This window comes from Oncorhynchus kisutch, linkage group LG1 (assembly GCF_002021735.2).
Source record: "Oncorhynchus kisutch isolate 150728-3 linkage group LG1, Okis_V2, whole genome shotgun sequence".
Classification (NCBI taxonomy): domain Eukaryota; kingdom Metazoa; phylum Chordata; class Actinopteri; order Salmoniformes; family Salmonidae; genus Oncorhynchus; species Oncorhynchus kisutch.
In genome coordinates, this window is record NC_034174.2 from 31,535,080 (window position 1) to 31,607,168 (window position 72,089).

Here is a 72,089-nt window from a genome sequence, read left to right on the forward strand (position 1 = left end):
GCTCCCGATAGTGGCTAATATTTAACATGATACAAATTGTAAAATAAAATGGAGAAAAGGGCATATAATTAAAACATTTTAAAGCGCTTATATCAACTGGGCAGGTTTAGCCCTACAGAAGCCTAAAGCTTGGGTCTCCAAATTTCATCTACGCAAATTATGAGGGCACTGTCACGACTTCCGCCGAAGTCGGTCCCTCTCCTTATTCAGGCGGCGTTAAGCGGTTGACGTCACCGGCCTTCTAGCCATCGCCGATCCACTTTTCATTTTCCATTTGTTTTGTCTTTGTTTTACACACCTGGTTTCAATTCCCAATTCCATGTTCATTATTTAACCCTCTGTTTTCCCCATGTTTTTTGTGCGTGATTGTTTTATGTATGTTCAGTACGCTATTGTGGGCTCGTTATTACGAATATTTGAGTAAAGTTACTTGTGTTACTCATCTCTGCTGTCCTGTGCCTGACTCCTCTGTACCAGCTACACCCAGACCATTACAGGCACACAATACAACTGTGGAATAACAGCACATCTATTTATAGCCTACTTCACAGTGGAAAAGGGGCCACAATACATGTCATGTTGATATGATTTTCAGTTTGGTTTCATATTCGTCTCCACAGATCATAAGGAAAAATCATCTAAAACAATTGCTGTGTGTATTTACAATCCCCTTCTCCAAATGGATTACTCATTTATCTAGCTCTTATCAACCACTCTTATCAATTTACAATGTATAGTTATTGGAAAAAGCTGTTATTTCTATTGGAAAAAAGAAAGTAGACGCTTTTCCCACTTGGAACCGGCAGGTTCGCTCAATCTTACTCCTGGTTTCCTCGCGCGTAAAGGTGGTGGAATTAAGTCAAGGTCAGAATACAGTGTAGACACACCTCCACCACACCTTCATTTCTTAGATCTCCACCCTGAATGAATAGCGGGTGAATATCATGCTATTCTCATGCTTAAATTCAAGGTCAGAATACGCGTACAGAGAAAAGTGCATCAAAAGGGAATTCACTTCCATTTACAGGCGGATCGGCATCGGCCCCTTATCTCATCATTAATTCATCTCTTTATATATATATATATATATATATATATATATAGCACTTGGTGATAAAGCATTCTAGGCTTGTGTGAGTTTTTTTGCTGTCTGTCTTCCCAAGTCTTTAAAATATATCTCATCTTTACAAATGTGGCCAACGTGACTGGCCCAAGGGAGAATGTCCCCATTGAAAATAATGAGGATTAATCTGCCCAAAGATAAAACAGATATAGATTCATATCAAATTCACTATTACCAATAATAATCATAATCATTGTAGTAATAATAATAAAAAACAATAGTAGTAGAACTCTCTTATTTAGTCAAATAAAGAAAGAGTTGAGTAGTCTGAGACCCAGTGAGGGGAGGGGGGAGGAGGTTGGGGTCAAAGGGTCAGGGGTTAGGTCTGGGTCTGAAAGTCATTCAGCTGTTCTGTGGTTCAGATGTCTAAAGGGAGATACTGTACAGTTCCGTTGTTCAGGTTGTTTCCGGTGTTGTGGCGTTGATGCCGTGTATGTATGCTGTCCAGGTGTGTGTGTTCAGTCTCCCACATCGGTGTCTCTGTCTCCAATGAGCCAGAGGACATGGAAGCAGAGGGCCAGGAAGCCGGTCCCCAACAGATCTCCCAGTGCCGTCAGGTAAGGAATAGAGAAGTTATCAGGGTTCATCCCCCTACTCCACATCCAGTGGACCATCCAGTCAGCCAGGTACAACAGGATCAACACCTAGAGACAGAGAGGGAGAGTTGTGAGGAGGAGGGGGGGAGGGGGGGGTGCGTGTGAGTGAGTGGTGCGTGTGTGTGCGTGTACCTGCAGTAGAGCAGCTGCCATATAAAAGGCAATGAATGTGGACGTTAGAGTGGTGTGTCCTCCCTGCATGGAGTTGATAGTGTAGAGGAAGACCAGGTGACCTGGAGCGACCAGGAGGAAGAGCACCCGCGCCGAACGAGAGTTCACATCTGAGAGAGAGGGGCAAGAAAGACGTGTTTACATAATAACACTCAACAAACCAACATTTTGATTGCAATCTTGCATCAGTAAACATTTACCCTTAATATAAAACCAATCAATACTCACGTGAGCCAAAGAAGGAGGTGCAGGGAGTGGGGCATTTTCTGGGGTTGGGGTCAGGCTCTCCCATTGGGATACCGTTCATGTGCAGATAGGTGGAGATTCTACTGGCCTGCACTGCAACCAGGTTACCTCCCACACCTGGCAGAGCACATCACAGTACACGTATGAGACAGACAGGCATAGTCTATGAGGGGTCTCGTATCAGTGGTTGTGTATGAGTGGTTATGTGCTGGGTATTTCAATGCCAGGAGTCTCACCGTTGATAACAGGAGTGAAGACTGCCATACCAGCAAAGTTGGGGTTGGACACAGTCTTATCTAGGATCAGACCCCCAACACTAAGGAGAGCACAGAGGAGGGGAGGTGAGACACAGGACATACACGGGTGAGACAGAAGAGATGAGAGGTAGGAGAGACAGGTTAGAGAACAGTGACATAGATAAGAGGTGGGTGAGACAGGTTAGAGAACAGAGACACAGATGAGAGGTGAGACAGGTTAGAGAACAGAGACACAGATGAGAGGTAGGTGAGACAAGTTGGAGAACAGATACAGATGAGGTAGGTGAGACAGGTTAGAGAACAGAGAAACAGATGAGAGGTAGGTGAGACAAGTTTGAGAACAGACACAGATGAGAGGTAGGTGAGACAGGTTAGAGAACAGTGGCATAGATGAGACAGGTTAGAGAACAGAGACACAGATGAGAGGTAGGTGAGACAGGTTAGAGAACAGAGACACAGATGAGAGGTAGGTGAGACAGGTTAGAGAACAGATACAGAGATGAGAGGTAGGTGAGACAAGTTAGAGAACAGAGACACAGATGAGAGGTAGGTGAGACAGGTTAGAGAACAGAGACACAGATGAGAGGTAGGTGAGACAAGTTAGAGAACAGAGACACAGATGTGAGGTGGGTGAGACAGGTTAGAGAACAGATACACAGATGAGAGGTGGATGAGACAGGTTAGAGAACAGTGGCATAGATGAGACAGGTTAGAGAACAGAGACACAGATGTGAGGTGGGTGAGACAGGTTAGAGAACAGATACACAGATGAGAGGTGGGTGAGACAGGTTAGAGAACAGAGACACAGATGTGAGGTGGGTGAGACAGGTTAGAGAACAGAGACACAGATGTGAGGTGGGTGAGACAGGTTAGTGAACAGATACCCAGATGAGAGGTGGGTGAGACCGGTTAGAGAACAGTGACACAGATAAGAGGAAAATTAGGCACAGAGAGAGGAGAGAAGGGGCGAGACACAAGAGACACAGGTGAGAGAGTGGCTCAACATAGGTCTTGTACCTGCTGATTGCCATGGCGATGATGACAGGTTCCCAGCCTGAGTAGAGCACCTCTCTGGTGGACGGGATCCTCCGAGCGATCAGCACCCACAGAGGGGTCATTGCCACAAACACAGCACACACCAACGGGTTGGCATAGTCATTAAACTCTATAAGAGAACACGCACACACACACAGGGGTTAACATCATCGCTATGCTATATAACACACACTTCTTCAGCTCAATATAGAAACTCAGACGGGGTGTGAATGGGAAATCGTGAGTGTTTCCATGTATTTATGTGTGGTCGAGGGGGCAATAAAAAACACCTTATTCTGAATCACATGCCGCAGAGTGTGGTGATGAGCAAACACTAGACGGCATACAGTGAGGGAAAAAAGTATTTGATCCCCTGCTGATTTTGTACGTTTGCCCACTGACAAAGAAATGACCCGTCTATAATTTTAATGGTAGGTTTATTTGAACAGTGAGAGACAGAATAACAACAACAAAAAATCCAGAAAAACACATGTCAAAAATGTTATAAATAGATTTGCATTTTAATGAGGGAAATAAGTATTTGACCCCTCTGCAAAACATGACTTGGTGGCAAAACCCTTGTTGGCAATCACAGAGGTCAGACGTTTATTGTAGTTGGCCACCAGGTTTGCACACATCTCAGGAGGGATTTTGTCCCACTCCTCTTTGCAGATCTTTTCCAAGTCATTAAGGTTTCGAGGCTGACGTTTGGCTCGAACCTTCAACTCCCTCCACAGATTTTCTATGGGATTAAGATCTGGAGACTGGCTAGGCCACTCCAGGACCTTAATGTGCTTCTTCTTGAGCCACTCCTTTGTTGCCTTGGCCGTGTGTTGTGGGTCATTGTCTTGCTGGAATATCCATCCACGACCCATTTCCAATGCCCTGGCTGAAGGAAGGAGGTTCTCACCCAAGATTTGACGGTACATGGCCCCGTCCATCGTCCCTTTGATGCGATGAAGTTGTCCTGTCCACTTAGCAGAAAAACACCCCCAAAGCATAATGTTTCCACCTCCATGTTTGATGGTGGGGGTGGTGTTCTTGGGGTCATAGGCAGCATTCCTCCTCCTCCAAACACGGCGAGTTGAGTGGATGCCAAAGAGCTCAATTTGTGTCATCTGACTACAACACCTTCACCCAGTTGTCCTCTGAATCATTTAGATGTTCATTGACAAACTTCAGACTGGCATGTATATGTGCTTTCTTGAGCAGAGGGACCTTGCGGGCGCTGCAGGATTTCAGTCCTTCACGGCGTAGTGTGTTACCAATTGTTTGTTGGTGACTATGGTCCCAGCTGCCTTGAGATCATTGACAAGATCCTCCCGTGTAGCTCTGGGCTGATTCCTCACTGTTCTCATGATCATTGCAACTCCACGAGGTGAGATCTTGCATGGAGCCCCAGGCCGAGGGAGATTGACAGTTCTTTTGTGTTTCTTCCATTTGCGAATAATCACACCAACTGTTGTCACCTTCTCACCAAGCTGCTTGGCGTTGGTCTTGTAGCCCATTCCAGCCTTGTGTAGGTCTACAATCTTGTCCCTGACATCCTTGGAGAGCTCTTTGGTCTTGGCCATGGTGGAGAGTTTGGAATCTGATTGATTGATTGCTTCTGTGGACAGGTGTCTTTTATACAGGTAACAAACTGAGATTAGGAGCACTCCCTTTAAGTGTGTGCTCCTAATCTCAGCTCGTTACCTGTATAAAAGACACCTGGGAGCCAGAAATCTTTCTGATTGAGAGGGGGTCAAATACTTATTTCCCTCATTAAAATGCAAATCCATTTATAACATTTTTTGACATGTGTTTTTCTGGATTATTTTGTTGTTATTCTGTCTCACTGTTCAAATAAACCTACCATAAAAATTATAGACTGATCATTTCTTTGTCAGTGGGCAAACGTACAAAATCAGCAGATCAAAAGATCAAATACTTTTTTCCCTCACTGTAGCTATGGGATCACACAGTCAGACATACATACATCCCCTACCACTGTGAGGTTAGTGGTGGAGCCAAACCTCAAGTAGGCCTATGTTAAAATAAGATCCTTACTTTAGTCTAGCAGTTATTAAGGGGCGAGTTAAAGTGTTTCTAATGGGACTTTTACTGCCACACTCACACCCTGGGGTGAGACAGATAGGTGTAAAGCCGGGGTGGGGAACTCCAGTCCTTGAGGGCCTGATTGGTGTCACACTTTTTCTCCATCCCTAGCAAACACAGCTGATTAATCAAACTGCATTCTAAACGGAATATCATGATTAGGTGATTATTGGAGTCAGGTGTGTTAGCTGGGGCAAAACTGTTACACCAATCAGGCCCTCGACGACTGGAGTTGCCCACCCCTGGTGTAACGTAAAGTGGGTGTTTGTGATGAGTGTGTTTGAGTGTGTGTGTATCTGTATCTCAAGCATAGCGATACTATGCACTATATATACATGTTCTATTTAATTCTGAGATCACAAGTGTGTGTTTGTGTGTCTGTGTTTGTATCTGTATCACAAGTGTGTGTGTGTGTTTCTGTATCTTTCGTGTGTGTATGTGTGTGTGTGTGTGTCGTACCTAGCTCCTTGTACAATCCTGTGCTGATGCCAGCCAGCAGAGAGAGGGTGATCAGGTCTCCCAGACTGGCAGCGATGGGCGTGGCCACGTTGTCAGGGTTGATGCCCACCTTCCTGGCTGCAATGATCACACCGATCATAATGATCCCTGCAGACAGAAAGAGGGTTCGTAATGTTAAACCCACCAATCATAATGATCCCTGCAGACAGAAAGAGGGGCTTAATGTTAAACCCACCAATCATAATGATCTCTGCAGACAGAAAGAGCGGCGTTATGTTAAACCCACCAATCATAATCAGTTTTATGGAATTTTTAACATAAACACAGCAAAAAGAGAAATGTCTCTTTTTCAGGACCCTGTCTTTCAAAGATAATTCGTAAAAATCCAAATAACTTCACAGATCTTCTTTGTAAAGGGTTTAAACTCTGTTTCCCATGCTTGTTCAATGAACCATAAATAATGAATGAACATGCACCTGTGGAATGGTAGTTAAGACACTAACAGCTTACAGACGGTAGGCAATTAAGGTCACAGTTATGAAAACTTAAGACACTAAAGAAGCCTTTCTACTGACTCTGAAAAACACCAAAATAAAGATGCCCAGGATCCCTGCTCATCTGCGTGAACGTGCCTTAGGCATGCTGCAAGGAGGCATGAGGACTGCAGATGTGGCAGTCAGGGACACAGATGTGGACTGCCAGGGCAATAAATTGCAATGTCCGTACTGTGAGACGCCTAAGACAGCGCTACAGGGAGACAGGACGGACAGCTGATCGTCCTCGCAGTGGCAGACCATGTGTAACAACACCTGCACAGGATCGGTACATCTGAACATCACATCTGCGGGACAGGTACAGGATGGCAATAACAACTGCCCGAGTTACACCAGGAACGCACAAACACATGCTGAGAGAGGCTGGACTGAAGGCTTGTAGGCCTGTTGTAAAGGCAGGTCCTCACCAGACATTACCGGCAACAACGTCGCCTATTGGCACAAACCCACCGTCGCTGGACCAGACAGGACTGGCAAAAAAGTGCTCTTCACTGACGAGTTGCAGTTTTGTCTCACCAGGGGTGATTCATTCATGATTATCGTGGAAGGAATGAGCGTTATACCGAGGCCTGTACTCTGGAGCGGGATCGATTTGGAGGTGGAGGGTCCGTCATGGTCTGGGTCACAGCATCATCGGACTGAGCTTGTTGTCATTGCAGGCAATCTCAACCCTGTGCATTACAGGGAAGACATTCTCCTCCCTCATGTGGTACACTTCCTGCAGGCTCATCCTGACATGACACTCCAGCATGACAATGACACCAGCCGTACTGCTCGTTCTGTGCCTAATTTCCTGCAAGATAGGAATGTCAGTGTTCTGCCATGGCCAGCGAAGAGCCTAGATCTCAATCCCATTGAGCACAACTGAGACCTGTTGGATCGGAGGGTGAGGGCTAGGGCTATTCCCCCCAGAAATGTCCGGGAACTTGTGGGTGCCTTGGTGGAAGAGTGGGGTAACATCTCACAGCAAGAACTGGCAAATCTGGTGCAGTTCATGAGGAGGAGATGCACTGCAGTACTTAATGCAGCTGGTGGCCACACCAGATACTGACTGTTACTTTTGATTTTGACCCCCCCTTTGTTCAGTGACTCATTATAAAAAAAAATGTTCGTCACATGTCTGTGGAACTGGTTTAGTTTGTCTCAGTTGTTGAATCTTGTTATGTTCATACAAATATTTACACATGTTAAGTTTGCTGAAATTAAATGCAGTTGACAGTGAGAGGACGTTTCATTTTTTGCTGAGCTTATATTATCCATTTTCCGCTGTGAAATCGTATCTAGGTTTACCATGTGCCTATGAATAATTACAGTCTGAAAAACGTGAATCAGTGTTAAAGATTATTGTCTCCTATCCTCCTAGTGGTACCTAGTATCAGAGAGGCGATGAATGCGGTAGCCACACTGGAGGCACACAGCAAGATAGCATGTCCCAGTCTAAAGTTCCCCTCTGGGATCCAGCCAAAGATCACTGCTGCGATGGATGCCAGGAACCCTACTACTGTGGCCTGGACCTAGGAGGCAGAGAAAGGGAGGGAAGGGTTACTGTGTGTGTGTGTGTGTGTGTGTGTGTGTGTGTGTGTGTGTGTGTGTGTGTGTGTGTGTGTGTGTGTGTGTGTGTCAGTTTCCTGTAACCCCCTGGTGAGCTGACCCAGCATGCAGGGATCCATCTAGCAGGTTACGTGACTGTTGGGGATCCAAAGTCTGGGGTTGAGGGGTTCCATGAACCACAGATTCAGCACTTTTACATCTGACACTGTTCATGTATGGTAACACAATGATTTGGCATATTTTGTTTTATATCTGTGACCTGTTTTGTTTGGGAATATGTTGAATGTTGTTCTGTGTTCCCCAGTGTTCCATCCAGGTATTATGGGATGTTCCATAGTGTTTCGTACCTGGATGAGGGCGAGGTTTCCAACGATCATCTTCCACATGTCCTTTGCTGAGTCCATCTGACCAACATTAGCCTGCACAGAGAGACACACACAGAAGACCATAAGAGACCCCGACCAGAGCACAACTATAACACAACCACAACACAACTATAACACAACTATAATACAACCATAACACAACCATAACACAACCATAACACAACTATAACACAGGAGACCATAAGAGACCCCGACCACAACACAACCATAACACAACTATAACACAGGAGACCATGAGACCATGAGTCCACGACCACAACACAACTAGAAAACAGGAGACCATGAGTCCACAACCACAACCATAACACAACCACAACACAACCATAACACAACTATAACACGGGAGACCATAAGAGACCACAACACAACCATAACACAACTATAACACAGGAGACCATGAGACCATGAGTCCACGACCACAACACAACCATAACACAACTAGAAAACAGGAGACCATGAGTCCACAACCACAACCATAACACAACCACAACACAACCATAACACAACTATAACACAGGAGACCATAAGAGACCCCGACCACAACACAACCATAACACAACCACAACACAACCATAACACAACTATAACACAGGAGACCATGACCACAACACAACCTTAACACAACTATAGCACAGGAGATCATGAGACCATGAGTCCATGACCACGACCACAACACAACCATAACACAACCACAACACAACCATAAAACAACTATAACACAGGAGACCATGAGACCCCGACCACAACACAACCATAACACAACTATAACACAGGAGACCATAAGAGACCCCGACCACAACACAACCATAACACAACCACAACACAACCATAAAACAACTATAACACAGGAGACCATGAGACCATGACCGCAACACAACCATAACACAACCACAACACAACCATAAAACAACTATAACACAGGAGACCATGAGACCATGGGTCCACGACCACGACCACAACACAACTATAACACAGGAGACCATGAGACCATGACCACAACACAACCATAACACAACTATAACACAGGAGACCATGAGACCATGACCACAACACAACCATAACACAACTATAACACAGGAGACCATGAGACCATGACCACAACACAACCATAACACAACTATAACACAGGAGACCATGAGACCATGAGTCCACGACCACAACACAACCATAACACAACTAGAAAACAGGAAACCATGAGTCCACAACACAACCATAACACAACTATAACACAGGAGACCATGAGACCATGACCACAACACAACCATAACACAACTATAACACAGGAGACCATGAGACCATGAGTCCACGACCACAACACAACCATAACACAACTAGAAAACAGGAAACCATGAGTCCACAACACAACCATAACACAACTATAACACAGGAGACCATGAGTCCACGACCACAACACACTACCATCTGACTGGCCACGGTTTGAATCCAGAAAAGGTAACCAGAATCATGATGTTTCAAAAACATAGAATGTGTTCGCCTGAGTGTGAAAGTGTACATGAACACGTGTCGTTTGAGTATGTGTGTGTGTCAATGTGTGTGTGTGTGTGTGTGCGCGCTGTGCCATTGGCCCTGGCTTCTGTCAGAACAATCAGGGGTCAGTTCTCTGGACAAAGGAGCTCTGGAGTTCTGACCCCTTCACCCTGTGGCCGACTCCAATTATCTCATCTCTCTCCACACACACACACACACACACACACACACACACACACACACACACACACACACACACACACACACACACACACACACACACACACACACACACACACACACACACACACACGTACAGCTAACCTTGTGGGGACACACAATTCAGTCCCATTCAAAATCCTATTTTCCCTAACCCTAAACCTAACCCATACTCTTACCCTAACCTTAACCCTAACCTTAACCCAAAAACCTAACCTTAACCCTAGCTCCTAAGATTGGACTAAGAAGCATTATCAATGGAGGATCTCAAATGAAAATACTTCCCCGTCCAAGACTAGGCTTAATGTGTCGGGGAAAAGGCCCTTAGAGCTGTAGCAGGACAGGTGTGTATGTGTGTGTGTAGCAGAGAGCTGATAGAGGAAGACTGAGTCAGTGGCTGTGTTTGAAACCCATCTCTCTTTACTTCCTCTCATTCACGGATCCTTCCATTGATTACCCAGTTATGTAGGAAACAAGATGACATGATGTAAAAGTGATCGTTACTGTAGATGCTCTTTACAGACGTGTTACACAACTATACATACAACTGGATGAGCTATGCAAATGAATTAATATCATATTAGATCTGTGATTAGGCTACTTCTCTGAAAGGCAGAAGGAAGGATGCTTTTTCTAAGTATTCAAACAGGGTGAAATGCTGAGTATCTTCTCCCCCCCACCCCCAACACTACATCAAGCTCTAGTGACTAGCCACATGACTGCCAAAAAACAGAGAGAATGCTTTGGAAGGAGAGAAAAGAACATGTTTGAAGGAGAGAGCAGAGAGCAAGAGTGAGAGTGAGTATATATATATAGAGAGAGAGAGAGAGGGAGAGAGAGAGAGAGAGAGGGAGAGAGAGAGAGAGAGGGAGAGGGAGAGAGAGAGAGAGAGAGAGAGGGAGAGGGAGAGGGAGAGGGAGAGGGAGAGGGAGAGGGAGAGGGAGAGGGAGAGGGAGAGGGAGAGGGAGAGGGAGAGGGAGAGGAGAGTTTGAATGGAGAAGTTGGCTCAGAGCCAGACCACATTGGCATCTAGGTCTCAGCTTGAGCTTCTGTTCCCAATGTGAACACACATATGGGGCTAGTACTAAACACTACTGCCACTCATGTGATCCTGATTCAGTTACAGCAACTCTGCCTCAGTATCAGCAGTATTTTGATTTGTGTGTGCCTGTGAGTATCCGAGTATGTGTGTGGCAGAGAGTTAACAAGAGGAAGACTGAGTCAGCAGCTGTTTTTGAAACCCATCTCTCCTTCCTTCCTCTCTTCCACTAATCCTTGCATTGATTACCCAGCTATGTAAAAAAAGACAAACAGATGACATAATGCAGTAAGCTGGCTCTCAACACTATGTGGAAGCTAATGCGATTATGCCTGCCTGCAGTCATTCACTAAATATGATTATTCCAATACTTATAGTCAATTAGGGTCACAAACAAGGATCATAGAGAGTTACAAAAACCAATGTTTGTAAGAAGGAAAAAGAGGGAGGGAGAGAGATAGAGGGGCAGAAAGAGAGCCAGAAAGAAAGAGAGAGAGAGAGAGAGAGAGAGAGAGAGAGAGAGAGAGAGAGGAGAGAGAGAGAGAGAGAGAGAGAGAGAGAGAGAGAGAGAGAGAGAGAGAGAGAGAGAGAGAGAGAGAGAGACAGAGAGAGAGAGAGAGAGAGAGAGAGAGAGAGAGAGAGAGAGAGAGAGAGAGAGAGAGAGAGAGAGAGAGAGAGAGGGAGAGATAGAGAGAAATAAAGAATGAAAGAAAGAAAGAGAGAATTATACTAGCCTCATTTCCTCTCCTATTCTTTAAACAAAGATGACAAGTTACAGCAGACCAAAATAACAAGCAATTCAAGGAGAAGCGTGGTCATCATGTGTATGGCATTCTGCCTTAGCATTCTGCCTTAGCATTCTGCCTTAGCATTCTGCCTTGGCATTCTGCCTTGGCATTCTGCCTTAGCATTCTGCCTTAGCATTCTGCCTTAGCATTCTGCCTTAGCATTCTGCCTTAGCATTCTGCCTTAGCATTCTGCCTTGGCATTCTGCCTTAGCATTCTGCCTTAGCATTCTGCCTTAGCATTCTGCCTTGGCATTCTGCCTTGGCATTCTGCCTTGGCATTCTGCCTTAGCATTCTGCCTTAGCATTCTGCCTTAGCATTCTGCCTTAGCATTCTGCCTTGGCATTCTGCCTTAGCATTCTGCCTTAGCATTCTGCCTTAGCATTCTGCCTTGGCATTCTGCCTTGGCATTCTGCCTTGGCATTCTGCCTTAGCATTCTGCCTTGGCATTCTGCCTTGGCATTCTGCCTTGGCATTCTGCCTTGCATTCTGCCTTAGCATTCTGCCTTAGCATTCTGCCTTAGCATTCTGCCTTAGCATTCTGCCTTAGCATTGCATTCTGCCTTAGCATTCTGCCTTAGCATTCTGCCTTGGCATTCTGCCTTGGCATTCTGCCTTGGCATTCTGCCTTAGCATTCTGCCTTAGCATTCTGCCTTAGCATTCTGCCTTAGCATTCTGCCTTGGCATTCTGCCTTAGCATTCTGCCTTAGCATTCTGCCTTAGCATTCTGCCTTAGCATTCTGCCTTGGCATTCTGCCTTGGCATTCTGCCTTGGCATTCTGCCTTGGCATTCTGCCTTGGCATTCTGCCTTAGCATTCTGCCTTGGCATTCTGCCTTGGCATTCTGCCTTGGCATTCTGCCTTGGCATTCTGCCTTGGCATTCTGCCTTGGCATTCTGCCTTAGCCCCTGGCGGTTCTTTTTTATTTGATAAGTGCATTAGGAAACTTACAGTGGGCTTAATCTGCTGATAATTAGTAATGCCATGGAAAGAAACAGCCAAGATCCTCAAAGAAAAATAATAACTCGGGGATATACGGGGAGTCTATCATACCATACACATTACATACTCAGGTCACCTGCCACACAATACACACTAAGCTCCCTTGTCATCAAGCCTCAGCAAAGAAACAGCCTCGACAAGGAAACAGCCAGGAAACGCAATGGAGAAGCTTCCCATCCTGGAACGGGGTACGTATACCCACCACAGTAATATCAATAAACAGATGCGGGGGCCATGATTTCTTAAGAAACCCTATAATGAATTGCGTACTACGTCATACTGTATATGTGCAGATATGTGCACCACATCATTGCTCTCTCTCTCTCACTCAACTGTTTGTGCATCTTGCTAGCTGTCACTCAAATGCAGAAGGGCTGAACCTCATTCACTGGAACTTCAATTGCTAAGGGCCCATGTGGTGTAAAATGGCACTGTACAGCTTCCAGTAAACAGTTGCTTTCAAACTAGGGATTGTGTTGCTAATTGACATAAAACAGTAATTCTGCTCATAGACACATCCTGTCCAAAGCGGGAGGTTTAAAAATGACTCACTAGTCGCCAAAGTTCCAGTGCATGTCTTTAATAATCAGGACAGGAAAGAACTGGAAAAGCTTATCACATTCTGCTGTGTTTGTCAGCCTGTTTTCCCACAAGCCAATGGAAGGAATGTGTGGATTGGTGTACTTAAGAGCAGCAGTGGACTAATTCGCATTTAGCACCACATAGCTCCAGGGATAGGAGGCGAGGCTAGCTAGCGCCTCCTGTTAACAACACCAGTGTGCCAATGACCCCTCTGCCTGCTGCCTACAATGGACAATAGTGTTGTGTTGTTCTAATGGTGTGGTTAGCTGAGTGTTAGCTCATGATCTAAGAGCCTAATAGAGATTTAAACACTTGCCTGGTGGCAGGTACAACAGTCCCATGGCGTTAAACTTTGAGCAAAATCAGAGAAATCAGTTTAAACCAGAGAAATAACAGGAAAGCTGGGATCTGTTACGGTTAGTTAGCCTGTCAAATGTCTTACGAAACCAGAAACATACAGTACAAAACTCAACTGACTAAAGTCTAGCGAGAAAATGCAAACAACACTTGGTTGTCAGGTTGGTAAGTGTTGTTGTTGATAAAGTGTATGTGTGAGATATTCAGCCTTTCTGAAAATATTTTCCCATTGACACAATCCTTCAGACATTGTTACGTCTGGAGAGGAGACCGGTCAACAAGTGTCCAAACTGATTACACACTCCCATACACCTAGGGCAGGTTGACGCTGGATCAGATAGCTGTGTTGGATCAGTAGAGCAGGGGAGTGGAATGTTGGTTTGAGGTCAGGTCACAACCCAAGATAAATAACATTTAGCAATCATGACCTCTGACTTTTGACTGTTGACCAATCACTTGAGAGGTTCCAAGTGAGTGATTAAAATAACAAACTTTTCCCTGAATGAGTAATAACCCTTTTGGAATCTAGTCACCACTGAGCATTATTTTGTTTTCCATGGGGTTCTAGATACATCAAACAGAATGGAACAATTCATTACATTTCCATGACAACACCGACAAAGCTCTTTCAGACACTGAGGTGAGCGTGAACCCCTGTCTCGTTAAGACACGTGATTAGTGCTTGTTCACCTGTAGCCCACCTGCAGGCCCCTGTTAGTCAAACACTCTACAGTCGTGGCCAAAAGTTTTGAGAATGACACTAATATTCATTTTCACAAAGTCTGCTGCCTCAGTTTGTATCATTTACTCCAGAATGTTATGAAGAGTGATCAGATGAATTGAAATTAATTGCAAAGTCCCTCTTTGCCATGCAAATGAACTGATTCCCCCCCCAAAAAATTCCACTGCATTTCAGCCCTGCCACAAAAGGACCAGCTGACATCATGTCAGTGATTCTCTCGTTAACACAGGTGTGAGTGTTGATGAGGACAAGGCTGGAGATCACTCTGTCATGCAGATTGAGTTTGAATAACAGACTGGAACCTTCAAAAGGAGGGTGGTGCTTGGAATCATTGTTCTTCCTCTGTAAACCATGTTTACCTGCAAGGAAACACGTGCCGTCATCATTGTTTTGTACAAAAAGGGCTTCACAGGCAAGGATATTGCTGCCAGTAAGATTGCACCTAAATCAACCATTTATCGGATTATGAAGAACTTCAAGGAGAGCGGTTCAATTGTTATGGAGAAGGCTTCAGGGAGCCCAAGAAAGTCCAGCAAGCGCCAGGACTGTCTCCAGAAGTTGATTCAGCTGCGGGATCGGGGCACCACCAGTACAGAGCTTGCTCAGGAATGGCACCAGGCAGGTGTGAGTGCATCTGCACGCACAGTGAGGCGAAGACTTTTGGAGGATGGCCTGGTGTCAAGAAGGGCAGCAAAGAAGCCACTTCTCTCCAGGAAAAACATCAGGGACAGACTGATATTCTGCAAAAGGTACAGGGATTAGACTGCTGAGGACTGGGGTAAAGTCAGTTTCTCTGATGAATCCCCTTTCCGATTGTTTGGGGCATACGGAAAAAAGCTTGTCCGGAGAAGACAAGGTGAGCACTACCATCAGTCCTGTGTCATGCCAACAGTAAAGCATCCTGAGACCATTCATGTGTGGGGTTGCTTCTCAGCCAAGGGAGTGGGCTCACTCACAATTTTGCCTAAGAACACAGCCATGAATACAGAATGGTACCAACACATCCTCCGAGAGCAACTTCTCCCAACCATCCAGGAACAGTTTGGTGACGAATAATGCCTTTTCCAGCATGATGGAGCACCTTGCCATAAGGCAAAAGTGATAACTAAGTGGCTCAGGGAACAAAACATCGATATTTTGGGTCCATGGCCAGGAAACTCCCCAGACCTTAATCTCATTGAGAATTTGTGGTCAATCCTCAAGAGGCAGGTTGACAAACAAAAACCCACAAATTTTGACAAACTCCAAGCATTGGTTATGCAAGAATGGTCTGCCATCAGTCAGGATGTGGCCCAGACGTTAATTGACAGTATGCCAAGGCGGATTGCAGTGGTCTTGAAAAAGAAGGGTCAACACTGCAGATATTGGCTCTTTGCATCAACTTCATGTAATTGTCAATAAAAGCCTTAGACACTTATGAAATGCTTGTAATTATACTTCAGTATTCCATAGTAACATCTGACAAAAATATCTAAAGACACTGAAAACTTTGTGGAAATGAATACTTGTGTCATTCTCAAAACTTTTTGCCACAACTGTATTGTTAAAACCAGTGGGTCTGATTAATCTGACAAGAACATTATGATAATGTTATGGTTTCTAGTGTTACACTCTGCTGCGCTTGACTAATCTGACAAGAACATTATGATAATGTTATGGTTTCTAGTGTTACACTCTGCTGCGCTTGACTAATCTGACAAGAACATTATGATAATGTTATGGTTTCTAGTGTTACACTCTGCTGCGCTTGACTAATCTGACAAGAACATTATGATAATGTTATGGTTTCTAGTGTTACACTCTGCTGCGCCTGATTAATCTGACAAGAACATTATGATAATGTTATGGTTTCTAGTGTTACACTCTGCTGCGCCTGATTAATCTGACAAGAACATTATGATAATGTTATGGTTTCTAGTGTTACACTGTGCTGCGCCTGATTAATCTGACAAGAACATTATGATAATGTTATGGTTTCTAGTGTTACACTGTGCTGCGCCTGATTAATCTGACAAGAACATTATGATAATGTTATGGTTTCTAGTGTTACACTCTGCTGCGCCTGATTAATCCAAACAGTATACAACACAATGGTTGCCAAATGTAGAGACCACAACAAAACACACTCACTGCTGTTGATAGTCGGGAGGCCAATGTCATCTCCAGGTTGCCCTTTAACCCCAGCAGCGCCGGGACCAGGATAAAGACCTCTGTCACCTCCGTAAACACCGTCCAGTGCTGCAACACAACAACACACAATTACACAACTACACACAACACAATACCAGGTGTGTATTCATGGATGCCAAGGGAAGCCAGGCTTCCTCAAAAATGTGATCATTAAAACCATTTTTATTATATAACAACTTCTTTTTCGTCTCTCTGTCTTCTCATAATTGTCCTTCAATTCTCACCGGAGAAATCATCCGAGCGAGGGAAACAGCGCCCCGCTATCTCAGTATGTGTAGCCCAAGTATATGATGCTGTCTCAACAAAAATAGTATGACATGTTGCCACCGTAGCATTTCATTAATTGATTCCAGCATTTGAACTTCATTCATAAAAAAATATATAAAATAATTATCCAATCAGTGTTGAGCTGAGCTCAACTGTGGGTGGTCCTGGCACAGCTAACTTAACTGGTTCATGCTAAATCAAGGAAGTTAGGGGCCTGGCAAGTGTTTTAGCCAGCTAGCCTAGTCTAGCTGGCTACAACTAAAAGTGTGTACTATTGTTTGACAGTCATAGACCATTTTGGCAACATAAAAGAGAGGACAATTGCTTTGGAGTTCATCCAGTCTAGTTGATAGGACTAAATTGTCTTTGGTGTGTTTAAGTTTGTTTTCACTGTATTAGGATAAGTATATATAGCCTAGTTGATTTGATTACGTTTAAGTTGAAACCCACTGGGCACAAATGTAATTGGATTTAAAAGTTGGGTGATAAAAATAAGCAATTCCATGACGTTGATGACTTTTTGCAAATCCAATCAGTTTTCCACATGGATTCAACGTCATCACATAGATGTTTTCTTATTTAAATGAATTGGAAACAATGTTCATTCAAACAGTTTTTGCCCAGTGGGAATGGTTCTGGAATGGCAGAGGAAGTGCACCAGTTGTCTTTGTGCTGACTTGCTGTAACTCCCCGTGGTTCTAAATCAGTAATTGTTTAGTAAACTGTCGGAAATATTAACTTGCTTGACCACTCTTTGTTAGATGGAATACTTGCTATTGTGAACTTCAGCAGACGGATGTTGCTCTCCGGTTGTTGTCACTTGGTGTCTCCGGTTGTTGTCTCTTGTTGTCTCTGCCTTATTGTACTGTATATGACAGTGGCGTATGAACAAATGGGTTAACTTCTTTGGGATAGGAGGCAGCATTTTCACTTTTGAATGAACTGCCTCCTACTCAGTCCCAGATGCTAATATATGCATTTTATTAGTATTGGATAGAAAACAATCTGAAGTTTCTAAAACTGTTTGAATGATGTCTGTGAGTATATCAGAACTCATATGGCAGGCAAAAACCTGAAAAAATCCAAACAGGAAGTTGGAAATCTGAGGTTTGTAGTTTTTGAACTCAGCCCCTATCGAATTCACAGTGGGATATGGGTTATTTTGCACTTCCTAATGCTTCCACTAGATGTCGACCATCTTTAGAACGTTGTTTCAGGCTTCTACTGTGAAGTGGGAGCGAATGAGAGCTGTTTGACTAAGGGGTCTGGCAGCAGCCTCGTTCTCAGTCACGCGTGTTCACATGAGAGGTATCTCTCATTCCCATTGCTTTTCTACAGACAATGGAATTCTCCAGTTGGAACATTATTGAACATTTAAAAACATCCTAAAGATTGATTCTATACTTAGTTTGACAAGTTTCTTCGACCTGTAATATAACTTTTTGAACGTTTCGTCCGACTGGACCTGAACACGCGTTTGGATTTGCCCTAACAAAAGAAGCTATTTGGACATAAATGATGGACATTATCGAACAAATCAAACATTTATTGTTGAACTGGGATTCCTGGGAGTGCATTCTGATGAAGATCATCAAAGGTAAGTGAATATTTATAATGCTATTTATGACTAATGGTGACTGCGCAACATGGCGGATATTTTGGCTGTTTTGGGCTCTGAGCACCGTACTCAGATTATGCTTTTTCCGTAAAGTTTTTTTGAAATCTGACACAGCGGTTGCATTAAGGAGAAGTTTATGTATATTTCCATGTATAACACATGTATTTTCATCAACATTTATAATGAGTATTTCTGTAAATTAATGTGGCTCTCTGCAAAATCACTGCATGTTTTGGAACTACTGAACATAACATGCCAATGTAAAATTAGATTTTTGGATATAAATATGAACTTTACCGAACAAATTGACGAACAAACAAATTCTCATACTCTCAGCCCCTTCAACCTCTTTGCTTTCTGGTCTGTGTATTGTGTAACATGAAGTCCTATGAGTGTCATCTGATGAAGATCATCAAAGGTTAGTGATAAATTTTATCTCTATTTGTGCTTTTTGTGACTCCTCTCTTTGGCTGGAAAAATGCCTGTGTTTTTCTGTGAGTTGGTGGTGACCTAACATAATCGTTTTTGGAGCTTTCGCTGTAAAGCATTTTTGAAATCAGACACTGTGGCTGGATTAACGAGAATTGTATCTTTAAAATGGTGCCTAATACTTGTATGTTTGAGAAATTTGATTTATGAGATTTCTGTTGATTTGTATTTGGCGCCCTGCAATTTCATTGTTCTGTTGGCGAGGGGTTCCCCAGTTCTAGAAAGGTTAATTGCACAAACAATGCAGTTATCACAACAGGTTGCAATATGGCTTTTTTCCTGGCTTGTCTTCCTCAGTGAATTTACCAACGCACCACTACTGCACAATACAACACGCCACCTACACAACAAAATAACCTTTACTGACCTACAAATTAGTATAAAGTCTGATTTCGATTGTGATAAAACAGTTATCGTGATGCAGGTATCACTGAGTTTTCATGCTACAATATCTCATTATATTACAAACCCAACAGCGTATCACACTGGGCACTGCTGAGGTTGACAATGTCTTGCTGATATTGAGTTTGATATTGATTCAATCTGAAACCTGATCTCTGTCTCATCTTAGTAATATTCTATTTGTCGAGACTGTGTTGGGATCATATGATCTTATTCACTCTGGAGAGGAGCAAGGTCATTTTGACCTCACACTGCAGCAATTCACCACCCTCTTTCTGCCACTTCTCTCTCCCTCTCTTCTCTCAACCTCCACCCGCGCCTTCTCTCTCTCTTGCTCTCTCTCTCCACCAGCCTCTCTCTCTCCGCGGAACAACAGTGGACAAGAGGACATTTTATTATCACCTTTCGTACAGTACTTGCAACCCACAGTGTTTTAATGTAACCCTCCATCTGCCTGCTACCTCACTGCCTCAGCACAATTACCCTACCTTTCCACAGCGAACAACTTGAGGCAAAGTCAGCCAGGAGCAAGAGCAGCTATACTGAACAAAAATATAAACACAACATTCAACAATTTCAAAGACTTTAGTGAGTTACAGTTCATATAAGGAACTCAGTCAATTGAAATAAATAAATGAGGCCCTAAACTATGGATTTCAAATGACTGGGCAGTGGTGCAGCTATGGGTGGGCCTTGGAGGGCATAGGCCCACCCACTTGGCAGCCAGGCCCACCGACTGGGGAGCCAGGCCCTACCAATCAGAATGAGTTTTCCCCCCACAAAAGGGCAGAAATATTCCTCAGCACCCTGAAACATGGGACCAACACTTGTCCCATGTTGCATTATATTTTTGTTCAGTGTCAATCTGAAAGGTAATTTAGGCTTGTGGAAATAAATAAATCATACACACAAATGCATGTGCTCACGCAGGTAAGGTGTTCTAGAATCAAATAGAAATTCAGTGGATGACTCTGTGGTACTGGAGTTGATTACTGGCCCACTTTGGCCCCCACTTTGGCTGTTTTCCAGCCCTTGAAATGGTCTCTATGAGTCCCTGAACTAATGATTTTGTGCTCCCGAGCGGCGCAGTGGTCTAAGGCACTACATCTCAGTGCTAGAGGCGTCATTACAGACACCCTGGTTTATATCCAGGCTGCATCACAACCGGCTGTGATTGGGAGTCCCATAGGGTGGCGCACAATTGGCCCAGCGTCGTCTGGGTTTGGCCGATGTAGGCCGTCATTGTAAATAAGAATTTGTTCTTAACTGACTTACATAGTTAAATATATATATATTTTTTCAAAAGACTGGGGTGAAGTACATCTCTGGTGTTTCTCCATTAGCCCAGTGCAATGGGAGGAGTAGCAGAGTGGGGCTGGGGCTGGGGTATGAGGATGAGTTTGGGGTAAATAGCTAGGGATGGGCTGAGTTAGCCTAGAAGGCTGGGACGGGGGTATAAGCCTGGGGTATAAGGTTGGGGCTGAACATTGATCCATCAACAGAGAAAGTGCTGATATTTAGAGCCAGTCCCACTGGCCCCCAGCACTTACAGCTCAGCCCAGCCAGCCCACAGCTTAATCAATACTGAGAGGCTGTCAGAGAAAGGAGAGGAGGAGAGAAGAGAGAATGGAGAGGAGGAGAGAAGAGATGAAGAGAGAGGGAATGGAGAGGAGGAGAGGAGAGAAGAGAAGAAGAGAGAATGGAGAGGAGATGAGAGATGAAGAGAAGAGGGAATGGAGAGGAGGAGAGGAGAGAAGAGAGAATGGAGAGGAGAAAAGAGGAGAGAAGAAGAGAAGAGAGAATGGAGAGGAGAAAAGAAAAGAGGAGAGAAGAAGAGAAGAGAGAAAGGAGAGGAGAGGAGAGAAGAAGAGAGAATGGAGAGGAGGAGAGGAGAGAAGAAGAGAGAATGGAGAGGAGAAAAGAAAAGAGGAGAGAAGAAGAGAAGAGAGAATGAAGAGGAGAAAAGAGGAGAGGAGAGAAGAAGAGAAGAGAGAATGGAGAGGAGAAAAGAAAAGAGGAGAGAAGAAGAGAAGAGAGAATGGAGAGGAGAAAAGAGGAGAGGAATAATACCTAGATGATGTTGTCCTGCCTACTGGGCAAAAACTGGTTGAATTAATGTCGTTTCCACGTATTTATTAACAAAATAATTGTGAACACTGATTGAATTTGCCAAAAGTCATCAACCTAAGGGAATTTCATCTGTTTTTCAACCAACTTTTAACCTAAATCCAATGACACAGTGCCATTTTTGGTTGATTTCACATTGAATTCATGTTAGTTGAACATATATTTTGTAAATCCAAAATAGATATTGAACTGTCTGTGCCCAGTGGGAGGTTAACACTGCTGCTCTCTGTCTGTCAGCAGCCTGGGCTCTTTAAAGCAGCCGACTCCGCAGGGACCCCACCACCCTACCTCCTGGCACTCTGCCACCCCAGCTCTGATTCCCCTAGTGCCCCTAGACCCCCCCCCATGTCATTTCTACCCTTTAACCCAATTCACTCTCTCGTTCCCTTCCTATCTATCCACAGTCTTTTCCCCAATCTCTCTATCTTCCCCAACCCACTTCTCTCTCTCTCTGCCTCTCTTCCATAAACCCCCTTTTCCTTTCCTTACCCACCTTTCACCCTCTCCTCCTCTCTCTACTCTCTTCTCCAGCTGTGATATATGTTGTTATCTCCAATGGAACAGTGGAGCCCAGCCAACAACCCCCTCACTCCCCAATGACCAGCCCCAGTTCTGCGAACTCTGTGGACAGTCAGTATCATGATGTATCAGAGGCATACAGGCTGTGGTATGCCGTCCAAGGGGTCAGGTTGCAGAGTTAGGTAATGCAGCCCCGTTTGCCCACTGTAGCTTAAATGAAACCGCTGTGCATATAGAGGGCTGTGAAAAAGTACTTCCCCCCTTTCTGATTGTATCTATTTTTGCATATTTTTGATACTGAATGTTATCAGATCTTCAACCAAAACCTAATATTAGATCAAATGAACCTAAGTTACCAAATAAACAAAATTGATACTTATTTCATTTATTGAATTAACAAAGTTATGCAACACCCAATTCCCCTGTGTGAAAAAGTAATTGCCCCCTTACACTCAATAACTGGTTGTGCCACCTTTAACTGCAATGACTGTAGTTGTTGAGCAGTCTCTCACGATGCTGTGGAGGGATTTTGGCCCACTCTTCCATGCAGAACTGCTTTACCTCAACAACACGCGTGGCTTTTCAAGCATTAACTGCTGGTTTCAAGTCCTGCCACAACATCTCAATTGGGATTAGGGGTCATGGGTCCCATTATGCCTGGCGAGAACCAAACACTGAATTCTACACTAAGACCCTCATACCAGCATTCAAGTGTAGTGGTGGTAGTGTGATGGTTTGGGGATGCTTTACTGCCTCAGGACCTGGATGACTTTCCATAATAGAAGGAACCATGAATTCTGCTCTGTATCAGAGAATTCTACAGGAGAATGTCAGGCCTCAAATCAAATTTTATTTGCCACATGCGCTGAATACAACAGGTGTAGATCTTACAGTGAAATGCTTACTTATAAGCCCTTAACCAACAATGCAATTTTCATTAAAAAAACAGAAAAAACTATTAATTAAGGAATATGTCTCTCATCCGTCTTTCTGTCTGCCTTACACTGTGGCATCGGATGATGTTCAGATGACCAATATAAAACAGCAAGGCGAGATGTGGGTTCAGCCTCAGTGCCTCAAAACAGACAAACAATCTACAATCTATCATTTTGAACCCTAGCTTTAAAAATAAGTATTTCTTGTTAAATAAGATATCTTTCTCTGAGCAACTGTATTAATATAAAATAACATCATTTACCAATATTTTTGAACACACGATATAGCTCAGTGTTTGAATGATTTATTTTATACAGTCATTTTTTCTCATCTTTAAAAAGGGTGTCAATAATGTCAGACCCCACTGTATGTATCAGATGATCCATTCTGGAGAGGAGCAGGGAGTTGTGGGATGGTGCTGCACTGCACTCTAACCTGGCTTGGTCTCAATAAACTAAACAAGCTTCCTTTCCTTGTGCCCATTCCTCAATGATCTCTGATCTGGCAGAAAATGTCAGTTTAAAGCAAATATTTAGTGGAAATAAGGAAAGCACGTGAAGGGAGGGAGGTGATGAGAGACATCCATTTTGTCATTCATGATAGTGTGTGTGACAAGAGCTTAGCAGATCAATTAAATGACTGTTAGCACCATAGAGATTATATCTTTATTATCTTCTGTGGATAAAATTCCAGATTAAAATGAGAGAGACAGCTGGATTTACCAGATTATGAGGCTAAATCAGATCCACAGGCGACCAAGCCCACACTCTGGTTTCCCACAGGCGACCAAGCCCACACTCTGGTTTCCCACAGGCGACCAAGCCCACACTCTGGTTTCCCACAGGCGACCAAGCCCACACTCTGGTTTCCCACAGGCGCCCAAGCCAACACTCTGGTTTCACACTGGCTCCTGTGGATGTGGTTGACCGAAAATGGCCTCCCTTGGGCAGAAAGGGCTTGGCTGTTGTGAGGCCTTTGTGTTGATTGTGTTTTCCTGTTTATGGTTTCCTATATTTTTAGATTGTTTGTCTGTTTTTGAGGCACTGAGGCTGAACCCACGTCTCGCATTGCTGTTTTATATTGGTCATCTGCACGTCATCCGATGCCACAGTGTAAGGCAGACAGAAAGACGGATGAGAGACAGATAGCTAGGATAAATTCCACAAACCAGCAGACAAACAAGTTACCACACATATTTACACTATTTAATCTGTGAATGTCAATAAACTGTGTCTAACACTATCTGGGGTGGGGTGTTCTCCCTTTCTACTGGAAGCATCACCCTCCTTCCAGACAAACATAAAAACAACCATTGCACCAGTCTTGACCTTTGACATGCCTAGGAATGTAAACACAAAAAACACATCCACCGAAGAACAAATCTGTGACCTGTCCTCTCAATGACCTACAGTAACCAGTGGTGGAAAACGTTCTAAATGGTGTAAAATGTAACGAGTACTTTTGAGTCTCAGGCAAAATGTATGGGAGTAAAAAGTAGATATTATATTTAGGAATGTGGTGGAGTAAAAGTAAAAAATTTCAAAAATATGAATAAATAAAGTACAAATAGCCCAAAAAATTACAGTACTTGTTGCGTCGAGCAATCCCGTATCCGGGAGCGTAATTATAGCCTCAAGCTCATTACCATAATGCAACGTTAACTATTCATGAAAATCGCAAATTAAATTAAATAAATATATTGGCTCACAAGCGTAGCCTTTTGTTAACAACACTGTCATCTCAGATTTTCAAAATATGCTTCCAAATATTTTTTTACCACTGACAGTAAGTGTCCATTTCAGAGGACCATTTCAGCTAGGGCCATTTCAGCAAGCCCACTACTCATGGATTGGCATTGACAGACAGTCTTGGGACACTGTGTCTTGAGGTATGGGGTTGAAAGACAGTACTGAACCAATGACATTTATAAACCATGGTTTGTTGATGCAAAATTTTGGCCATTGAAAGGCTTTAAAGCCACGAGTCGACCATATTGGCACTCCCCAGTAGGAACTATCCTCCATAGTAATTCATGGAATTCTATAGTATTTAAATTAAATGATTAAAGTATTTAAGTATTGTTGTTGTTGTAGTGGGGACAGTAACATTCCTAATCTCTCAAAATTATACTTTAAGGAAAATGACTTTATATTTGTAATGTTTTTTTTCATGTTTTCAGTTTTTTTATGTTATTTTTTAATGTTTAGCACACATCATATAATTGAAATGTATGCATTAAGGTGTCTGTAATAAAATACAATGGCAAGAGAAAGTACAGTGCCTTGCGAAAGTATTCGGCCCACTTGAACTTTGCAACCTTTTGCCACATTTCAGTCTTCAAACATAAAGATATAAAACTGTATTTTTTTGTGAAGAATCAACAACAAGTGGGACACAATCATGAAGTGGAACGACATTTATTGGATATTTCAAACTTTTTTAACAAATCAAAAACTGAAAAATTGGGCGTGCTAAATTATTCAGCCCCTTTACTTTCAGTGCAGCAAACTCTCTCCAGAAGTTCAGTAAGGATCTCTGAATGATCCAAAGTTGACCTAAATGACTAATGATGATAAATACAATCCACCTGTGTGTAATCAAGTCTCCGTATAAATGCACCTGCACTGTGATAGTCTCAGAGGTCCGTTAAAAGCGCAGAAGGCATCATGAAGAACAAGGAACACACCAGGCAGGTCCGAGATACTGTTGTGAAGAAGTTTAAAGCCGGATTTGGATACAAAAAGATTTCCCAAGCTTTAAACATCCCAAGGAGCACTGTGCAAGCGATAATATTGAAATGGAAGGAGTATCAGACCACTGCAAATCTACCAAGACCTGGCCGTCCCTCTAAACTTTCAGAGATGCAGCCAAGAGGCCCATGATCACTCTGGATGAACTGCAGAGATCTACAGCTGAGGTGGGAGACTCTGTCCATAGGACAACAATCAGTCGTATATTGCACAAATCTGTCCTTTATGGAAGAGTGGCAAGAAGAAAGCCATTTCTTAAAGATATCCATAAAAAGTGTTGTTTAAAGTTTGCCACAAGCCACCTGGGAGACACACCAAACATGTGGAAGAAGGTGCTCTGGTCAGATGAAACCAAAATTGAACTTTTTGGCAACAATGCAAAACGTTATGTTTGGCGTAAAAGCAACACAGCTCATCACCCTGAACACACCATCCCCACTGTCAAACATGGTGGTGGCAGCATCATGGTTTGGGCCTGCTTTTCTTCAGCAGGGACAGGGAAGATGGTTAAAATTGATGGGAAGATGGATGGAGCCAAATACAGGACCATTCTGGAAGAAAACCTGATGGAGTCTGCAAAAGACCTGAGACTGGGATGGAGATTTGTCTTCCAACAAGACAATGATCCAAAACATAAAGCAAAATCTACAATGGAATGGTTAAAAAATAAACATATCCAGGTGTTAGAATGGCCAAGTCAAAGTCCAGACCTGAATCCAATCGAGAATCTGTGGAAAGAACTGAAAACTGCTGTTCACAAATGCTCTCCATCCAACCTCACTGAGCTCGAGCTGTTTTGCAAGGAGGAATGGGAAAAAATTTCAGTCTCTCGATGTGCAAAACTGATAGAGACATACCCCAAGCGACTTACAGCTGTAATCGCAGCAAAAGGTGGCGCTACAAAGTATTAACTTAAGGGGGCTGAATAATTTTGCACGCCCAATTTTTCAGTTTTTGATTTGTTAAAAAAGTTTGAAATATCCAATAAATGTCGTTCCACTTCATGATTGTGTCCCACTTGTTGTTGATTCTTCACAAAAAAATACAGTTTTATATCTTTATATTTGAAGCCTGAAATGTGGCAAAAGGTCGCAAAGTTCAAGGGGGCCGAATACTTTCGCAAGGCACTGTATGTGAACCCTTTGGAATTTCCTGGATTTACAACAACAATTTGACATAAAAGTCACAACAATAGACAAACACAGTGTGCTTAAACTAATAACACAAATTATTGTATTTTTCTTGTCTATATTGAATACATAATTTAAACATTCAGGTTGGAAAAAGTGTAGGTTGTAAAAATTATGTAAACCCCTAGGATAATGACTTCTCCAAAAGCTAATTGGAGTCAGGAGTCAACTAACCTGGAGTCGAATCAATGAGATGTGATTGGAGATTTTGGTTAGAGCTGCCCTGCCCCATAAAAAACACTCACAACATTTGAGTTTACTATTCACAAGATCCGCAACTACAGAAAACATTTGGTTGAGGTTATTGCTGCCAAAGGAGGGTGAACCTGATATTAAATCCAATGGTTCAAATACTTTTTCCAACCTGCACTGTGAAAGTTTACACAGTGTGTTCAATAAAGACATGAAAAATGATAATTGTTTGTGTGTTATTAGTTTAAGCAGAATGTGTGTCTATTGTTGTGACTTAGATGAAGATCAGATTAAATTTGATGACAAATTTATGCAGAAAACCAGGTAATTCTAAAGGGTTCACATGCTTTTTCTTCCCACTGTAAATGTGGCAAAAACTAATGTAGATATTAAGAAATATATTTCTATAGCTTCTAAAATATTTTTGGCCATGGTGGGGGAGTGCCAAGATGGAGTCATTTTCGACTTCAACACAGCGCCCATTACCAATCATCTAGTGTATTTATAAATCAGTCCCTTCCTTTTCCATACTGTCCCGTGTTGTCTATCCTGGGCAACTCTAGCGGATTTGGGCTAGAGGGTGTGTGTGCATATATTTGTGTGTTTGTGTGTAAAGGGGGAAACTAAGTGAAGTTAAAGAGGTGGGTCACATTTTACACAGACATTGTAGAGAACGCTGTTGAGAACATGAACATGCATCACCTTGGGCAACCATTACCTTTCCAGAAGCTGAGCCAAGGGGCAACACACACACACACACACACTGAGGGGATGAGATATTTAGCATCTACCATACATCTGAGTCAGAGCCAGCTTGCTTAATTAATGAGAGAGAGAGAGAGAGAGAGAGAGAGAGAGAGAGAGAATTGCCTCCTGCAAGGGCAGAAGGGGATTAGCTGAGTTAGCAGTTAGCAGTGTCAAGGGAGGGGAATTAGAATGTGATAGAATCTACTAGACAAGCTTCTAGAACCATTCATTATACTGACATTGTCATTATTATGTCTCTTCACATAGGGAATGATATAACTTTCTCTTATCTTTATCATCACAGCTGTTGTTATTGACTCTGAGATCAACAATTGCTTAGATGAATCAGCATGATATGAACGAATTAGAAAATGAGAGAGGTAGACAGACAAGGAGAGAAATAAATTCTGAAGTGAACAATTTCTGAGCGCTGGTTGAACAATTCCTGAGTGAACAATTCCTGATTAGAGGGCATGACATGGTTAACGGCATGAGAGTGCAGGCTTTAAACCGCAGTAAGGCAGTAATCTGTCCTTATAACAACAGTTATAACACTAGAACCACTCCCACCTCACAGGTAGGCACTTTCTTTCTCTTCACCCTCTCTCTCTCTCTCTCTCTCTCTCTCTCTCTCTCTCTCTGTGTTCATTCCACTCCCTACTTACCCCTCTCCTCTCCTTCTCCCTCCTTCCCCCCTCTCCGCCTTCCCTCTCTCTCGCTCTGTGTTCATTCCACACCCTACGTACCCCTCTCCTCTCCTTCTCCCTCCCTCCTTCCCACCTCTCTGCCTTCTCTCTCTCTCTCTCTCTGTGTTCATTCCACTCCCTACTTACCCCTCTCCTCTCCTTCTCCCTCCCTCCCTCCCTCCCTCCCTCCCTCCCTCCCTCCCTCCCTCCCTCCCTCCCTCCCTCCCTCCCTCCCTCCCTCTCTCTCTCGCTGTGTTCATTCCACTCCCTACTTACCCCTCTCCTCTCCTTCTCCCTCCCTCCTTCCCCCCTCTCCGCCTTCCCTCTCTCTCTCTCTCTCGCTCTGTGTTCATTCCACTCCCTACTTACCCCTCTCCTTCTCCCTCCCTCCTTCCCCCCTCTCCGCCTTCCCTCTCTCTCTCTCTCTCTCTCTCTCTCTGTGTGTTCATTCCACTCCCTACTTACCCCTCTCCTCTCCTTCTCCCCCCCCCCCCCTCCGCCTTCCCTCTCTCTCTCTCTCTGTCCAGAGTTCCTGGGGTACACCATGTTGGCATCAAAATGGGTAGTCGGAGCCAGAGCTTGGTCTCCCAGCAACCAGGCACCTCCAGCTTTATCTGTAGCAGAGGCTGCCCTTAAAGAAATATATGACCTGCCAGGCACCCAGGACCGTATTTTTACACTGTACACACTTGTACGCAAGTGTTCACACACACATGTACCAACAATAACACCCACACCATGTGTTCACACACACACACACACACATACCAACAATAACACCCACACCCAGTTTACACCGGGCAAGTCAACAGGAAAGTGGGAAGGAGAGTAATTATAAGTTAGTTGAATTGTTTTCCCTGTGGCTCTCAGAACCCAGCGGTTCTGTTGTTGGTCTCCTTCGGGTTACAGTCAGCTACAGTGGCTGAAATAACCACTATACTTTACAGCTGCATGCACATACTATCCTCTGTTCCAATCTATGGGTTATTCTATTCTGTTCTGCTATATTCTTTTTTATCAGAACCATGAGGATAAACCTATGTGTTTGAGTCTCTGTCTCAGCAGTATTCACAGATATGTCAGATAAATCAACAGACAAGTCTTTATTAAACGGCCCAGCTGTCCTCTCTACCTCCTCAACCTCCCCTCCCCCTTCCAAGAACAGACTGTGTTCCAACATGTGCCAGGTGGGGGGGTGAAGGGGTCATATGTTACGTAGATACTCCCATGGTCTCCGATAACCTCCCATTCACTCCATCATCAGAGCTGAGCTGTCACATTGGCTGGCAGGAAAGGGATTGACGGGCGCTGGGCCAATCTGACTCGAACCAAGCAGTTCATTGAAACATGCCCAAGACCAGCCCCTTAGTAGTCATCGCTCATCATCACACAATGACAGCAGCTTAGGCCAAACATTGCAATGCTATTTAGTTTAGGTTTAGTTATGCATACTAATATAATAATATATGTGACTAAATCAATCAGACAGGCAACAGTGTCTATTCCACTTCCTCCCTCCCTTTGTGTCAGTGACAAGCATGACTAACAACACGACTGTAGCAATAGCCTGAACACTGGGCCCTTATTGTCTTAATAGGACTGGGACTGTAGTGACTACTAGATTGTGGATGAGGTAGCATAAGCACATCACAGTACAGTTCCTGACACAGGGAATAGTGTTGTCTATAGCCTACAGGTGGAAAATAACTATGTCTCAACATTCTGTTTCTTAGTCCATACAGCAGATTGAATCAGTAGATTCAGGAGTTTTTATCTGACCATGTGACCTGTCACATCAGAAATAAATTGGTGTGAATCAAAACAGGGTAGACACTAATCAGAATTCTAGGGACAACCCTACCCTAAACCCTAACCATTACCTTAACCGTTTAAAATGTCTTCTTCAATGGGGTGACGTCGGAATGAGGTTGTCCCAAGCATCCCGATTAGCAATAAACATCAAAATAGTCTCTCCTCACCTGAACGATGTCCAGCACCATACCCGCCGCCACTGTCCCGAACCCGGCCAGCAGGAACGGTAAGACCACCTGGAGGCCAATAGAGAAGGAGGTCTCCTTCAATGGCGCCGGTGGCTCTGGGCTCTGGTCAGTGCTTATGTCGTCACTCTCATTGCTCTGGCTGGCGTTCTCCAGGAGAGCGTCCTCCTCGCGCTGGCCCTTGGCATTCGCCCTACAGTCTATCACCACTATCTCCCGGTCCTCATCTCCTGGTTCACCAGACCTGTCCGCGACGGATGTCACCTCCGTGAGCTCGTACTCGCCCCTCTCCTCCGGTCTCATCTCCTCGGGGTCCTCGGTGAGGATGGCTGGGTGAACGGAGCCGTTGGAGTGGAGGTATGCTGGTGGCACCACTTCCTTCTTCATCTCTATCGCCCCCGATGACATGTCAGTGTCCAACGGTTTGTCTTGATCTTTCGACCAAAGTACCATGCGGAAGCTTTTGGGGACAGTAGACTGAATGAGAAATATAGGTTATGGCCAAAAGGTGTGGGACGTTTAATTGAGTTTAGATTTCCCTTGATCGGTTTTTAATAACCTGATCTCACAACATAATTTATCCCATTAAAAAATGCTGGTGAGTGGCACTCAGGTGTGGTCACGAACGCAAAATTATGTGGTAATAAAAAAACGATTCAAGGGCGCAACTAGGCTACTCTTGCGTCTGCAAAGGCAGGTGTGAGTCGCCGCTCTCCCCCAGGCGTGCGTACCCTCTTGCCGGTGCTTCGGGAGAAGCTCGAGTATGTTCTCCATTCACTGCGTGCTCAAGGTAGGCAGATGGATAGAAGAATGAAACATATATTTTCCAAAAAGATATCAAAAACAAAGAAACAAACAAATTGTTATCTGGTCAATGTTATCTGATAGCATAATCTGGTCAATAAAGTCTGGTAGCCAACGGGTATTGAAAAGTTGGTCTTAAAAGGTAAATGAAGTAGCCTAGGTCCAGTTGTTATTTTCAGAAAGTCATCCAAGAGCGCAGTCCAGTCTTGCACGCACTCTGACAGTTCTCTCAAGACTAGCTCGCGCCAGTCGGTGTCCGGGGCTGGGAAGGTCTCACCTTACACCACGTGGTTATTTTATGAAGAGTATTTAAAGATCTGCAGCACGGATAGGGTTACTGAACTGCGGAAAAGTACTTATCCTCCAGCGCTCTGGCCACGGTTCTCCTGAAAGAAAAGAGATTAAGAATAACGTTTATGCATAGGCTACATAGGCTTCTGTCTCTTTCACATGAAATATTAGCTTTACAAAATTGATTCAAACTGTTTTATTGGCTTTTGTAGCCATTTGCCTTTAAATGGCATTATTGCGCGCAAATGTCCAATGGAATGGACATGGCAATACTGAATGTATTTGGTAGGCACTGGTGAGATATTTAAAAATACAATTTTAGGCTGTTTGCCTATGTTATCCTCAAACGGGTGATATCCATATCAATAGGCCTACATTGTTACCTAATTCCACAGCGGCATCATTTCTTGACATGATCATGATCTATGGATGAACAGAACCCTTAAACACTTAGGCTCTAGCCCACCTAAATCAGCATTTACTTTCAGCTGTCTACTTCAAGATGAGTTTACTAAGGTTCGGCTAACCGTTAAAAGCGGTGTTTTGTGCCAACACCTCTCCACGCTTTACACTCTTGTTTGGCGTTGTGAAGAGGGGTTGCCTATAGGAACGTTTACAAACGGGTATATATACAGGATACAGCGCCAATTTCCTCTGACCGGCTATAAATAATCTGCCTTCAATCAAGGTGTACATCCTCTAACGCTGATTCTCTTCCAGCATGTTATGACATCCGTAGAGGATACGCTGAAACGTCAGTGCGCATTTGGTTTCCCCCCTGGTCCGGGAACAATCCTTTGCTCTGTTTAGTAGTCAAGACCAATACCCCGCAGCCCAACATGGCAAAGGCGTAAATTAGTACAAGCTTGGTCGTAGCTGAATAGGGGGAACCCTCCTGTTTTAGTAATAATTCCAACACGATCGTTGTATTAAATGACAGATCATGTGGATTTTTTCTCTCAAAGTGTAGCCAGCCCAGTTATGTCTAATGAAATAGTTCAAGCAACTGGCTTAACAGATAAACTAGCCATAACATAACGCTAACATGAGGCAGGAAATATTCTCTGAAGTAGCCATGACAACAACAAAAAATATTCCCTTACCGATAATAAACATTTATTCACACACACACAGAGAGAGAGAGAGACAGAGAGAGAGGGGGGGGGGGGTGCAGTGAGTAATAAAACATGAAAATAGTCTATGGTCAGCATCCCCATCCAATAGGTCTGGATCGGTACCAGCACATCAGGTATAACAGACAGTTCTTTACCTAAACCGCGTAGATCCACAGAGGAGACGAGAGAACTCAAAACAGAAGCAGAACAGAGGGCACTGCTGAACGCCACACAACGGTTGTCTCATATCCTGCACTCGGATATAATGTGTGCTGCAGCCTGTGTGGGCGCAGGTGTGCATGCCTTATGTACGGTAACGGCCCGTATCAGGCTTAATCGTTAACCCCGAGTGGTTAAGGCTGTCACTTTCCGACCGTCACATTGTTCCATTCAGAAGAACCATGCGAGCCGCTACATGCGCATCTACTGTATAAACCACATCCTGGCATAGGAAATCACAAGGCGGGTCCACCAGAGATGACGTGAGCACGTGTGCGTGAGAGCCCCCTCCTGCTTCTCCCTGTTTATAAATTAATGTTTATATTTTCTCCATGAACGGTTGAGCCACGTCTCTGTCCAATAACCACGGAAGTGATTTGATCTATCCCTGCCAATAACACCCATGGAGCGAAGAGTTGGGATGGTTATAGACTGGATTCTTCATTGCATCTGAAGTGGACTTTCAGATTACCCTTTTCACCAACACATCCTTATATAACTGGATTGGTCGACATGCTCATTCAGAAGTACACATAGACAATACAGGATTAGGATGATATTCTAATATCCTTATAGTACACCAGTAGAGATCATAGACAATAGCACAGGGGAAATGGTATTGAGCCCAGGTCATCTGTACTTTCCACCTTTCCACCTTGAAAGTGAGCTAAAACTTAGGCATTCACAGAATTACATCAACTATAATTTGACCTCAGCAACTGATAGGCTAGATATCAACTATGTGACTCAGGTCAAGGCACCAATGTGACCTGTTTTCACCAATGTCAAGTGGACGGACTAGGTATTGATCTTGGGTCATCTGTTTCACTCAAGATGACATTTACCCAAAATGTTTATGTTTCTGTCTCCATATGACATGGTAAATATATACAACGCAAAAAAACAACGCTTAAAGCCCATATAGGTGTTAGTGCTGGATTACACTCAGGGTTTTCACAATGGCAGGCAGGGGCCAAGTGCTGTTTGCTAACTGACTGGTTTTCCTATTGAATTTGGGGTTGTACCAGGTTGGAGATGTAACAAGATGTAACAAGAAATACCTTTTACCGTATCATAAGTAGACATAATTGCAAAGGATTTCCTTCCAATATAAATAAATAAAACAATTTAGTTACGGATTGAACTAATTAAATTAGTTGACTCTTCACACGGGGTGATTTCACTGAACATCAAAAGAAAGGGAATATTGAATGATCCCCAATGATCCATTGCATCTCCCAAAAAGGTTTTCAACATACATCTATAAAATTATAGTCTAGAAACTAAAGCTTTGGTTGACTTTCTCTCAGGATTCCATGTCTTCTCCCTGGACGTCTGACTCTGAGACCTCATCTTCACTGTCACTTTCCAACCTTGTTGAGGATGGCTCGTTATCAGGCTCAAAAAGCATCAAATTTGCCTGGATGGCCACCAATTTTTCGACCCTTGTATTGGTCAGCCTGTTGCATGCTTTGGTGTGTGTGTTCCCAAACAAGGACCAGTTGTGCTCTGAGGTGGCTGATGTTGGTGGGATTTGGAGGATGATGAAGGCAACAGGGGAAAGAGCCTCAGATCCACAAATTCCCTTCCACCAGGTTGCTGATTAGATAAGGTGGCACGACTGCCATATTTTGCATCTCCATCCCAAAGCACTTCAGTGTCATGATGTCCTTGAGGAGCAGATTCAATGCATGAGCAGCACAGCCAGTGGGTGTGATGTGAGGGTATGACTCCTCCACTTTAGACCAAGCAGCCTTCATGTTCGCAGTATTGTACAGTGGGGAGAAAGTATTTGATACACTGATGATTTTGCAGGTTTTCCTACTTACAAAGCATGTAGAGGTCTGTAATTTTTATCATAGATACACTTCAACTGTGAGAGACGGAATCTAAAACAAAAATCCAGAAAATCACATTGTATGATTTTAAGTAATTAATCTGTGTAGTAGACAGTGTGTAATCCCATGGGAGGGTTTGAGTGCTGTATAAACAAGTTGAGGAGGGGAAGAGAGAGAGAGAGAGAGAGAGAGAGAGAGAGAGAGAAATAGAGTGTGCATAGAGGCAGACATACTGTACCTGCCTCCCCTTCCCACCTTTCCCCCTTCTTCCCTCCCTCTCGCCCTCCCTAGGGGAGCCCAGCTAATGAGTTCCCCAAACTAGTAGCACCACAGGGATCAGGGGGCTTAGCAGCAGCAGGAATGATGGAGGACGGCTTACTGTTTATCACCACATCTCAGGCCTCTGTTGCTGCTGGTGCTGCCTGGCAGCCTGTATGCCTCAGTGTACACACACCACCTCAAACCATCTCCTGGAATGGTGCTGCCTGGCAGCCTGTATGCCTCAGTGTACACACACCACCTCAAACCATCTCCTGGAATGGTGCTGCCTGGCAGCTTGTATGCCTCAGTGTACACACACTACCTCAAACCATCTCCTGGAATGGCGGTGACTGGCACCAAATAACATAAGGACAACAAGGCTAATGAGGTGTTTAGCTCACATGGAGAGCCTGTTTGGGGAGTGTGTGTGTGCACGTGCATGCACAGGATTAACCACCACTCCTCTGAGTTGTGTGCATGCGTTTATAAAGTCTAGATAAGGCCCCTTTTGAAGGCCCTCAGATCAATTTTCCCCCCAAAAAGTATATAGCATAATATGGAGTTGGTCCTCGCTTTGTGCACGGGTGCATTGTCATGCTGCAACAGGAAAGGGCCTTCCCCAAACTAATGCCACAAAGTTGGAAGCACAGAATCATCTAGAATGTCATTTTATGCTGTAGCATTAACATTTCCCTTCACTGGAATTAAGGGGCCCGAACCAGGAAAAACAGCTCATGACCATTAAGACCAAACTTTACAGTTGACACTATGCATTGGGGCAGCTAGCGTTCTCCTGGCATAGACCAAACCCAGATCCGTCTGTCAGACTGCCAGATGGTGAAGCGTGATTCATCACTCCAGAGAATGTGTTTCCACTGCTCCAGAGTCCAATGGCGGCGAGCTTTACACCACTCCAGCTGACGCTTGGCATTGCACATGGTAATCTTAGGCTTGTGTGCAGCTGCTCGGCCATTGAAACCCAGGGTTTTTCTTAATTTGTTACTATTTTCTACATTGTAGAATAATAGTGAAGACATCAAAACTATGAAATAACACATATAGTAACCAAAAAACATTAAAGAAATCAAAATATATAGTTGGAGAAGTCAGAAGTTTACATACATTTAGGTTGGAGTCATTAGAACTAGTTTCTTTTCAATCACTTGCCAAGTTGGTTAGGACATCTACTTTGGGAATGACAAGTAATTTTTTCAACAATTGTTTACAGACAGATTATTTCACTTATAATTCACTGTATCACAATTCCAATGGGTCAGAACTTTACATACACTAAGTTGACTGTGTCTTTAAAACTTCTCAGGGGGCTGAAATACCATCAACGGGATCGATATGACAACAGCCAGTGAAAGTGCAGGGCGCCAAATTCAAAACAACAGAAATCTCATAATTAAAATTCCTCAAACATACAAGTATCTTATACCATTTTAAAGGTAATCATGTTGTTAATCAAACAATTATGTTAGGTCAGAGCCAAGCCACAGAAAAACACAGGCATTTTTCCAGCCAAAGAGAGGAGTCACAAAAAGATAAATAGAGATTAAATTAATCACTAACCTTTGATGATCTTCATCAGATGACACTCATAGGCCTTCATGTTACACAATAAATGTATGTTTTTTTTGATAAAGTTCATATTTATATAAAAAAATCTCAGTATACATTGGCGTGTTTTGTTCAGTAGTTCCAAAAACATCCGGTGATTTTGCAGAGAGCCACATCAATTTACAGAAATACTCATTATAAATGTTGATGAAAATACAAGTGCTATGCATGGACTTTAGATACACTTCTCCTTAATGCAACCGCTGTGTTAGATTTCATAAAAGCTTTACGGAAAAAGCAAACCATGCAATAATCACACGGGAGATACCTCTCATGTGAAATGCGTGTGCCTGCTGGCAGACCTCTGACTCATTCCCCTCTCATTCAGCCCCCCTTCATAGGAGAAGCATCAAACAAGTTTCTAAAGACGGTTGACATCCAGTGGAAGCCTTAGGAAGTGCAACATGAACAATATCCCACTGTAATGTCAATAGGGGCTGAATTGAAAATCGACCAACCTCAGATTTCCCACTTCCTGGTTTGATTCTTTCTCAGGTTTTTGCCTGCCATATGAGTTCTGTTATACTCACAGACATCATTCAAACAGTTTTAGAAACTTCAGAGTGTTTTCTATCCAGAAATACTAATAATATGCATACATTAGCAACTGGGACTGAGGAGCAGGCAGTTTACTCTGGGCACCTTATTCATCTAAGCTACTCAATACTGCCCCCCAGCGATAAGACATTTTTAATTAAACAGCTTGGAAAATTCCAGAGAATTATGTGATGGCTTTAGCAACTTCTGATAGGCTAGTTGACATAATTTGAGTCAGTTGGAGGTGTACCTGTGGATATATTTCAAGGCCTACCTTCAAACTCAGTGCCTCTTTGCTTGACATAATGTGGAAATCAAAAGAAATCAGCAAAGACAGAAAAATATTGTAGACCTCCACAAGTCTGGTTCATCCTTGGGAGCAATTTCCAAACGCCTGAAGGTACCATGTTAATATATACAAACAATAGTAAGCAAGTATAAACACCATGGGACCACACAGCCGTCATTCCGCTCAGGAAGGAGACATGTTCTGTCTCCTAGAGATTGAAGCAACATCTCAAGACATCAGTCAGGAAGTTTGGTCACAAATGGGTCTTCCAAATGGACAATGGCCCCAAGCATACTTCCAAAGTTGTGGCAAAATGGCTTAAGGACAACAAAGTCAAGGCATTGGAGTGGCCATCACAAAGCCCTAACCTCAATCCCATAGAAAAATTGTGGGCAGAACTGAAAAAGTGTATGTGAGCAAGGAGGCCTAAAAACCTGACTCAGTTACACCAGCTCTGTCAGGAGGAATGGCAATTTAAAGGCAATGCTACCAAATACTAATTGAGTATATGTAAACTTCTGACCCACTGGGAATGTGATGAAATAAATAAAAGCTTATTTAAATCATTCTCTCTGCTATTATTCTGACATTTCACATTCTTAAAATAAAGTGGTGATCCTCACTGATCTAAGACAGGGAATTTTTACTAGGATTAAATGTCAGGAATTGTGAAAAACTGAGTTTAAATATATTTGGCTAAGGTGTATGTAAACTTTCGACTTCAACCGTATTTTAGATGATAGATTCTTCAAAGTAGCCACTCTTTGCCTTGATGACAGCTTGGCACACCCTTGGCGTTCTCTCAACCAGCTTCATGAGGTCGTCACCTGGGATGCTTTCCCAACAGTCTTGAAGGAGTTCCCACATATGCTGAGCACTTGTTGGCTGCCTTTACTTCATTCTGTGGTCCAACTCATTACCAACCATCTCAATTGGGTTGAGGTCGGGTGATTGTGGAGGCCACATCATCTGATGCAGCACTCCATCACTCTCCTTCTTGGTCAAATTGCCCGTACACAGACTGGAGGTGTGTTAAAACCTAGAATTGCAGGAAATTAGCTGTAAAACAACGCATTTTCCTCTCGGCCCCATGGCAAAATGTGTAGAATTGCATCAAACTTGCTTTGAAGCTGCAACATTGTCTCTGCGCCTAATGGAAAAATTTGTAGAATTGCATCAAGCTTGCTTTGAAGCTGCAACATTGTCTCTACGCCTAATGGCAAAATGTGTAGAATTGCACAAAATGTATTCTAAAATGTAAAAATGTTCTCTCCGCTGTCAAGAGGGGGGCTGCTAAATGTGGGTACGCAGACCCATGAGCAACTGCAGCCCCTCATGATGAGTTCAGATTTTTTGTAGCCCCACCCAAATCAAAGTTGCCATCCCTGGACTAGAGAAACAGGAGCAGGGTGTCTCTGTGGTTTGGATGGTGGCTGCTTGGGGACACATTGATGCGATGTCATCATGTCACATGTCAATTACCTCTGACAAATCTGCCAGGCTAGTTATGCTCTCTGTGCATTGTGTGTTTGAGAGAGAGAGAGAGAGAGAGATGATGATATTATACTTGTGCAGAGATGTTGAATGCTCACTTGCTCCACGTCACACAGGTTAACACAGATGTGTGTCCTCAGAAGATGGCTGATCCTGTTGTCCATAGTGAGTCTGTTGTATGTGTGCTGTGCTATGGAAGAAGCCTGTTCTATTGTGGTGTGCAAGTGCTAGCCGGGGCTGAATGAATGACTCTGTGAAGGGAGGTTGTGTGACCTCTCTCACAATGATAGTGCTGTACGAGACAACCCTGTCAAAAAGACTAGCCCTGCCCATATCTGTAAAACCAGAAAAACCACAATGGTTAATCAGAATCTGTGGTGCGTCTGAGGTGAGAGAAGGACAGAGGCAGACGGGCAGAGGAGGGGGTCAGTGAGTCTAGACATGCTGAACTGAGCTGAGAGCAGTGGGACAGGAAGCAGAGACTGGCCCGACCGGCAAGACACACACACACACACACACACACACTACGAGGGAGTTCTGAGTTGTAACATTATTATAAAATTGGTGTCCCACTGGACACATACGTCAAGTCAACGTCTATTCCACCATTGGGTCACCATTGTTCCTGTTCCCAAGAAAGCTAAGGTAACTGAGCTAAACGACTACCGCCCGTAGCACTCACTTCCGTCATCATGAAGTGCTTTGAGAGACTAGTCAAGGACCATATCACCTCCACCCTACCTGACACCCTAGACCCACTCCAATTTGCTTACCGCCCCAATAGGTCCACAGACGACGCAATCGCAACCACACTGCACACTGCCCTAACCCATCTGGACAAGAGGAATACCTATGTGAGAATGCTGTTCATCAACTACAGCTCAGCATTTAACACCATAGTACCCTCCAAACTCGTCATCAAGCTCGAGACCCTGGGTCTCGACCCTGCCCTGTGCAACTGGGTACTGGACTTCCTGACGGGCCGCCCCCAGGTGGTGACGGTAGGTAACAACATCTCCACCCCACTGATCCTCAACACTGGTGCCCCACAAGGGTGCGTTCTGAGCCCTCTCCTGTACTCCCTGTTCACCCACGACTGCGTGGCCATGCACGCCTCCAACTCAATCACCAAGTTTGTGGACAACACTATAGTGGTAGGCTTGATTACCAACAACGACGAGACGGCCTACAGGGAGGAGGTGAGGGCCCTCGGAGTGTGGTGTCAGGAAAATAACCTCACACTCAACGTCAACAAAACGAAGGAGATGATTGTGGTCTTCAGGAAACAGCAGAGGGAGCACCCCCCTATCCACATCGACGGGACAGTAGTGGAGAGGGTAGTAAGTTTTAAGTTCCTCTGCGTACACATCACGGACAAACGGAATTGGTCCACCCACACAGACAGGGTTGTGAAGAAGGCGCAGCAGCGCCTCTTCAACCTCAGGAGGCTGAAGAAATTTGGCTTGTCACCAAAAGCACTCACAAACTTCTACAGATGCACAATCGAGAGCATCCTGTCGGGCTGTATAACCGCCTGGTACGGCAACTGCTCCGCCCACAACCATAAGGCTCTCCAGAGGGTAGTGAGGTCTGCACAACGCATCACCGGGGGCAAACTACCTGCCCTCCAGTACACCTACACCACCTGATGTCACAGGAAGGCCATAAAGATCATCAAGGACAACAACCACCCGAGCCACTACCTGTTCACCCCACTATCATCCAGAAGGCGAGGTCAGTACAGGTACATCAAAGCAGGGACCGAGACTAAAAAACAGCTTCTATCTCAAGGCCATCAGACTGTTAAACAGCCACCACTAACATTGAGTGGCTGCTGCCAACATACTGACTCAACTCCAGCCACTTTAATAATGGAAATTTATGTAAAGAATGTATCACTAGCCACTTTAAACAATGCCACTTAATATAATGTTTACATACCCTACATTACTCATCTCATATGTATATGTATATACTGTACTCTATATCATCTACTGCATCTTTATGTAATACATGTATCACTAGCCACTTTGTTTACATACCCTACATTACTCATCTCATATGTATATACTGTACTCGATACCATCTACTGCATCTTGCCTATGCCATTCTGTACCATCACTCATTCATATATCTTTATGTAAATATTCTTTATCCCTTTACACTTGTGTGTATAAGGTAGTAGTTTTGGAATTGTTAGGTTAGATTACTCGTTGGTTATCACTGCATTGTCAGAACTAGAAGCACAAGCATTTCGCTACACTCGCACTAACATCTGCTGTGTATGTGACAAAGAACATTTGATTTGATTTGGTTGAACGTCATTTTGTTGAAATGATGTGGAAACAATGTTGATTCAACCAGTGTGTGTCCAGTGGGTTGTCTCTCATACAGAAATTAAACTTCAACGTGTGGGTCAATCAATGGTGTGGGTGTATCTGGGGTGAATGTGCATCTGTAGACTTCCTTCAGTCAAGTAGATTTCCATTTGGAATGTATTCAGGCATATGGGGGCCTGATAGACCTACTTGACACACATTTGAGTCCTTGCAGGATTTCAGAGAATATGGAAACTCACAGGGTTTCCCTTAATCATGTAAAAGGATTCCGCTTTGGATTTAGAGCATGGCATTTCTTTCATACTACATTTATGGTCACATTCTCCCACTTCTGAGCTTTCATCAGACACCTTTCTTGAAATTCTGAGTGTTAAAGGAATTGGGAGGTTGTGTGTAGGGTAAAGTAGAGTAGATCTGACTGTATTGGCAAATATAGGCCATTATAGGCCACTGAAATGTACATGAAACATCATGTTAACAAATTAGACATTTGTCTCTGTCTGGAGTTCCAGCATGTGAAGTCGTGGGCCACTAATATAAAATAATTACTGTTCTATTAATTACTATCTAGTGATTCAATTTCTATGGGGCCTCCTGTAATTGCATCGCTGTTGCTCCCTGGCCTATCAGCCACAGGCCCGGTGGATTGAGGACATATCTTGACACCACAGGGTCATGGTTAGAGAGTGTAAGCTCTCCGAACAGACACAGAGAGTATGGAAAGATCTGGCCCGGGTCAGTCTGTTAACCAGTCAATACAACTACCGGAGGTATGCAGGAGTTTTTCCTTTCTTGAAAGCCTCCATTACTCAAAAACCTACGCCATCCCTCTGTCTGCCCGGTTACACTGGTGTATGTTTGTTTTAGTACAGCTAAAAATAATGACATTTGCTGCCGGAGGACAGAAATAGGTAACCAAAGTGGGTGGTGAGACTGTAGAGATGGTGTTGGCACTGCTGGGGGGTTCTGGTTGGACAGTAGGGGCACTCAGAGGGTTAATGATTCTCTTCCTTCTTTTGTCTCCTCCATATTCTCCAACAGGAAGTGAGGTGGCAAAGGGACAAAAAACAGCATTCACCCTGGCAAAGCTTCAGGAAAGCGCTTCTCCATAGCAACCGGGGGGCAGTCTGTGCCAGTTCTGTGCCAGTTCTGTCCCTGTGTTTCTTTGAGGCCAGAAGAATGTCAGGGGAGATTTGGAACCTTCCCTTGGGCTTGGTGAATAGCTGTCCGCTGACCTGCCCCCCCCCCCCCTCTCCCCTTCACTACCTCCTTTAAAAGTTGAGAGGCCCAAATAAGCAACTTCAACCATCAGGTTTGTGGATCTTTTTTGTCTCACACTGCACAATCTGGCTGAACATACTTGCTTGTGCTCTTTCAAAGTTAAGATGTGCTTTCAATTTTTTTGAACCTTTATTTAACTAGGCAAGCCAGTTAGGAACAAATTATTATTTTCAATGACGGCCTAGGAACAGTGGGTTAACTGCCTTGTTCAGGGGCAGAACGACAGATTTTTACCATGTCAGCTCGGGGATTCGATCTTGCAACCTTTCGGAGGCCCCATAGAAATTTAATCACTAGATAGTAACCTTTCGGTTGCTAGTCCAACACTCTAACCGCCCAACGCTCTAACCTTCTAACATTCTAACCACTAGGCTACCTGCTCTAACCGTCTAACACTCTAACCACTAGGCTACCTGCTCTAACCGTCTAACACTCTAACCACTAGGCTACCTGCTCTAACCATCTAACACTCTAACCACTAGGCTACCTGCTCTAACCGTCTAACACTCTAACCACTAGGCTACCTGCTCTAACCGTCTAACACTCTAACCACTAGGCTACCTGCTCTAACCGTCTAACATTCTAACCACTAGGCTACCTGCTCTAACCGTCTAACATTCTAACCACTAGGCTACCTGCTCTAACCGTCTAACACTCTAACCACTAGGCTACCTGCTCTAACCGTCTAACATTCTAACCACTAGGCTACCTGCTCTAACCGTCTAACACTCTAACCACTAGGCTACCTGCTCTAACCGTCTAACATTCTAACCAGTAGGCTACCTGCTCTAACCGTCTAACACTCTAACCACTAGGCTACCTGCTCTAACCGTCTAACACTCTAACCACTAGGCTACCTGCCGCCTCTACATTCTAACCACTAGGCTACCTGCTCTAACCGTCTAACACTCTAACCACTAGGCTACCTGCCGCCTCTACATTCTAACCACTAGGCTACCTGCTCTAACCGTCTAACATTCTAACCACTAGGCTACCTGCTCTAACCGTCTAACATTCTAACCACTAGGCTACCTGCTCTAACCATCTAACACTCTAACCACTAGGCTACCTGCCGCCTCTACATTCTAACCACTAGGCTACCTGCTCTAACCGTCTAACATTCTAACCACTAGGCTACTTGCCGCCTCTACATTCTAACCACTAGGCTACCTGCTCTAACCGTCTAACATTCTAACCACTAGGCTACCTGCTCTAACCGTCTAACATTCTAACCACTAGGCTACCTCCTCTAACCGTCTAACACTCTAACCACTAGGCTACCTGCTCTAACCGTCTAACATTCTAACCACTAGGCTACCTGCTCTAACCGTCTAACATTCTAACCACTAGGCTACCTGCTCTAACCGTCTAACATTCTAACCACTAGGCTACCTGCTCTAACCGTCTAACATTCTAACCACTAGGCTACCTGCTCTAACTGTCTAACACTCTAACCACTAGGCTACATGCTCTAACCGTCTAACATTCTAACCACTAGGCTACCTGCTCTAACCGTCTAACATTCTAACCACTAGGCTACCTGCTCTAACCATCTAACATTCTAACCACTAGGCTACCTGCTCTAACCGTCTAACACTCTAACCACTAGGCTACCTGCCGCTTCACTGTAACTTTGTTAAAAGGAATCACTTAATACGATAGATTTATTTTATTTTCCTGGTAAAAATGTACAGTCATTCAAATCTGAACACGACTTAAAAACTAGCTAGCATAAAACATCACAATTTCAAGCAACCCAGGCCACTTCATCACCAACCACATACAGAGCACACTACCGTAACTGATGGATCTACAAATCAGTCAGCCAGTCAGTTAGTCAAGATGGAAACTTGGAAAGTGGTTATGTCTATAATGTACTTTAGAGTTAGGTCAGCGATAAACATTTACAGTGGACAACATCACTCATTCACACCAAACTCACTGACAAGAAATGATGCAGTTTGTCAACCTGCATCATGTTAGAGATTAACAAGGAACCTCGCCCATTAACCACCACACCTCCCTCTCTCTCTCTCTCTGTGTGTGTGTGTGTGTGTGTGTGTGTGTGTGTGTGTGTGTGTGTGTGTGTGTGTGTGTGTGTGTGTGTGTGTGTGTGTGTGTGTGTGTGTGTGTGTGTGTGTGTGTGTGTGTGTGAGAGTGTGTGTGTGAGAGTGTGTGTGTGGGTGTGTGTGTGTGAGTGAGTGAATAACTTAATTTATGCATCTCAAAACCATTCATCTTCTTACCATCAAGGAAGCAGAATCATAGATGACCGTTAGGGGGTTGGTCCTAGGGGGTGGAGGGGTGTGATCCTTAACCTTAGTGGATGAGGGCACACTCTGCCCTCACTCAAGCATGAATGTCCTCTCTTCTGTATAACCTCAGGGAATATATAGAACACGTTTTGTTGCATAAGTATAGGATGAGTGTTGACTGGCCCGTATTTCTGTGTCTGACCCATGTTTCAGGGTCAGGTGTGGGCTGCCATGTACCTGGCAGATGTAAACCCAGGGCAGGTACAGTACACAGAGGGAGGAGGGGAGATGGTGCTTTAGCTTTTGCTGTTAGACAGTTGATACCACAGAGATGGAACCTACGGTAAAGGTTGATCTGATCAAGAAGATCTCATACTGTATGTTCCATAGCCAGCTAAGGTGGGATGTTGTACGGTGCAAATTGTGATTAAATAGTTATGCATATACAGTATATAAACTCAGCAAAAAAGAAACGTCCCTTTTTCAGGACCCTGTCTTTCAAAGATGATTAGTAAAAATCCAAATAACTTCATTGTAAAGGGTTTAAACACTGTTTCCCATGCTTGTTCAATGAACCATAAACAATTAATGAACTTGCACCTGTGGAACGGTCATTAAGACACTAACAGCTATCAGATGGTAGGCAATTAAGGTCAGTTATGAAAACTTAGGACACTAAAGAGACCTTTCTACTCACTCTGAAAAACACCTTGTGCCTATGGGCACAAACCCAACATCGCTGGACCAGACAGGATGGGCAAAAAGTGCTCTTCACTGACGAGTCACGGTTTTGTCTCACCAGGGGTGACGGTCGGATTCACTTTTATCGTCAAAGGAATGAGCGTTACACCGAGGCATGTACTCTGGAGCGGGATCGATTTGGAGGTGGAGGGTCCGTCATGGTCTGGGGCGGTGTGTCACAGCATCATCGGACTGAGCTTGTTGTCATTGCAGGAAATCTCAACACAGTGCATTACAGGGAAGACATCCTCCTCCCTCATGTGGTACCCTTACTGCAGGCTCATCCTGACATGACCCTCTAGCATGACAATGACACCAGCCATTCTGCTCGATTTGTGCGTGATTTCCTGCAAGACAGGAATGTCAGTGTTCTGCCATGGCCAGCGAAGAGCCCGGATCTCAATCCCATTGAGCAAGTCTGGGACCTGTTAGATCGGAGGGTGAGGGCTAGGGCCATTCCCCCCAGAAATGTCCGAGAATTTGCAGGTGCCTTGATGGAAGAGTGGGGTAACATCTCATAGCAAGAACTGGCAAATCTGGTGCAGTCCATGAGGAGGAGATGCACTGCAGTACTTAATGCAGTTGGTGGCCACACCAGATACTGACGGTTGATTTTGGCCCCCCCTTTGTTCAAGGACTCTTTATTAAAAATGTTGTTAGTCACATGCCTGTGGAACTTGTTCCTGTTGTCTCAGTTGTTGAATCTTGTTATGTTCATACAAATATTTACACATGTTAAGTTTGCTGAAAATAAACGCAGTTGACAGTGAGAGGACGTTTCTTTTTTTGCTGAGTTTATGATAGTATGTTTGTGAAGGGGATTGTTTGTCTCTGAGGTCTATAGACAGTAGTCTGTACTTTACCCAGATGCTTAGATCACACTGACAGTGTCATTGCATGTTGGTACACCAGAAGTACATTCATTTCCAATGAAACGCTGGGTTTGCCTTGCAGCGTTGCGTTGCAGAGGCAGTTGCAGTAAGATCGGTGAGGTGCATATGTTGGATTTATCCAATGTATGCAGTCAAACTGTGTGCGTAGACGGCTTGACAGAAACGGTAGCAAAAGCTGATTGTTGAACTTTTGCATACATATCCAGAATATGCTGCGACTATTTTGCGCAATGACGCTGTCGGTGTGTTGGAAGTGAGACAAACACACACAGCTCCCTCTGTCTCAGAATTCGATCAGGAAATGCCCCAGAGATGGGTTTATAATTTCACTTTTAAAATAATGATGCAACATGTCTATTTGACATTCTGGTCAATTCTGATCTTTTCAAAGAGCCAGGAGCAAACTGACTACTAAAAATGTTCAACCACTCCCGGAGGACAATGGGAAATCAATACAAGTGCATGTACTGTAGACAGTTCTACGAAATACAGTATTACTAAAGACCAATGCATTTCAGTCAGAAATCCTTTGTCAGGCAGAAGACAAAGTTAAGATGAAAGTTTAAAGACCCAGGAACAGACGAGACCAAAATATTCAGATATCCACAGACAGCACAGAAAGTAAACATTTCACGGAAATGTCTACACCTGTTGTATTCGGCGCATGTGATTTAATGAAAAACAACAAACAGTTGAAACAAAGTAATTATTCTCACTTCACTGAAGATCTGGGATGGGCACCAACACAATCCTGGTCCTGGTCTATATACCGCCCTAGGTGAGACAAAAACAATGCTTCCCTCCTCCTATTCCTGCAAAGTAGAATAGTAGCCTAGGCTATACAGTGTCGGCTGCAATCCATTTTTATGAATGCCTATCCATGTGGTTTGTAAAACAGGCAGTTGCATTGGCTTTAGACTTAAGACTAATCATGTTGGCTATTCAAACTCTGAATATCAGCTGCCTACCATAGGCAGTGTGTCCTAAAGTAAATTGAAATATGTTTGGCAAAATTATATAATTTCTCCTGTCTTTACAGAAAAAAATGAAATCATTAAAATACTTCCCCAGAGAGCATGACTTAGCCCCAGAGGATCATTAAAATACTTTCCCAGGGAGCATGACTTAACCCCAGAGGATCATTAAAATACTTCCCCAGGGAGCATGACTTAACCCCAGAGGATCATTAAAATACTTCACCAGGGAGCATGACTTAACCCCAGAGGATCATTAAAATACTTCACCAGGGAGCATGACTTAACCCCAGAGGATCATTAAAATACTTCACCAGGGAGCATGACTTAACCCCAGAGGATCATTTAAATACTCCCCCAGAGAGCATGACTTAGCCCCAGAGGATCATTAAAATACTTCCCCAGAGAGCATGACTTAGCCCCAGAGGATCATTAAAATACTTCCCCAGGGAGCATGACTTAACCCCAGAGGATCATTAAAATACTTCACCAGGGAGCATGACTTAACCCCAGAGGATCATTAAAATACTTCCCCAGGGAGCATGACTTAACCCCAGAGGATCATTAAAATACTTCACCAGGGAGCATGACTTAACCCCAGAGGATCATTAAAATACTTCACCAGGGAGCATGACTTAACCCCAGAGGATCATTAAAATACTCCCCCAGGGAGCATGACTTAGTCCCAGAGGATCATTAAAATACTTCCTCAGGGAGTATGACTTGACCCCAGAGGATCATTAAAATACTTCCCCAGGGAGCATAACTTAGCCCCAGAGGATCATTAAAATACTTCCCCAGAGAGCATGACTTAGCCCCAGAGGATCATTAAAATACTTCCCCAGAGAGCATGACTTAGCCCCAGAGGATCATTAGCTTCTTTTAAAAAATTAATGTATTTCTGTAAATGAATGTATTAATCATAGTAATTTACCATTCTCATTCTCAGAGTGGAAACGTTGTTTGCAGAGCTCACAACCTGCTACACTTGTGAGAAACGCGTTTTGGTTTATTTCATAGCATTATTTAGGCCCTATGGGTTTTGTGTCTGGTTTGATTCTCTGTCCTGTTAATGTCAACAGTGTGCATGCCTGAGCAAGCATAAAGTAGGATACCTGGGCTGCTGTGCGCAAATGTTAGAAAGAGCCCATTTGGGGTTGTCTGATATCTGACCACCACTAATAATAAGCTGAGCTTGTCAGTCATTGTTTTCTTCACCTCACACAGTAAGTCAACAAATTCCTCTTTTTTTTTTTACATCCACTGTGAATGATAAGCTAATAGTTCCTCACAGTATTTGAAAAATCTTTCCAACACATTCCCCCTCAATAATCACCAAGCCTCAGTGTGAAAGAGCAAAATGTCATGTACCCAGTTAAAACATCATAAAATGCCTGAACACTTTTCCCTTGTGTAAAAACAGCTCTGTCCTGAGCTCACTGGTGTGGAAACTCTGAGGGTCCAGAATAGTTGATACAATGTTGCAAGTTCGCTAGCCAGTTGATTGATTTGATACAATGTTGTACTTCACTAGCTCAAGTCAAGACCAATAGAAAGGGAGGCAGACAGGCGGAGTAGACAGATGAATGTGATTGAAAGAACCTGAATTTTCATCAGGATATTTTCTACTGTTTTTATTTGTCCGTTTTATGTATTTTTACTTAGTTGACAATGGAAGTTTTCGGCCTAATGCTGATTTGGCCAATAGGCTATCTCTGAGTCCCGTGCGCTCATTTCCAATAGCTCGTGGTTTAGACCTATCAATGTTTCCATAAGGCAGAGGCTGGTGCTCTCGCATTAGTTGAATTTGAACTTTTAGATTTTTTATCATTTTCATTCAGATTTGTTTTATTAACCACGTAACAACGATTTTGAGAAAGAAAAACCTTATATTTGAAATGAAACTTCCACGAAAATGCTAATATTAAAATCATAACTGTCACACAGATGGTAGAAATGGTAGAATAAATTCTTAGCTTCCCCAAACATGGAACTCACATGTCACGCCACCTACTGTATGTCAGCTATTGGCCTACCCAAGTTTATCAGGCATCACTTTGTCTTGGAAAATGCGGTTTGTATTTTCTTCTTCGCCATGATCAGCTAAGAAATGGATGATTAAGCCTAATTATCATGACAGTTTAGCCCAATGAGTGAAACTCCGGGACAGCAGTCACGAGTAGCCTAATTTCATTCCATAGGCTATTGTCCTGCTTTTAGGATATGGTGTGTTTGTTAACATGTTAATTCATATTCACAACGATGCAAATGTGTATTTGCTATGGCGCCATTTAGGCTATTTGATTGGAAACACACATGATGTAAAGAAGTGTCTGTCTCATGTCATAAATTCGGTTGCCCTGTGGGCTACTGTCGGCTTTTTCCACTCCTCAGTTGTCCAGTGTTGGTGATTGTGTGCCCACTGGAGCCGCTTCATGTTTCTAGCTGATAGGAGTGGAACCCGGTGTGGTCGTCTGCCGCAATAGTCCATCCGTGACAAGGATCTATGAGTTGTGCGTTCTGAAATGCCGTTCTGCACACCACTGTTGTACTGCGCCGTTATTTGTCTGTTAGCTTGCACAATTCTTGCCATTCACCTTCGACCTCTCTCATCAATGAGCTGTTTTCACTCACAGGATTCCCACTGACTGGATGCATTTTGGTTGTTGCACCATTCTGGGGAAACCTGAGACTGTTGTGCGTGAAAAGCCCAGGAGGGCAGCGGTTTCTGAGATAGTCGCTTAGGTCTCCCGTTTCGCCCATTCTAACGTTCAATCGAACAGTAACTGAATGCTTCGATGCCTGTCTGTTTGATTTACAGTATATAGCAAGCCACGGCCACTTCACTCACTGTCTGTAGGAACGATCCATTTTCGTGAACGGGGTGGTACCTAATAAACTGTCCAGTCAGTGTATGTTAGATGACTTTGATGGAGTGTTGGTTGAGCGCAGCAATGCTCTAGGTTGCGGTCTACTCCTGCCTAGTGGGCGGGCCGGCCCTGGGCACCATTGTTAGTAACGTTACATTGAATTCCTCATGGCAGGATGGCTGTGATGTTCTGACCATATTGTTACTTCCTGCCTTGGTCACATGCTCTTAACCAATCATATTCTGACACAGACGAGCTGAAGGTGAAGCCATGACTTCCTTCCTTCCCCACTTTTCTCCCCATATCCTCAGTAGCCACATTGTCTTTCGACAGGTGGCATCACTCCTATGAGATACTAGTCCTTTGACTGAGAATTTTACAATCTGACATAAGACAATGTCATAGCCATTTAGGGGCCTAGGGCTGACAGAATATGACTGTGATCAATTGAAAGGATACAGCAGTTATGGATCCTACCCATATCATGGCCTGTTGGCAGCAGTCACGAATGAACAGTTAAACATGCGACTAGTCTGAACTGAAGCTGTCCCACTGTCCATCATAATGTCTCCTTCTCTCTCTCTGCTGCAGGGCAGCGCCATAGAGGCAGGCAATTTACCCCGAGTTAATAATGTGGAAAAAGCACAGGGGAGAATACAGTGGTCACAGAAAACAGTCAAGCCTGGGACACGTAAACTCTCTCCTCTGAAAGCAAACAATCCATTAGGCAGTGGTGACTCAGTGTGCGTGTGTAGGGGCAAAGAGGGGTCAGGGGGTGAATTTTAACCAAAAATGGACACCAGCAGCCATCACAAACAGGAAGTCTAAGTTACAGCAGTAGAATTAAAAGGACAGAGGTTTCCATTCACAACAAATCTCCTCTGTGGTGGATGAACAGGAGGAATACTATTTTGAGGAATGTTAATGTTGGTTTCTCAAATGATTGCCTCGCCTGGTTCACCAACTACTTCTCTGATAGAGTTCAGTGTGTCAAATCGGAGGGTCTGCTGTCCGGACCTCTGGCAGTCTCTATGGGGGTGCCACAGGGTTCAATTCTTGGACCGACTCTCTTCTCTGTATACATCAATGAGGTCGCTCTTGCTGCTGGTGAGTCTCTGATCCACCTCTACGCAGACGACACCATTCTGTATACTTCTGGCCCTTCTTTGGACACTGTGTTAACAACCCTCCAGGCAAGCTTCAATGCCATACAACTCTCCTTCCGTGGCCTCCAATTGCTCTTAAATACAAGTAAAACTAAATGCATGCTCTTCAACCGATCGCTACCTGCACCTGCCCGCCTGTCCAACATCACTACTCTGGACGGCTCTGACTTAGAATACGTAGACAACTACAAATACTTAGGTGTATGGTTAGACTGTAAACTCTCCTTCCAGACCCATATCAAACATCTCCAATCCAAAGTTAAATCTAGAATTGGCTTCCTATTTCGCAACAAAGCATCCTTCACTCATGCTGCTAAACATACCCTTGTAAAACTGACCATCCTACCAATCCTCAACTTCGGCGATGTCATTTACAAAATAGCCTCCAATACTCTACTCAACAAAATGGATGCAGTCTATCACAGTGCCATCCGTTTTGTCACCAAAGCCCCATATACTACCCACCATTGTGACCTGTATGCTCTCGTTGGCTGGCCCTCGCTTCATACTCGTCGCCAAACACACTGGCTCCATGTCATCTACAAGACCCTGCTAGGTAAAGTCCCCCCTTATCTCAGCTCGCTGGTCACCATAGCATCTCCCACCTGTAGCACACGCTCCAGCAGGTATATCTCTCTAGTCACCCCCAAAACCAATTATTTCTTTGGCTGCCTCTCCTTCCAGTTCTCTGCTGCCAATGACTGGAGCGAACTACAAAAATCTCTGAAACTGGAAACACTTATCTCCCTCACTAGCTTTAAGCACCAACTGTCAGAGCAGCTCACAGATTACTGCACCTGTACATAGCCTACCTGGTTACTCATACCTGGTTAAATAAAACATTTAATTGATGCTTATAACATGTTTATTTCAACTGTTCACAATACATTCTAAAACTCAATTTCACTCCAACATTCTACAATGGTTCATTCCAACATTCTAGAACTTTTGAATCGATGGTGTGTCAAACAGGGCTTGTAAATCAGTGGCTTAAAAATGTAAGAGTAATGCTTATGTTTCACCTATTTTTCCCAGGTTAGCATTTTTCATCAAGAATCTTGTTCAGGAGGCAGCTCTGCAGAAAGTTTACTAGCTGGCACAGCCACAAAGTCAGAGAATCTGATTTTTAACCTAACCATAACCTTAACCCTAGCCTTAAATTAAGAAAAAAAAGCACATTTTAGTTTTTTTGAATTTTTACAATATAGCCAATTTGATGTTCCAGCTGGCCTATCTAGCGGGAATTGCTCAGTTCTGCCTCCAGGACAAGACTCATCCCAGTAAATGTCAACCTGCCTATTTTTCTCACCTTGGTATTTTCTAAAGACAAGTGTTTCAGGGCGCAGTTATAAATTCACTGGGTCATTGAGTTTGAGGGAGAAGGTACAAAACTGAGCGTGTGTTTGCATAGTTAGTGTGAACTTGGATCATTTGTTTTATCATGCTTTGACCTATTGCCAGGGGCCCCAGGCAAAGGCCAGCCTGAGCCCATACCCCCCCCCCTTAATGTGCCATGAACACAATCATGAGGTTTTCATCTGATTGTCAAACAAATCACTTCAAAAAAAGGCTACCTTCTCACATTCATCCACAATAATTCCAGTATCCAAAAATCAGAGTGAGCAAAACAGCACCCCCTGTCTTACTATGTGTAGCCCATGTATTGGATGCTGTCTGGCCAAATGACATGCCATACTCTTTATGACCTGACAGCATCAGATACGTGGGCTGCACTTACGGGCTGCACTTACAGAACATGTTCTATCAGCAGCAGCTGTCTTTTTACTAAAGAAATGCATTAACTTAGGTCATTCTTCTGTTAAAATGAAAATGACCTTTTAATTTTCTTGGCCCGGCTCTGAAAACACCTCATTGTTGCATGTTAATTTCAATGAAAGTCCCATTTGCAATCATATCATGTGAAACAATGCACGAGAACTCTGTCGGGGGGGGGGGGGGGGGGGGGGTGCAGCAGTTGGTGGGCCTTGAGACGGAGCATGGCAGGGCCTCAAGCGGAGAAAAAAAAAACATTACTAGTATAGTTTCACGAGACCCCTTGATGATGTGAGGCCTGAGGCAATTGCCTCTTCTGCCTAATGGTAAATCCGCCACTGCCTATTGATACTGTCAAACCAAAACGACTGTTGAACAAAATGATACGTACACCATAAATGGTGGCTATGTACAGTGCCTTGCGAAAATATTCGGCCCCCTTGAACTTTGCGACCTTTTGCCACATTTCAGGCTTCAAACATAAAGATATAAAACTGTATTTTTTTGTGAAGAATCAACAACAAGTGGGACACAATCATGAAGTGGAACGACATTTATTGGATATTTCAAACTTTTTTAACAAATCAAAAACTGAAAAATTGGGCGTGCAAAATTATTCAGCCCCCTTAAGTTAATACTTTGTAGCGCCACCTTTTGCTGCGATTACAGCTGTAAGTCGCTTGGGGTATGTCTCTATCAGTTTTGCACATCGAGAGACTTAAATTTTTTCCCATTCCTCCTTGCAAAACAGCTCGAGCTCAGTGAGGTTGGATGGAGAGCATTTGTGAACAGCAGTTTTCAGTTCTTTCCACAGATTCTCGATTGGATTCAGGTCTGGACTTTGACTTGGCCATTCTAACACCTGGATATGTTTATTTTTGAACCATTCCATTGTAGATTTTGCTTTATGTTTTGGATCATTGTCTTGTTGGAAGACAAATCTCCATCCCAGTCTCAGGTCTTTTGCAGACTCCATCAGGTTTTCTTCCAGAATGGTCCTGTATTTGGCTCCATCCATCTTCCCATCAATTTTAACCATCTTCCCTGTCCCTGCTGAAGAAAAGCAGGCCCAAACCATGATGCTGCCACCACCATGTTTGACAGTGGGGATGGTGTGTTCAGGGTGATGAGCTGTGTTGCTTTTACGCCAAACATAACGTTTTGCATTGTTGCCAAAAAGTTCAATTTTGGTTTCATCTGACCAGAGCACCTTCTTCCACATGTTTGGTGTGTCTCCCAGGTGGCTTGTAGCAAACTTTAAACAACACTTTTTATGGATATCTTTAAGAAATGGCTTTCTTCTTGCCATTCTTCCATAAAGGCCAGATTTGTGCAATATACGACTGATTGTTGTCCTATGGACAGAGTCTCCCACCTCAGCTGTAGATCTCTGCAGTTCATCCAGAGTGATCATGGGCCTCTTGGCTGCATCTCTGATCAGTCTTCTCCTTGTATGAGCTGAAAGTTTAGAGGGACGGCCAGGTCTTGGTAGATTTGCAGTTGTCTGATACTCCTTCCATTTCAATATTATCGCTTGCACAGTGCTCCTTGGGATGTTTAAAGCTTGGGAAATCTTTTTGTATCCAAATCCGGCTTTAAACTTCTTCACAACAGTATCTCGGACCTGCCTGGTGTGTTCCTTGTTCTTCATGATGCTCTCTGCGCTTTTAACGGACCTCTGAGACTATCGCAGTGCAGGTGCATTTATACGGAGACTTGATTACACACAGGTGGATTGTATTTATCATCATTAGTCATTTAGGTCAACATTGGATCATTCAGAGATCCTCACTGAACTTCTGGAGAGAGTTTGCTGCACTGAAAGTAAAGGGGCTGAATAATTTTGCACGCCCAATTTTTCAGTTTTTGATTTGTTAAAAAAGTTTGAAATATCCAATAAATGTCGTTCCACTTCATTATTGTGTCCCACTTGTTGTTGATTCTTCACAAAAAAATACAGTTTTATATCTGTGGCAAAAGGTTGCAAAGTTCAAGGGGGCCGAATACTTTCGCAAGGCACTGTATATGGTGCCAACACTGTGAGGATTGTAAGCCTGTTTAGAATGTTTTAAATCTCCCACAATTTATAGTTTATATGTTGTTTAATTGCCATCTAGTGGTGAATCGTGAGATTGCAAGGCCATTTTCAACACCAACCAGATGCAGAGAATTGATAACAATTAAACAAAAATGATATAGATATAAGCACACTAGATACAGGTAGGAACTGGATGCACTCTATGGATTGTTTTTTAAACTTCTGTTGTTTTATTTTCTAAACAAGTTAGAAGAATATCTCATTGAACCCATACTGACTGTATGTATGTATCCATCTACTAGTTTGTGCTTATTAAATCACATCCTGAGAATGAAGCTATTCATGAATGATATTTCACATCAATCAATTGCCAATACACAGTGCACTAATGACAAACCCTAACATATGAACCAACGATTATTATTGCAGCTATGAGTATGACATATTTTCTAATATTGGGATGTTAAAGAGCTCTTTCTCCCAAACAAAACTTAAATAAGATTGAATAACACAACTGAATATACACCATTTGATATATACACTATATACTCATTGACTAATATATGAACGTATGATATCACACCAATAGAATTCATATTGCCATAGCCAATACAAAGGCTACACTATCAAATGTGTGGAACAGTCAACTTTGGATAATTGCACTCTGTTTCCGTACAGTGTAGTTTTTCAGATACATGATTTGGATCGGCTCAGGATATCTGCATGCTCCAGTTAAGTGGAGCTGGAAACAGTGCTTGTATTCATGCCAGTCCAAGCAACTGCATACTGTACGTCAGGAGTTGACTGTACTTTAGGCCCTAGAAATGGGTGGACACTGACATGAGGTCATTTGGATCTACAGTATGAACAGCAAACTGTTGACAAACTGCACACATTTCCTATACAACATATATATACAGAACTCTAAGTAACAAAACAAACTGTTTTACCTTACTTTAGCCTTTACTTACTGTTAAGATATCATCTATATTTCCTGTCGAAAACATTTAATGCAAGGCAATCAGTAAGTCTACAACAATATATGTAAAAGTTAAAAAATATTGAAGACCTTTCTAAGCTTTCTAAGATAATTCTAAAGCAGGATTCTCCAACCCTGTTCCTGGAGAGCTACCGTCCTGTAGGTTCACACCAACCTTGTTCATGGAGAGCTACTGTCCTGTAGGTTCACACCAACCCTGTTCCTGGAGAGCTACCGTCCTCAGAAGAGGAAGTGGGAGAGACTGGAGATCTCCAGGAACAGGGTTGGTGTGAACCTACAGGACGGTAGATCTCCAGGAACAGGGTTGGTGTGAACCTACAGGACGGTAGCTCTCCAGGAACAGGGTTGGAGAGCCTTGCCCTAAAGGGATATCACACACACAGTGCAGAGGAATCTTCTCATTACTAAAACTCGTATATATAACTTATTTACAGAGAAAGCCAGCTCCTCGTCTGTGTAGAGTATATTTGGATGCTGTGAGTCAGTATGATTATTATTGGGATCAATTCTGTGTGTGGGATCTAATCTATGTTTGTTTGAGTGTGTATAGACAACCCAGCAGAGAGCAATGTTCTGTGTTTGTGGCATGACTTCCCCTTCCTTACTATTCCGCTGTAGATCTTTGGAAAATATTGCACTTGTCCAAGACCAACAGCCATTCTGAAAGCACTGGAGCCACTAGTCTTGAATAGAATGTTCCAGGAATCTTCTTGCTGTCATCCTGCTGTCAATCATCATGTAAGGGGCATGTCCTTGAGCCTACAGACACTCCTCCTCTTTTACGTACAGGATCTCATGGGCTGAACTAGGGACCTTATAGACAGACAGAGACAGACAGTCAAAAAAACAAGTGTGTGTAACGGTGACTAACCCCATTCCGTACAAATCTGCGGAGGAAAGTTGAAAAAACGGACCCCTCTGACGCTGTACGTTAAATTGTGACGTGTCATGACGTGAAGCACAGCGCGCACAATGCAACTCATTCTGTGTCGTACAGCCTCTCTCCACCAGGGGTAGCACTTCTCTCAGATTAAAAACAAGAAAAGGGACAGGGACAAGGTAAGGGCGGATATCTAGTCATTTTTTGCTTCATCACTTGCAAGCCATCATGACTCTCACTGTTTACTTCTGAAGATAACTTTAGCGGCGCTCTAAAAACCAGATTCAAATTGGACACAAACCTTCCAATAGGTCTGTAATGACACGTTATATAAACTCTTTATAGGGCTTTATTTACATTCTAGAGGTGATAAGTTGGACAGATCGGGTGAAATACACATCTGTCCTTTTCACTATCACGGAGGAGGTTTCGCTTCCCCACCCGCCATTTTTTAAAAGACCCCACGGAGCTCATTGCCATATGGGATCATGCAGAGATGGGCATCATGAAGGTCTCGTCATTGATTTTGTTGGAAAGGGGAGAAATTTAGCTTTACAATGGTATTGATATTACAGTTGAGCTGGAAGTATTACATTTTTGGGGTGCTAAAATAAGGTCAATTGTACAGACCAGCGCGATGTACAGAAGTGAGTTAGTTAATGTTATGTGTGTGACAACATGCAGAGCAATATTCCAGCACCTGGTTAACTCCTCCAACCACCAGCAGGCGGTCCCTGATGACGATGGAGGAGGCGGAGCATCGTGGCATTGCCATAGGAACCAGTCTCTCCCACTTCCTCTTCTGAGGGTGGAAGGCTTCCACCGTGTCGAGAACTGAGGGTTGGTGACCTGGGGACCACACCCGGCCATCACACGTTGTCAAGACCAACTAGGTGTCAACAAAAACACACATATACAGGCACATATACACGCACATTCACACTCCCTCCCTCACCAAGTCCTCCTGCTACAACCATCCTGCCCCTGAGGAAAGCTGAGGCGAAGTCAGCCCTCTTAGTCTTCATGGCCACCGTGTCCTCTGACTTCAGCCATGACCCTGGGGGGACAGGAGAGGATGATGTTAACACTTTTTAGTGGAGGCATTGAAGTGTTGTAAAATCCACTTTGACCACTGCATAAAACATGTTTCTTTGTTCTGCCAATTCTGCAAGCTACAATTTGGTGTTCTTGAATGCTGGTGGCATCACAACTCAGTAATACTGTGCGCACCATGAATACAAATGTCCTCGCACTCACACCTGGGCACAATGCACGCACACACACCAAACTATCAGGTCAGGGCCCAAGATATTGGAAATAAGAAGAAAGAGACAATTTCACGATGAAACCAACAAGTCGGTACATTTCAATCGCTTCAAAGGAGAAAAACAAGATTATTCCCTCCTGCAGTCTGGCAGGAGGTGACCTCTGGAGTAAAATTGCATATTATTTACACTTCTACTTAGGCAAACACTTGTGTGGCTAAAGACGGTGAAACTATTTCAGGGAAACAGCAAATAGGGAGGATACACAGTGCGTTATTCAAGTCCTCTTTTTAAGCTTTTATGTTGTGCCTCATCTGTCTGTAGGACGTTAAGTATTTCTGGCATCACAATCAGCTCCACAGCTCCACAGAGAGAGTCAGAGGGGGAGAGAGAGAAACTGAACCAGCAGATAAAAGCACTGTGTTAATAAACTGTTTTGATGCCAGCCCAGACTTGAACTTGAAAGGGAATAAGGCAGAGCACAGCTGGCGACAGGCACACTCCTCTGCCAAGGCCTCTGTTGTTGATGTGGTGGCTGGCTGGCACTCTCAGGGGCTTCCTCTAAATAACTTGTTTTAAACATATCACATTCAGCAGTAAGGAAGTTCCCTTCAGATTCAGAGTGAGGGGAACACACTAACACACTAGCAGGAAGACAGATCAGAGAGTTTAGTTGCTCTACTACAGATAGCTAAACTAGCAGGGACTGGATATATTATAGTAAGTGGTGCAGTTAATGTACAGCAACAGTCAAACGTTTGGACACACCTACTTATTCAAGGGTTTTTCTTTATTTGTTACTATTTCCTACATTGTAGAATAATAGTGAAGACCTCAAAACTATGAAATAACACATATGGAATCATGTAGTAACCAAAAAAGTATTAAACAAGATTCTTGAAGGACGCCAGCCTTTGCCTTGATGACAACTTTGCACACTCATTCTCTCAACCAGCTTCATGAGGAAGTCACCTAGAATGCATTTCAATAACAGGTTTTTCTTGTTAAAAGTTAAATAGTGGAATTTCTTCCCTTCTTAATGCTTTTGAGCCAATCAGTTGTGTTGTGACAAGGTAGGGTTGGTACACAGAACATAGCCCTATTTGGTAAAACACCAAGTCCATATTATGGCAAGAACAGCTCAAATAAGCAAAGAGAAACGACAGTCCATCATTACTTTAAGACACGAAGGTCCGTCAATCTGGAAAATGCCATGAACTTTGAAAGTTTCTTCAAGTGCAGTCGCAAAAACCATCAAGAGCTATGATGAAACTGGCTCTCATGAGGACCGCCACAGGAAAGGAAGACCCAGAGCTACCTCTGCTGCAAAGGATAAGTTCATTAGAGTTAACTGCATTTCAGATTGCAGCCCAAATAAATGCTTCACAGAGTTCAAGTAACAGACACACCTCAACATCAACTGTTCAGAGGTGACTACATGAATCAGGCCTTCATGGTCGAATTGCTGTAAAGAAACCACTACTAAAGGACACCAATAATAATAAGAGACTTGTTTGGGCCAAGAAACACGAGCAATGGACATTAGACCAGTGGAAATCTGTCCTTTGGTCTGATCCGTCCAAATTGGAGATTTTTGGTTACAACCGCCATGTCTTTGTGAGATGCAGAGTAGGTGAACAGATGATCTCTGCATGTGTGGTTCCCACCTTGAAGCATTTAGGAGGAGGTGTGATGGTGTGGAGGTACTTTGCTGGTGACACTGTCTGTGATTTATTTCGAATTCAAGGCACACTTAACCAGCATGGCCACCACAGCATTCTGGAACAACCTCAACCCAATTGAAATGTTTGGGATGAGATGGACCGCAGGGTGAAGGAAAATCAGCCAAAAGGTGCTCAGTATATGTGGGAAAAGCATTCCAGGTGAAGCTGGTTGAGAGAATGCCAAGAGTGTGAAAAGCTGTCATCAAGGCAAAGTGTGGCTACTTTGAAAAATCTCAAATGTAAAATATATTTAGAATTGGTTTTTTTGCCCCCTTTGTTACCCCGCCTTGGCTCATTACTGTGATTCATTGCTGATTCCTGTCTGTAGCTCACTAGTCCCTATGAGGTGTCTAGTGATACAGGTTATTGGCTCTGTAGGCATTTAGTTGTTGGTAGGGGAGTCGCGGGAACGAGGAGGGTTGGACACGACCATGCTATTATCCCACACACAGTCTCTGGGGTTCATATGAGCCCCCAAATGAGCTGTCTGTTAAAATAGAAAGGGTCACTGTTTCAGAGCTGTCTGTCCCTTTCTCAGCTAGGTTACAAGGCGCTTTGTCGCCAATACCTATGACTGGTCGGTAGGGTAACCTCCATGATAATGTTTTTTTCTGGGTCTATTTTTAATGCATGCGGTCCAGCGCTGGGTGCCATCCGGTTACCGGAACGCATCTTACCGCCTAAACCAATGAGGGTATGTTACTGGTCACCGGACCCAGAGTGGGACGATCGGTAGTTTTCACCATTGTTAAAAGTGCTTCCTCCTGTATGTGAGTTAGAAGAAAAGTCTTCCTTCTCCAAGTTCAGTCACACGGTCGTCAAGAGTGGTGCAAATGGAAGAAGAACCAATCTCTCCCAGTCACTTCAGATGACACTACACAAGATTCTCACTGTCTGCTCCAACCAATGGCTGGCATGCACAGTGTCGCCCTGGATCATGTGAACAGTGATGTCAGGGTACAGGCTACAATTGGTTGCCCCCACACTTCTGCAGCGTCGTCATGTCGACTGTTCCCGAGGCCTCAGTGCCCGTTTTGAGGGAGGAAATATCCTCCATCTCCAGAAGCAGGCAATCTGAGTGGTTCCTGTGTCGAAGATCTGGGACTGCTGGTACAGCCGGTACTCCTGGTTACGAAAAGGGGACTTTGTGTCTCATTCTAGAGAATGTGCCCTCAACAAGCATCTCCAGAATCTACAAACAGAATGTTCACGAGCCGCCGGCTATTACAGCGATTGACTGGTGGGAGCTACTGTCCCGTATTCAGTCTCTAGGCTTCATAAGAAACTAGAAAAAGAGCTGTCTGACTCTGCGCATTCTGTTTCTGGGTCTCGAGCTAAACTCACGGACGGTGTCCGGGTTCCGGCTCTGCTTAGACAAATTTTGTCTGGGTCACAGGGCGTTTTCACCAGTGCCTATGCCTGCTGGGGATGATGGCTTCTGTGATGGAAGTTGTTCCCATGAGGCTTTTGTTGATAAGGCCCGTCCAGCGCTGAGTGCTATCCACTCACCTGGCCGCATCTCACAGCCTAAGCCGGTCGCTTCAGGTGTCCCTGTCAGGGTGTGGTGCGCTGTACGAAGACAACTCAATTAGGGGGGTATGGTCACTGGTGCAGAGTGCACCGCATGTCAGTTATCCGGAGTATCTGGCGCCGGCAAGAACCAGTAATATGTCAGTGGTGGCGTGCATCAACAGAAGGAGAGAGACTCCTAAACTCTCCCTCTGGGGAGCGGTGCAAACATACGGTGTCCTCAACTCAGGTGCAGACCTTTTATCCAGGTGGGACCCTCTCTCTCAGTAGTGGAGGCTCTCCCAGGTATGGAACATTTTTGTCACGGCCAACGTAGATCTTTACATATTGAAATAAAACCTGTAGTGTCGTCTGTTTTTCATTGATGAGGGCACGAGTGCCCCGTTGGGAGCCGACGCTCTGGCACACCAGTGGCCCCAGACCCTCCTTTATTTGTTTCCTTAGTGGGTCCCCCGGAAGGGTTTACCATTGATTGTTGTGGCTCTCCATTGGCCCAGGCAGCCTTGGTTCACGGAGACATTCGCCTTTTAGGTGGGGACCCGTGGAAACTCCTGTTGCGCAGGGACCTGTTGTCCCTGTTTGTCAAGCGAGGCTAGAGATTTGGTTCCTATGGGCCTAATCTGATGGCTCGAGGTTTACCTCTGAATGTTATTCCTACCGTTCAGTCTGCAAGGGCGCCCTCCACGAGAGGGCTGTATGCGTATCAGTGACAAGCGTTTGAGCTCTGGTGCCAAGATAAAGGACTTTTCACTGCTCTGTGAGGGGCATACTTATGTTCTTACAGGGGCTTTACAAGCATTCTCCACTTTAAAAGTGTACATGTGCGCTGTATCGGCGTGTCATGTGGGAATTGATGGAACCTCACTGGGGGCTCACCCCCTGGTGGTGCGGTTCCTGTAAGGTGTACGTCGTCTCGGTTTTGTGTGTAGATTGATGAGGGGGAAAATCAAATGAATCCATTTTAAAATAAGGCTGTAACGTAACAAAATGTGGAAAAAGTCTAGGGGTCTGAAGAGCAACAGAGGTTACATGCCCTGTGTTCGGTGCGAGCTTTACGCAGGTACATTGAACAGACCCAGGATATCCGGTTATGTGATCAAGGTTTTGTCTGTTTTGCTAATCCAGCTCGCAGCAGGGCGCTCTCTAAACAGCGCCTCTCCCACTGGATTATGGATATCTTTTGTGAGGTTTTATCTCCTGGATGTCACTTCTCCCAGTGTAGCTGTTCTTACGGCTGCAACAGGGGAAAGTCACTAGGCAGCGCGCCATGTGCTCAACACCCAGACTGATGCATCTGGGTGGTCAGTTCTGGGTGGTCAGTTCAGTTCGGCCATGTGCTCAACACCCAGACTGATGCATCTGGGTGGTCAGTTCAGTTCGGCCATGTGCTCAACAACCAGACTGATGCATCTGGCGGGGTCAGTTCTGGGTGGTCAGTTCAGTTCGGCCATGTGCTCAACAACCAGACTGATGCATCTGGCGGGGTCAGTTCTGGGTGGTCAGTTCAGTTCGGCCATGTGCCGTTTAATTTCATTTCCTTTGGGGTCAGCTTGGTACGTGATTATATTTCCCCATAGTACAGCGTTTCCCAAACTTAGACCTGGGCACCCCAGGGGATGCTGATTGTTTTTGCTATTTTGCACACTGGTTTTCAGTCAACATTCTCTAAGGACATTAAAGAATGGATAAGTATAGCCATGATTGCGATACAGGGTATAATATCCCAGATTCCCTGTGTGTGAGTTGTAGACTCTGTGGGGAAAGAAAGATAATAAAGCAATCTGTTTCTGAATCCTGTAATTGAAACATCTCCCTCCTCGCTATAGCTGGTCTCCCATCTCATCTCCACTTAGATTAGATTGGGAGGGGGTGTGAATGGGTCTTATTGTTTACCGTGTGTGTGTGTGTGTGTGTGTGTGTGTGTGTGTGTGTGTGTGTGTGTGTGTGTGTCTGTGTGTGTATGTGTGTGCCTGAGGAGGGTAGAGTAAATGAATGTATAATATATCTGGAGTAAAACACAGACAGACAGACAGACAGACAGACAGACAGACAGACAGACAGACAGACAGACAGACAGACAGACAGACAGACAGACAGACAGACAGACAGACAGACAGACAGACAGACAGACAGACAGACAGACAGACAGACAGACAGACAGACAGGCAGACAGGCAGGCAGACAGACAGACAGACACACTGACATTCTCACTGAGGTGTTAGATTAGTATTCAGACTCCTACTGCTCCTTTCATTTGGCTTTGTTTGGGAAAAATACAAAAATACTAATGCGTGAGAAAATACCCTACTGTCTGAAATTACTTATCGATTTTTTCTCCCTGGTCTCTTCTCAATTTGATATTTTGTTATTCAGAGATTTCTTTCTGTGAGACGAAAAATAAGTAATTTTTTCCAGGAATATGAGATGTGTGTGTGCAGCATGCAGCCAGCGGGGACAAGCTTCTTACATTTAGAGAATTCATTTTCTTTGGGGAGAAATTCAATAGGATGACTGTCTGACAGGCACCTTTAAAATTAATAGGAGACACTATCACTATCACTATCACTCACACACACACACACACACACACACACACACACACACACACACACACACACACACACACACACACACACACACACACACACACACACACACACACACACACACACACACACACACACACACACACACACACACACACACACACACCAAACCCCCAAGCTGACAAGGTACAAATCTGTCGTTCTGCCCCTGAACAGGCAGTTAACCCACTGCTCCTAGGCTGCCATTGAAAATAAGAATTTGTTCTTAACTGACTTGCCTAGTTAAATAAAGGTAAAAAAATAAAAAAATAAACACACACACTGTTTGTGTATGTCTTTGTACGTGTGTTCTAAATTCTACATGTAGAGAGTGGTCTTTCTCCTAACTCTCTCTCAGATTTGCAGTGTGGCTTTTACAATAGAATAGGACTTTATTGTCTTCCTGGAGAAGGGAATCAGTGCACTTACATGTATGTTTGTGTGTGTGTGTTCTTGGTGGTCTATACCCTGGTTAGTATCAAAGATGTTGACGTTCTTGGTGAATTTGGAGCTCTGGTGGCCTCCTCCCTTCCTCAGCCCCCCCAGCAGACACAGCCTCCCCGAACTGTCCCAGAACATGCCCCCGTACGAACGTTTACACGGCATGTTGGGTAGTGTAGTCCAGGAGCGTGTCTCTGAGTCGTATACCTCGAAGACCTTCAACGTGCGTTTACACTGACGCCCACCTAGGGAGAACACACACACTTAGTATACTCTGCGGGCGCTGATGATGTGGACCTCAATTAAGGCAGTCCACCGCAACTCACTGATTCAGAGGGGTTGGGTTAAATGCGGAAGACACATTTCGGTTGAATGCATACCATTGTGAAACTGACTAGCTATCCCCTTTCCTCCTTCCCATTACACATGCAAACATGCACACACACACACACACACACACACACACACACACACACACACACACCCTTTCCTTACCTGCCACGTAGATCTTGTTGCCCAGCAGGTGTGCGGTAGCGTCATACCGCGGTGTGGGCATAGGGGGCAGTAGTGCCCACACGTCCTTCCTCATGTCATACTGCTGCAGTATACTACGGGGGAGCAGGTCTGCACCCATACCCCCTACAGCCAACGCACGTCCATCTACAGAGAGGTGAGAGAGAGAAAGATAGACAAAGACAGCGAGAGGGGGGTAGAGAGAGAGGAGGGAGGGGAGGGAGGGGAGGAGGTAAAAACTGAGCCAAAAACATGTTTCTGGTCATGTATAGAATGTGCAACTAACTATGAACAGTGAGCAACCCCCACCCTACACACCTTTCACAATGATGGCCACCCCCATCAGTGCTTCTCTGAGGGCGCTCCTCTTCCTCCACCTCCCCTCCTCTGTGTTGTACACCTCCACCACCTTCAGGGGGCGCTGGTCATCCCCTACACCGCCCACCACCAGGATCTGCTTGCCCAGCACCGCCACGGCCGTACCTGCCCGAGGGGTGGGCATGGGGGGAAGGCTCAGCCACCGGTCCCCCTGATAACAACAATCAATAAAGTGTCATTATATGGTTGTTTAGTCCTGTTATATTTGAACTGTGTGTGTTCTTTGTTTAATCCTGTGTGTGTGTGTGTGTGTGTGTGTGTGTGTGTGTGTGTGTGTGTGTGTGTGTGTGTGTGTGTGTGTGTGTGTTTCTGTGTGTGTGTGTGTGTGTGTGTGTGTGTGTGTGTGTGTGTGTGTGTGTGTGTGTGTGTGTGTGTGTGTGTGTGTGGGTGTGTTTCTGTGTGTGTGTGTGTGTGTGTGTGTGTGTGTGTGTGTGTGTGTGTGTGTGTGTGTGTGTGTGTGTGCGCCAACCTACCTCTGGAGAGTAGAGTTCTAAGGCTGGGGAGGGCCTCCCTGCAGCATCACAGCCCCCCAGCATGTACATCTGCCCCCCCACCTCCGCCAGGGAGTGGTAGACACGCCCGCTGGGCAGCCGTGCCAGGCTCTGCCAGTGAAACTCATGGGCCGAGGGCACAGACATCTCTATCTCAACCCAGGGAAGGGACGGGTTGCTGGGGGAGAGGTGAGGGTGAAGTGGGTCCAGGGAACCAGAGGGAGATGGACAGGGTTAGCACCCCGGGGTATAGAGCCGTGTCTTGGGGAAGAGCTACGAAAGTGGTGTTGTCAGGAGATCCAGTGACCTAGGTGGAAAGATAGGGGGTAAAGTAAGGTCCGCAAAGCCCAGGCAGAGGCTCTTCCACTGGAGTTTACTACTGGCTCAGACTGGGTCCTGCAGGAAATGAGAGAGAAGGATGGTTAGTATGGAACAGGAAGGACATAAAAAGGCCTCATCTAATTTCCCAATGACTCATTATATGGTCATTGAGCAGATGCTTCTAATCAAAGCAACCTACAGCCAGTGGCGCCTCGTCATTCACTTGTTTTCTAGCTTTCCTGCTTTGCATGTTATTTTGGCATTAATACGAGTCACATATCAGTTTGCAAACAATGTAAAAAAAAATATATATATATAATTGAGTTAATAAAGCCGCATACAAACATGGTCTCTTTGTTGTTTTGAATGGTCATCCAAATCCAAATCTAAATCCGGCCTCTTTCTAGAGCTACGACCTGAAGATCAATGACGTCATCATGATTCACCTTGTTTTTTTCCAGAGTTCCCAGTTGTTTTGAAAGCACCATAAATCCAAAGAATGCCAGACTCTAATGACAAAATTTGCCCACGAAGGACCCCTGCGCCACCTTCCTGTTCAAGTGAGCACAGCAAAACAAGGTGAGTCCAAAAATGTATTGTATGCTGCTGCATAAATGATGTAATATGCCAGGAGATATGTATACTGTAATTATGAAAGTAATTCTATGTGTATGTTGTGTAGTAACATGTTAGTAGCCCATATGCCTCACCCTAATAATTTGGTCTATTTACCCCTCTTAATTTCACTTACTTTTCTGACTTGGTGGTGCACATGTAGCCTACAACCTGTTTTAGAGAAATGTAATCATTGAATATTGTAAGAGCTTTCATTGTCTGCTTATATGTCCCCTTTATTTATCCTACGGTTCTGACTTGGTGTACAGGGAGAACACTGTAAGAATGGCCCATGTTCTGAATTCTGTCGCTGTACATTTCAAAAGTGCTAAACAAATAGTTATATTGACTACGTCCGTCCTAGCTCGCTCATTAATGTCTTAATCGAATTTACGGATTGCCTTGTATCCTCTTGTCGTCCCCTTATGCCATAGTTTGTACATCTCAGTTGTCATTAGAAACCACATTTGTTTAAGCAAGTCAGCCATAACAGCTATGTTTTTTTAAAGGTAGTAAATGAGGCTGAATGAACTGTTTCGCTGCCAGACAAGGCTGATGTTGAGACAGCTTTATGTAGGTCCTAACAGTTTGTGGGCACCGTTTGTCACCGTTATAGTGCAATTAATGTATTGTTTAGTGTTGTGGCTTTGCTGGCAAGCATCCCACTTGTTATTTTTTTGGCCCCACCAACATTTCCATGCTAAAATTGCCACTGCCTACAGCAATTTACTTTTCAACAGATTGGATGTTCACTCAAACATAATTGGTCACTCAAACATAATTGGCTTACTTCAGTACAAATTTGTGTGGGTTTGGCACATTCAACAACGGAAGTTTAGTTCGTCTCTCCATCCATTTTCACTGTTTGACCACAATGCACTATATTCCCTAAAGAGTTCCCACTACTGTCAAAGTGTGTATATGCAGTAGACAGATTCTTTGTCTCTCTGTCTCTCCCTCATCCCTCCTTCTGTCTTTGTCTGCTCTCTCTCTCTCTCATCAGGCTGTCATACCTTTCTTCCAATCGCAAACAGACAAATAAAAGGAAGAGAGAGACACTTCTTTAGAATATTTTTTATTCTCTTTGGAACATTTGAGTGCAGGGATGGGTTACCATAGAAACAGTGACATGTGTTGTTGTGAGGGTACAGAGTTCCACCCAGTCAGTATATTGTTTGGTTTGGTTTTAATAATGGATGAAAGAAAAGCATAACAGCCAATAAAAGCTGTGGTGTTGTTCTCCACTCTGACCCAGGCAGGCAGAGTCTTGTTAGTGAGACAGGATTGCATTCTCCTGTTGTGCCTTGCAGAGCATATTAATTGCAATCTGTAACCGATTTTGCTTCACCACATCTTTCTTTAATTAACTGCTTGAACATTTTGAGATCAACAGAAGTTCCACCAGCACCCACGTAAGTCGTTCACAATCAGCATGCATCTCTTTCCAAACTTTTAATTAGTTAGTCTCCCTCGGCTCGTTCCCTTTATATCCACAAATTGTCCCCTCGTACAGCAGTTCCAACAACAGTGTTCATGCTGGGTTGGGTTTAAATAAACGGACACCCAGGAGAGCCAATCAATGCTAGGGCCATAAAACTGCTGCTCTAACGTCGTCATCAAATCCAATTCAATGCAGCACAAACACAGTCCAACACGGCTTCATTCCACTCATACAAGGCTGTCCACACTAAGGTGGATGACTCACTGACTTTCCAACACAGTAGAATAACGGTGCTGGCCCCATGAGACCCAGACAGAGACGAGATCCAGATATATACAAACCTACCGTAGAACTGTCCATGTAGTATCTTTTAATACACTACTCCTGACTGCAGTTCTACACTGGTGTTTTACCAGCCTGGGGACTTGCTATACAGCAGTATACTGCTTATGCTATTATTCTTTGTTTACAGAGTTACAGCACAGTACAGTGCAAGAAGGTCGTCTATCACAGTGTCACACCACCCTGCAGGCTATCGTTACTCCTTAGAACTATCTGAAGAGCAAGAGAAGCATTCTCTCCACAGGGCCAAATATAGGGATTAGAACATCTCATCCTCATGTTTCATCACTACAAAAGTTGTATCAAGGATCGGTTCTGCCTGCATTCATTAGTGTCTGCAATGCTCTCCTGCTTCCTGATAATAGAAAATGTGTTTTCAATGAAAACGATGACAAGAACAACCTAGACGTTTGGTTTAAATGTCTCCACTGTTAGCTTGAGGCAATAACTTTCTTTCAATACTTGTTGTTGTACAGTATGTATGTTCACACACAAAAACACACAGACTTTCAGCTACATCTTCCCATTTGTATCAGCAACTGACACACAAACAGCAAATCAATAAGAATGAGAAATGCATCTCTTGGAGCTACTGTACTCAGTGAAGGGCAGTGGTCGCCAACCCTGTTCCTGGACACCTACAGGGTGTGCAGACTTTGTTACAGCCCATCACTAACACACAGAAATTCAGCTAATCAAGGCCCTGCAGTTGATTAGTAGAATCAGGCGTGTTAGTGGTGCTAGATCAAGGTTGGACCAGCTGATGTAAGGCTGTTGGCTGAGGCCAGGCCACTAAGTGATTATCCACATGACTAATTATATCTAACAGCTCATTGTCTCTCTCTCAATCAGGGGGTTTGACCTGATGAGCCTTGGGTCAATACACATTGGCAACGATGAGAAGAGGCCAAGTCAGCTCTCTCTCTCTCTCTCTCTCTCTCTCTGTCTCTCTCTCTCTCTCTCTGCTGTTTATACAGTAACTTACTGACAGTCAGCTACCTGTAAATTACTGTAAAAAATGTATGGTAACTTAATATACCCTTTTCTTACAGTTACTTACAGGTAACTGGCTGCTAATAAACACAACAGGATAATTATTTTTACAATGTTGAATCAGGCGCTGTCTGTCTCACCCTCCTGGCATCGCACGTGTGTTTGTGTCTGTGTGCTGTCTGTGTGTGAGTAAATGTGCTCTCTCGCTCGCATGCTTTTCGGTAAACAGCTGCTGTAAAAGCAGACCAATCGTTTCCATAGCAACCCAGCAGCATGCATACAGGCAGCACAAGCGGATGCAAGGCGGAATGACCAAGAGGTGATGATGTCACAATGAGAGCTGAGAATATCAAAAGCTGAGATAGAATGACACCCTATCTGCCAAATAACAGACCACTGTAGACTAGAACATGTCTCTAGACCAGAACATGTCCCTATAAATGAATATAAGGCCCGACACCCATCCCAACAATAAGCTAATATTCCTTTTTAATTATAAGATAGGTGCATTTGTCCTATTTCACACATATACAAGTGTGTATTATAAGCATGTGAATTGTATATTATTTGTTGTCACGTTCTGACCTTTATTTCCTTTGTTTTGTATTTATTTCTCCTTCACCACAGGAAAACCCTTACAGGATCACCCACCTTAACAGGACCAAGCGGCGTGGTAAACAGCAGCTGCAGCATAAGCAGCAGCAGGAGAAGGAACAGAGGCAGCAGCAGCAGGAACAGCAACAGCGATGTCAGGATTTCGGGACATGGGAGCAGAATCTGGACTACACAACTTGGGAGGAGATAGACAGGTGGGCGGTCGACCCAGGGAGAGTGCCAGAGCCCGCCTGGGATTCGATGGAGCAGTGCGCGGAAGGTTACAGGAGAATGAGGTTGGCGAAGCGAACACGGCTGGCAAGGAAGCCCGAGAGGCAGCCCCAAAAATGTATTGGGGGGAGGCACACAGGAAGTGTGGCGAAGCCAGGTAGGAGACCTGCGCCAACTTCCTGTGCTTACCAGGGGGCGAGAGAGACCGGGCAGGCACCGTGTTATGCTGTGGAGCGCACGGTGTCCCCAGCTCCGCGTATCAGCCGGGCTAGAGTGAGCATTGAACCAAATGCCATGAAGCCGGTTCTACGCATCTGGTCCCCAGTGCGTCTCCTTGGGCCGGCTTACATGGCACCAGCCTTGTGCACGGTGTCCCCGGTTCGCCTGCATAGCCCAGTGCGGGCTATTCCACCTCGCCGCACTGGCAGCGCCACCGGGAGCATTCAACCGGGTAAGGTTGGGCAGGCTCGGTGCTCAAGAGCTCCAGTGCGCCTGCACGGTCCGGTCTATCCGGTACCACCTCCACGCACCAGCCCTCCGGTGGCAGCCCCCCGCACCAGGCTGTCTCTCCGTCTAACCCCTACAGGTGCTCCTGCCTGTCCAGCGCTGCCGGAGCCTTCCTCCTCTCCAGCGCAGCCGGAGTCTCCCACCTGTTCGGTGCTACCAGCGCCATCTGAGCCACCCGTCTGCCCAGCGCCGCCTGAGCCACCCGTCTGCCCAGCGCCGCCTGAGCCACCCGTCTGCCCAGCGCTGCCAGTGCCGACCGTCTGCCCAGCGCCGCCAGTCTGCCAGGTGCCGCCAGTCTGCCAGGAGCCGCCAGTGCCTCCAGTCTGCCAGGGGCCACCAGTGCCGACAGTCAGCCAGGGGCCGCCAGTGCCGCCAGTCAGCCAGGGGCCGCCAGTGCCGCCAGTCAGCCAGGGGTCGCCAGTGCCGCCAGTCAGCCCAGAGGCGCCAGAGCCCCTCAGCCCAGAGGCGCCAGAGCCCCTCAGCCCAGAGGCGCCAGAGCCCCTCAGCCCAGAGTCGCCAGAGCCCCTCAGCCCAGAGGCGCCAGAGCCCCTCAGCCCAGATGCGCCAGAGCCCCTCTGTCCCGAGCTGCCGCCCCTCTGTCCCGAGCAGCTCCACCTCTGTCCCGAGCAGCTGCAC

General features: G+C 44.4%; 2 protein-coding genes across 3 annotated transcripts in view; both read right to left on the reverse strand.

Annotated features, from left to right (window-relative positions):
• Positions 1-511: 511 nt before the first annotated feature.
• On the reverse strand, positions 512-33,247 carry LOC109896222 (solute carrier family 41 member 1-like). Its single transcript, XM_020490525.2, has 11 exons — positions 33,167-33,247; positions 30,784-31,991; positions 16,822-16,929; positions 8,437-8,508; positions 7,908-8,052; positions 5,985-6,131; positions 3,411-3,558; positions 2,373-2,452; positions 2,119-2,253; positions 1,852-2,000; positions 512-1,767 (listed from the first exon to the last, which is right to left on the reverse strand). The coding sequence occupies exons 2-11, from the start codon at positions 31,252-31,254 to the stop codon at positions 1,582-1,584; spliced, it is 1,641 nt and encodes a 546-aa protein (XP_020346114.1). The 5' UTR covers positions 31,255-31,991; positions 33,167-33,247; the 3' UTR covers positions 512-1,581.
• A 22,562-nt stretch (positions 33,248-55,809) lies between these two features.
• The window catches only part of LOC109874813 (kelch domain-containing protein 8A), a 22,340-nt gene continuing 6,060 nt past the window's right edge, over positions 55,810-72,089 (reverse strand). Inside the window, exons 2-8 of one of the 2 annotated variants that reach the window (XM_031818008.1) lie at positions 66,392-66,716; positions 65,859-66,069; positions 65,523-65,687; positions 65,054-65,272; positions 58,438-58,539; positions 58,183-58,331; positions 55,810-57,415 (exon numbers count right to left, since the gene is read on the reverse strand). In XM_031818008.1, coding sequence (XP_031673868.1) covers positions 57,362-57,415; positions 58,183-58,331; positions 58,438-58,539; positions 65,054-65,272; positions 65,523-65,687; positions 65,859-66,069; positions 66,392-66,556 — 1,065 coding nt within the window. In that variant the 5' untranslated portion in view covers positions 66,557-66,716 and the 3' untranslated portion in view covers positions 55,810-57,361. Of the gene's footprint in view, positions 57,416-58,182; positions 58,332-58,437; positions 58,540-65,053; positions 65,273-65,522; positions 65,688-65,858; positions 66,070-66,391; positions 66,806-72,089 lie in introns of both variants that reach the window. The other variant, XM_031818034.1, reaches the window with a different exon arrangement.

Coding starts and splice junctions, on each gene's coding strand:
- LOC109896222 (XM_020490525.2), bottom strand. CDS start 31,254: ATGGTACTTTGGTCGAAAGATCAAGACAAACCGTTGGACACTGACATG. Junction 8,509..16,821: donor CCTCCCGACTATCAACAGCA/GTGAGTGTGTTT, acceptor CTCTCTGTGCAG/GCTAATGTTGGTCAGATGGA. Junction 2,001..2,118: donor CACCTCCTTCTTTGGCTCAC/GTGAGTATTGAT, acceptor CCTCTCTCTCAG/ATGTGAACTCTCGTTCGGCG.